This window comes from Phoca vitulina, unplaced genomic scaffold (assembly GCF_004348235.1).
Source record: "Phoca vitulina isolate PV1807 unplaced genomic scaffold, GSC_HSeal_1.0 scaffold22, whole genome shotgun sequence".
NCBI lineage: Eukaryota > Metazoa > Chordata > Mammalia > Carnivora > Phocidae > Phoca > Phoca vitulina.
Window position 1 is genome coordinate 8,776,492 of NW_022589725.1, and position 69,500 is coordinate 8,845,991.

A 69,500-nucleotide genomic window follows, 5' to 3' on the forward strand; every position below is an offset into this window, starting at 1 on the left:
CACACCACACCCTTCACACACACTACACACACACACACCACACATATTACCCCTCACACACCACCCCTCACACACACCACACACACACACACCACACACACCCCACCCCTCACACATGGCACACATGTAGCACACACACTAGACTACATACATGCCACACAAATGTCACACACGCCCCACACGCTGCACACTTGCGGCATACACACCATCCACATACCACACGTGCGTGCACACAGACAAATGTAGGAAACTCAGAGAAAAGACAAGACTCAGATAAGCCCCAGAGAGAAAAGGGAAGGAGAGAAATGGGAAATGAACACAGAAAAGCAGGAGACTTCCATGCACCTCCCCTGCCCTCTCCCATGTCCGTCTGGATGTCTGTCTGTCTCCCTGTCGGCCTTTCTCACACACCGTCACAGCCCCAGGAGAGAGACGTCATGACCCGATGGCCATCCCACCCTGGCTCTGCCAGCTCGCACCCCCCGGCCTTTGTCCCCTGCCTCACCCGTTGCTCCTCGTCCTCAGGCCTCGCTCGGCTCTGCCTCCTTGGGGAGCCCCCGGCCCTCTGTTCACGCTCCGGACCCCATCCCTACACTCCCGGGACCATCCGTTCTGCTCGTCTGTCCCAGACAGGAAGTGCCGTGTCCAGCATGCTTCCCGGCGAGGAGGGCAGAAGGCCGGAGGGACAGACAGCAGGGCCACATGTTTGTTGGGGGAATAAATGAATTAACAGGGGGACCCCGGAGAAAGGGACAAAGCTGCTAGGGCAAGAGAGAGCTGGACAGAGAGAGACAGAGACAGTTGGGGAGAGGGGGACGCACTCACCCTGAGGTCAAGGGCAAACCACAGAGGGCAGAATGAAGAAGGAAGAGCCGAGAGGGCAGAAGGCAAAGAGGACACACGGCCTGCCAGGAGCAGCATTTACCCAGGCCAGTCACAGAGGAGATGCTCAGTAAATCCACAGCCCACAGTACTTTTAGGGCCCCACAAAACAATTTTAATTTCTCTGAAAATCAGAAGACAAATAGACTTTTAGCTTAATTTTTTTTTTCAGTAAACCCTACACCCAACGTGGGACTCAAACTCATGACCCAGAGATCGAGAGGCGCACGGTCCACCAACTGAGCCAAACAGGTGCCCCTCAAACAATGTTTTAATATATAATAATATATTTGACTTTACACCAATATTGTAATGGAATTTTAAATATTTCTTATGGAGGAAGGGGCCCACGAAGGCAAAGCTAACTAGGGCCCACAAAGGTCATCATGGGGCACTCTGCAGGGGGGGCAGGAGTGGACAGGAGGTGAGTTGAGTTTGGGGCATTTAAGGATGAGGTGTCCAGGGAAGGGTCGCCAAGGAAACCATCCAGGAGGGAGGCCTTGAAGCCGAGGCTGGAGGGAGCATGGGACCAAGTCTGGGGCCAGGATGGGGTGTGAGCAAAGAATCACCCCAGAGGCCAAGTCCCAGGAGTCCTGGGGAAGGGCAAGAGGGTGGGCGAGAGGCCCATGAACAGATTCGCATGCACACAGACACACACACCAGAAAGAAGGAGGAGCAGGAAAGGAGGATCTTTAGGAAAACTGCAGAGATGTGGAGGCGGAAGGTAGAGAAAGACAGACAGACCCACTGGCGCAGAGATCCAGCCACACACATGAGGACACAGAGACACACCCCAGCCTGGGGGTGGGACAAAGAAAAAGATGAACATTTAATGAGACCACTGCAAGGGGGAGGCATGGGGGGAGCAGAAGCAGACAGACGACAGACAGATGGACACACAGGCAGAGCTAGGCGGAGAGACACAGACCCAGGATCCCACGGGTCGCCCTTCGAGGGCGGCACAGGTCTGGGCACCAGGTGGGAAGAGCCCTCGGGTGGGGACGTGGGGACAGCGAGGGCGGGATGAACGACAGACAGATGGACAGAGCTCCATCTCCCCCCCGACACCCCCCACCCCCAGGCCTCCTTCCCTGGCTGTTCCCATCTCCGTCTCTATGTTTCTGTCTGTCTCTGTCAGTCTCCCTTTGTCTCTCTGCAAACCACAGCTTTTGGGAGCCCGTGAGAGAAAAATGGGAAGAGATGAGATGAGATGAAAGAAAATGCAGACAATGGACCTCGTGTGTGTGTGTGTGCACACGTGTGTGAGAGTGTGTGCACATGCCTTCACCACAGGGTCTGGTCAGAATTTCATGAGGGGAGAGGAGATGAAAGGAGCAGAGCCACAGCCTGGGAGGCGGCAGGGAGCAGGGGGGCGCACGAGCCCCACACCCCCACACCCTGCACACTCCGCACACCCCGCACACCCCACACATGCACACACACACCACACACACACGCACACACCGCACACACACGCACACCCCACGCACGCACACACACCCTGCACACCCTGCACACTCCGCACACCCCGCACACCCCACACATGCACACACACACCGCACACACATGCACACACCGCACACACACGCACACCCCACGCACGCACACACACCCTGCACAACCTGCACACTCYGCACACCCCGCACACCCCACACATGCACACACACACCGCACACCCCGCACACGCACGCACACACATGCACACACACGCACATCCCCCACACACCGCACACACATGCACACCCCACACATGCACGCACACCCCGCACACACACGCACACCCTGCACACCCCGCACACGCATGCACACCCTGCACAACCTGCACACTCCGCACACCCCGCACACGCACGCACATCCCACACACGCACGCACACACCACGCACGCACACACATGCACACGCACACCCCGCACACCCCGCACACGTACGTATACCCCGCACGCGCTGGAGGGGCAGCAGTGGAAAGGAGGCTGGTGAAACCACAGAGAGCGGAGGCAGGGGGTTGCTGAGAAAGACACCCGGCACGGAGGGCCTGCCACAGAGCCGCAGCCGGGCGCGGGGCTCACACCTCCACACGGGCCACGGCCGCCCCGGGCCCAGGGCAGATCGTCACCAAGTCTTCCACATGAATGTCGGACTGAACGGGCCAGCAGCCTGCAGCCAGAGCCGGTGACTGTGAGCCAGAGCACGGAGAGACAGACAGACACACTCCGAGAGAGAAGGGGACACAGAGGCCAATGGGCAGAGCCCAGACGACAGCCCCAGGCGGACACGCACGCAGACACACGCCCCACCCTCTCTAGGTGTGCACGCGATCCACACAAATCCCTGCGCACACAGCTGGAGAAAACAGACACACTGGCTTCGCACCCCATTGATACCCAGGTACATGCTCACCCCAGGAGCCTGCAGGCTAGCACACACCCCGGACACGTGTGTATACGGACACACACAGCCCTGGGCAAACAGATGCCCAGCCTCCCAATCACACACTCATGTGAACAAAAGGCTCACACAGCTAGACACACAGTCCTGGGAGCCCACACTCACAGACGACCCGCACACAAGTCCACACACACCTACCCAGACGCCCCTGAGCCAACAGGCCCACGCACATACCCACGTGCACACGAAGGCACACACTCCCAGGAGCAAACAGAAGACACAAGCCACAAACATCCATGCTCCTATGCTCCCGAGAGCTGCACACACCCATGGAGTCTCTGGGTGTCCATTCTGACCCGGATACTAGGGGATTTGGCTTGCGAAAATACTACTGCAGAGAGAAATGTCCTAATTTTGAAATTTGTTTCTAATTAGACCATTATTACAGCCACAGGTGACACACAGATACATGTGTGATCTGATGTAACAGAAATTTCTTCGTATAGACTGTTGCACAGAACTACCCAGTTGTGTCCCTTCGTGGTGGCGGGAAAAGGGAGGAGAGGAAAGATCTTTGGATTTTTCTCTAGGGTGCCCGGGACTTTTGCTGCTCCAGCCTCAGCCCAGCCCAGCACTCCTGGGAAACACACAGCGCACACAGACACATCTCCCCTTAAACACGTCCGCAACCCCACACAGGCCCAACGGTCCCACCCGGCCCCCAGAATGTCGACTGCCCCCATCCACCCAGGGCATCTGCGTCCCGAACTACTCACGCTTTGGGAGTCCTGGCTTCCCCGGGAGCGTGCCAGACACGAGCCAGCCTTCTGCCAGATGCACTCCCTCCCTACGTAGGTGCAGGCGCGCGCTCGGCCACATTCCGAAGTGGCTATCTCCAATCTGATCATGTCTCCCCCTGGCCTAGAGCCCTCTAGCCACCAGTGTGGCCCGAACAAAGGCCCCTCTGACCGCAGTCTGTCCTCACATCCCACCCCTCTCACTCTCCAGCACACAGTAGGTGCTCAATAAACCACTGGCCAAACTTTTGAGGTCTGTTTGTGTTTAATCAGACAATATGCAAAGTATTTACAACCAATTCTGGATCCCCCCTCCCCCCCCAAGCCTGGGCCGTGAAATGTGAGACCCCCAGGCCCCGCCCAGAGCTGGGGGCCTCCTAGGCCTCTGCATAGTCATCTGAAATCTACAAAACACTGTTTATTTAAAAAAAAAAAAAAAAAAAGAACAGTATTAGGACACCTTATACAAAGGGCCCCCGGCACCTGGAAGAGGGCTTGAGAGCGCACCGGGGTAAGCGAGCCCAGGTTTGACTGGGATGGACAGCAGACTTGCGTCATAAACATGGATGAAAGGAAAAGTTGAAATTTCATGGGCAGGCCCCATGTGGCCTCCCTTCCCGCTGGCGGAGCCCGGCTGGCTCGAGAACCCCCGGCAGCAGGAGTGTTATTGCTCTGATGGGGGGCTGTGGGGGAAATGTACATGTCCGGGGAACAGAGCAGGGGAGCGTTCTTACATGTTAAATATGGACACACATCGAGGAACACACACGTGCACACACAACACACATACATACACATAGGGGCCCTTGGCAAAAGGCCCACAAACCATCAGCCACCCCTTTTAAGGTGGGCACACTGAGGCCCGGGGAGGAGCCACCACATACCCTAAGGCTAAACACCAGAGCGAAGGCCAGCACGTCTCCGGACGCCCTCGGCTGGGCTCACCAAGTGATGCCAGGCCACAGGGTCTGGAGCAGAGCAGTTAGAGACCACGGCCACCCAGGAAGGCAGACAGTGCAGCCCAGAGAGGACGCAGGGGCCACCCGAGGTCCCACGGCCAGGCCCGGCGCCTGGCAGTGGACGCTCATCCTCTCCCACCCCAGCGTTAGGTACTCCTTTCCCTACTCATGAGTTGAGGGGTGCCACCTTGGGGAGGAGAGCAGGCGCCAGGCATTGAAATGACATAGGACACACTGGGGGAAGGAAGACCAGGGGTTCCCGCTTGAGGCCAGGGCCTCCCAACCACTTGGATCTTCTATTTCTGTTTGGTTGCCTCCAGAGCCCAGCAGCTCACTCTCTTTCATGGCTGGCTAGCTCCGAGGATGAAAAACCACTCACATTGACATCTGCTTCCCAACATCTGCCTCGTCACCCCTCATTCCTAGCTCCGCCCTCCGTCCACCTCCACTCTCTCCCTGCACAACAGCCCCACCAGGCAGGCAGCGACAGCAGGACTCTGTCTGTTATCTCTAACTCAGCCTCGGGCCCCTGGTCCCCTGGGCTGCCCCAGTCTGTCCATGATGCCTCCAAGGACAATCCTGTTGGTTCCTGAGGAAGACAAGGGGAGCACCGGGTTCCGAACTCACCTCAACCCTGAACTGCTCTGTGGCCTTGGGCAAGTCCCATCCCCTCTCTGGACTGTTTCCCCATGGGTACTATGAGGACAAGGAATTGGTGATCTCTAAGGGTCCCTTGGGTCTAAGAACAGGACTTGAGGGGGGTGCCCACCCTACCCACCGCCATGAAGTCAAGCCACACCTCAGCTGCCCAGCCTGGGAGCCCACGGCAGAGGGGTCTGGACCCAGCAGCTTCCACCAACAGGTGTTTCAGAAATGGACGGCGAGGAAGCAGGGCGGCAGGCAGGCTGAGGGCCAGGGGCCCAGCACTCCTCTTTGGAAAGGCTCTTCGGCCAGCTCTGGAGGCAGACCTGGGGGACCCGGAAGTGGGAAGGGGCCAATGCAAGGAGCAGGTTGAGGCTGGGAAAGGGTGTCCTCAGTCCGTCCTTCTTCCCGCTTCCTCCTGCTGAGCCGCACAGAGCTCCAGGAGGGAAGGTTGGGAGGACGCAGTCACCATGCCAGCCTTGGACCCTGTCCTCAGGGCCGCCCCGGGCCCCGGGCCCCAAGCCCTTCCGTGCCACAAAAGAGGGAGGGGCCTCCTCACTGGCGATTCAGCCCCACAGAGGGGATCAATGCGGGCAGGCGGAGGGAGTCAAGACCCTCCATCAGGGGCCACCCAGCCCAGGATCCAAGCCGAGAAGCCAGTCTGGCCCTGTAGCCTGCTCCCTATAGGTTCTCTCCGGGCTGGTACTGGGGCTCGGTGGATGTGAAGTAGTCCTCCAGGAAGGCCTGCAGGTACTCGAAGGTGGGCCGTTCCTCCGGTTCCTTCCTCCAGCACTGGCACATGAGGTCGTGCAAGGACTCGGGACACTCGGGCGGGCAGGGCATCCGGTAGCCACGCTCCACCTGGTCCAGAACCTCACGGTTGACCATCCCTGTGGGAGGAGGGAAGCATGAGGAGACTGGCTCCGGTGAGGAAAGTCGGGTCGGGGGAGGATGATGAGGACAACAGAGAGGGCCTCCCGCCCAGGATGGGGGGGTGTAACCATGGGTAAGTCCCCTCCCCAAGGCTGAGAGCCCTGACCAGAGAGCTCCTAAGATCAGCTGCTCACCCTCTTTCTTATACAGATGGGGAAACTGAGGCCTGGGAAGGGGTGTGACTTGCCCAACGTCACCAGGGCAGAGGGGTTCAGGGATCAAAGATGGGGCACGGGGAGCCCTCTTACCAGGGTAGGGCACCCGTCCCTTTGTTGTGAGCTCCGTCAGCAGGATCCCAAAGGACCATACATCTGACTTGATGGTGAACCGGCCGTAGAGGGCCGCTTCTGGAGCCGTCCACTTGATGGGGAATTTGGCACCTGCAGGGGGGAGAAAGGTCAGGGGAGGCTCAGTAGAACGTCAGGACGGCACTGCCGGGAGGTACCACTCTCATCCCCCGCTGGACAGATGCAGAAACAGGCTCGGAGAAGGCCAGACGGCCCCGACCCAGACCTGCCCACCTTGCCGGGCCGTGTACTCGTTGTCTTCGATGAGCCGAGCCAGCCCAAAGTCAGCCACTTTGCACACGAGGTTCTCTCCAACCAGGATGTTGGCAGCACGGAGGTCCCGGTGGACGTAGTTCATCCGTTCCACGTAGGCCATGCCTGAGGCGATCTGCAGGCAGAACCCCAGGAACCCGGCTCAGGGACCACCCCGGCCCCCGCGCCCCCCCACCGGGTCACCCTACCCTTCCCAGTCTTCTGGCTAGGGAAGTCAGCTTACAATAAACACCATTGGCACAAAAAGCAGGACCAGTGCTCAGCAGAAAGAGGAAACGAAGGACAAAGGGCAAGGGCAAAGGGGAAACACAGACAAGATCCAGCCCGGGAAGCAGGGCGACCGTGAAAAAGAGGCCCCAGAGGCCCCACAGATACAGACGAGTGCCAGGCCCTCCCTGCTGTCCCAAGTCCCCTCTCTGAACCTGTTTTCTCATGTCAAATGGCAGGACAGCCATCCCGACCTCCCCTGATTGGGATAAGGATTAATGAAGAAATGATTGTTGAGCACCACCTACAGCAAGCAAGTACTAATGCATGTTTGTTGAGTGACTAAATAACCTTTACAAAGAAAATTGAGGCCTGAGGTCCCACAGCATGTCACTGACTTCTGATACCCAGCGAAGGGCTCTTTTCTCCGCCCAGTAATAAATGTGGTGGGATCAGAAAGCATGGGGGTGGGGGGGGGCGGTCAAGGCAGGCCGCCTGAAGGGGGCCCTCGAGAGGCCAGAAGTGGCTAAACTGGGTGGGACTGAGTGCTCCAGGGGCCAAGGCTGTGGGAGGTGGGAGGGGCTGACTCACCTGAGCAGCCATGTCCACCAGCTGAGGCAGCCGCAGGTACTTGCCTGTCTCCCCCTTGAGAAAGTCCAGCAGACTCCCTGGACAGAGAGAAAGCAGCACTAGCCCCTGCCCTGTCCCCCCGGAGCCAGGAAGCAGTGTCTCCCCGATCCCGTCCACCGGGGCAGGCCAGCCTCGCTTTAAGCGGCACAGCAGATTTCACGCAAACCCACCTCTGAATAAAGTCTCACTCAGCGTCTGTCACTCAGAAGGCAAAGCAGGATGGGAAACAACCAAATGTCTCCCTCCGGGAGAACAGAAACAGTGGTCCGTCCCTACAACGGACTACTACTACCCAGCAATAAAAAAGGGACAGACTACGGATACGTGTGACAAGGACGAACCTCGGATGTAACAGCACATGTGCGGTTCTAGAATAAACACAGCTATGATGACAGAAAGCGTGAGATATTGCCTGGCTTTGGGCTGGAGGATACGGCCTGCACCAGGCAGCAAGGGGGCCTTCTGGGGTGATGAAGAATCTCCCGGAGCTCGACTGTCGTAAGGGATACCCGGAGCGTCCGTTTGTTAAAGTTCCCGCAACTGGACACTTAAAATGCTGTATTTTATCATGTGTAAATTATGCCTCCAAAAAGCAGATTTTGAACAATTTAATTAATTTTAGAATTAAGGACAGGTCAAGCCAGGGCCTTGACCTAGAAGTGGCTCAGCTTGGAGGGGTGCGGGACTTCTCTTTCAGCCGCAGCACGGCAGGTGGCGTTGGAAGACCAGCCAACTGGGGGAGACAAGGTGCACTGTGGGAAATCATTAAAAAAAAAATGACATGAGAAAGACATACCCTCGGTATGACTTTCCACTGACGTGACAAGTTGGTTCTATTCCATTCCATTCCTTTTTAAAAAACATGCAGTCTAGATCTGGGGGGACGTGAAGCGCGTGCCCTCCTGCCCGGCAATGGCTGCCCCGGGCATCGGTGCGCCGGGCACTCGGGCCTCACCCTTGCTCATGTACTCCGTGACGATGTAGATGGGCTCCTCAGACACCACTGCGTACAGCTGCACCAGCTTCTCGTGCCTCAGTTTCTTCATGACCTGGGCCTCCTGCAGGAAGGCCTCCGGAGACATTGTGCCTGGCTTCAGGGTTTTGATGGCCACCCTGGTGGTTCCGTTCCAGGTCCCTGTGGGGGCAAGGGGTGCAGGCTGCCTCAGTGAAGGCCCTTCCCATCCCACAGGGATGCAGATCCACCTGCCTGGGAACCAGTTTCGTTTCTGGCCAGCCTAGCCAGAATGTGACAGGTCCAACCAAGGCCCACAGGACCCTCCACAGGAAGCTACGACAAGGGTTAAACGAGTCTCTGGTACACGCTCAAGAAACTGCAGCTGCTGAGCCGTTGTTCACGCTGTCATTAGCAGGAAGGTCCCCAAAAGCGGCACATTCACCTAAGAGATGGAGGATCATGGCTCCAACTCAACCACTCTCTCCTAAGGGACCACATTCCTCCTGGGCAGCACACGGAGGGTGAGTCAGGAGTTAGCGAATGAACGGGGCTGGGGAGGGGAAGCAGAGCGGGCCTCAGAACAAAGCCACCGCAACGAGAGGCTGTCCCGAGCCATGCTCTCTAAAAAGTAAGGCCCGGACCAGGCACACAAGGGCGTGGAGGTCAGACTGGCCAGGGTCAGACTCCCAGCTCTGCCTCCTGACAGCAGTGAGACCGTGGGGCGGTCAGTTCCCTCCTCCGGGCCTGTTTTCTCACCTGGAAAATGCAGATGCTGTCGTGTCTCCCTGTGGGGCTGTTTGAGAATTAAGTGAGATTTTAAGCACTGGGCCCAGCCCACTGTGAGGGCTCCGTAAATAATAGCTACACTTGTCATTTGATTATTATCTGGGCTTTCAAACTGTGAGGCCTTGGGGGAAGCCGTAGGCTAGGCCAGCGTGTTGAATCCGAGTTCTTGTGCCAGCTGGACCCGAGGTCCTTTGATGAGTGGCCTGGGACCCATTCCTCCCAGTCTCTGGGCCTCCACCTGAGGGCCGGGGCCCAGGCCTATGTCTAGGGCCCTCGCAGCACAGGCCGTCTGGGGATGTGTATCTGGCACTTCCGGAGAGCAGGAATGAGCCCCTGGAACATCCCTCTCCCCTCTCCCCAGCTCAAAGCCGGCACCGCCCCTTTCCTGACTTGGTCTGACCTCCAGCCTGCAGGCCTTTGTCCCTGCACGGCCTTCCACCCAGCAGCCCTCTCTGCTCTCCCCCGAAGGGAGGAACATGGGGACAGTGATGCCGAGTGCACGCCATGTCCTACGTGACGGCACACGGTGACTCCCGGCGGAAGCCACGGGCTTCCACCCGTCATGCCTACCTCACACCAGCCTCCCCGATCCCTCCGCATCAGCAGGAACCAGGCAGCAGAAGGGGGCCTGGGTTTTGTCAGGGCCGCATGGTGTTTGTTTTCAAAGACAGTTTGCCGTTTCTCCAGGGTTAGACAGGAGATCGTTAACAGGCCCAGAACTTGCCAGACCCTGTGCTTCCAAGCACTCCCTCTGTGAGCTAAGGCTTCTCTTCCCAGGGCTGAGCGCTAACGTGTGGATGCACGCTGGGCCAGCATTCTCTCACACCCCACGGGGGGGGGGGGTTCTCTTATCCCCACCCCCATTTTACACTGAGGAAGACAGACTCAGAGTGGAGCCACCTGGCCCAGACCACACAGCATCTTCAGGGAATCGTGATGCCCAGCCCCGAGCAGCTCTTGGCAAACAAGTGCCGTGGTCTGCAGAGGTGTGGGGGAGCTCCACATTTAAAATAGAGCCCACTGTTCAGCAGAGGCGACTGAGACTCATGGTGGTGAAGCGGCGGGGGCGGGGGGGGCAGGCCACGAGGGCCCCGAGCTGTCCCATGGGATGGACATCTGTCTGGTTTTCAGATAGGGACACCAAAATCCCCCCAAGGGGACCATGGTTTCCTCTGGGGGGCGGGGGCAGGGGCAAGGCCTTACCCATCCACACCTCTCCGAAACAGCCCTGGCCCAGCTTGACCTCCAGCCGCAGGGACTCCCGAGGGATCTCCCAGGCATCCTTGGCCAGGCCCTGAGTCTGGGGCTTGGACGTGGGGCACACGGTGGTGAGACGGTGGCACAAGCCGTCAGCATGTTCTGAAGACAGAGGCAGGGAGGCAGAGTTCAGGCAGGGCATCTGCCCTGGGGCCTCCCTGTGCCACGGTGTGACATACGCATGGTATGCACGCAGGCTCCGGGGACACAGGGGATGCCCTCGAGGCCAGGTATCCACACCTGAGTGTCACACACCCTCATCCCACACAGGCCACACTGCCTCACGCATCTGCTCACGGAGTTATTCACTCATTCATTCATCAGACTTTAAAGGGCGGTCACCTCGGTGAGTTCAGTGGAATCCTGCCCTCGGGGAGCTCCCAGGGCAGGGGGAGCCCAGCCTCCCTTCATCACCTCCCAGGGCCACGAGTGTGACGGAGGAGAGCAGTGTGTGCACCAGCAGATGGGCTGGATGGAGTCTTGGAAGGCTTCCCGGAGGAAGTGGTACTGAGCTTGGCGCTACAGGAGAGGAAGTGGTTGGCTAGGGACCGCCACTCCAAGCAGAGGGCACACTGCCTCGTGCACGTGCAAAGGCAGAGAGAACAAGCCTCTGGGTTGCACGACGGAAAGGAGGCCAGAGGGGCTGCAGGAGAGTGAATGGGGGGCAAGGGGCCCCTGGGAAGGCAGGGAGGCCAGCCAGGCTTAGACCAGCCAAGGCCTCAGAGGCCACGTGGGGGTCTTTATCCTGAGATTCCCAGGTAATCTCTGGAGGGTTTTGCTGTCGGGGAACAGTGTTCAGAATGAACCGTGCCATGACAGCCAAGGGGGCAGAGGGGTGGCAGGGGGTAGAGGGGTGGGGAGGCCCAGCTGACAGAGAAGGAGGTGGCACAGGATGGGGAGTAACTGGCGCTCTCAAGTGAGGCCACACTTGCACACAGAGGCCACGGCCACAGCCACGCGGGCACCCACAGAGACCCACGCACATGAAGACACACAGACCCCTGACCCTTGGGTGCCCCCAGGGAAGCCCTGAAGGGTCCATATACTGCACGCATGCCCGCCCCCAGGACCTGCGCCCCTGTGTGTCCCGGGAGCCCTCGCCCTGGCTCCCGCCCCCCCCCCCCCCCCTCCCTCCCTCTGCTGCAGCCGGGTCTAGCCGCCCCCTCCTCTCCCAGTAACCGGTTCAGACCGGTCCTAGGGCTGCAGAGACAAACCGGCCTAAGCCCCCTCCCTTCCCTGCTCCCCAGCCAGCTGCAGAGGAGCAAAGAGGAGGGTGGGCATGGTGGGGGGAGGGGACAGGAGGAGGGAAAAGAAGGGGAGGGAGGAGCGGAGGGGGGAGGGAGAAAGAAAAAGGAGGGGCGGTGGGGGGAGAAGGAGCCCCACACTCTCAGGATCACAGAAGCCCCAGCCCGTGTTGGCCCCAAAGCTCCCCCCGACCAAGGACCCTGGGAGGAGGGCAGAGCCCCCCCGCGCCGCGCGTGCCCGGCCCTCACTGGAGTAGTAGGCCACCAGCTGCTGCAGGCTGTTGAACTGGGTGCGGGAGGTGATGTAGAAGCCGCCGCTGTCCAGCTTGCGGATCTTGTAGTGCTTCACGTTGAGGCCCTTGGCATTGTCGAAATCGGACACGGAGAGGCAGTAGGCGCCTGCAAGGCGGGCCCAGAGAGGAGCAGTGACCCCCATGCCCGTCACCCCCTGCCCACCCCTCCAGGCCACAGCGCTAAGTGCCCTTCTGGGCCTGCCCAATGAAGGAGGACAGGGAGGCCAGAGCGGCAGCCCCAGCCCAGGGCAGAGCCAGGCCCGGTCAGCCCGGTCTCTGAGCACCCAGCCCTGGGGTGGCCATCAAGGCGGGGCCCAGTGAGCCAAGGGGTCCCTCATCGGAGACCCTCCCCATGCACTCTCGGCCCTGGCAAGACCTCCGAGGCTGAGTGTATATCCCAACTGGGTGACCCGGACAAGTCGCCTGCCCACTCTGGGCCTCAGTTTCCTCTTCTGCACAACGGGGCGACTCCCAGGGATGCCAGGAAGATCTGAGACCACATGTAAGAGGGCCTGGCACATAGTAGGTGCTCAACAAATGTTTGCCAGGAGCCGGGAATGGCCCTAGTGGGTTGTGTGTCCCTGGCTTACCTGCTTCCACTCTCATGGGAGCACTCTCTGTGCCCCACACCTTCCTGCACACCCCGGGCTCATGCAGGAGCGGGTGGTTGGCTGAGGCTGCGGCATGGGCAGAAGGCCACGTGCTGGGCGTGGCCTACAGGCCGCCAAGGGTAAGAGGAGCCAGCCCTGGTGGCCTCCTCCCTCCCTCTCTTGAGCCTGGAAAAGCTTTTGGCTGGAAAAGTTTCCTCCTGCCTAGCAGGCCTGGCTAGGAGCCCCTGTTAACCTGAGCCCAAGAGATCTGAGCCTGGGATCGAGGCTTCAACAGCCAGAGAAAGCCCATTTCAGAAGGTAGGGTACAGCCCCCCCAGCCCATGGCCCTCCGGGCAGGGCTCAGGTACGGGTTACCACCTCCAGTGTAAAGAAGGGCAAAATGAGACCCAGAGAGGGAAAGCGGCTAGCCTCAGGTCACCCAGCAAGTCGGGCACACAGGAGTGTGACCAGGTCTCTAGAGCCTGCATCGAGCAACCACAACTAACAGATGGCCCAGGCCACGGACACGTAGACGTCTGCGGCCTGAGCCGAAAGCCAGGCCCCAGCCCACCTGTGTCCGTGCACATGTGTCCCATGCTCACACAGGGACACACTCCCCAGGCCCCCAGGCACGATCCACTCGCACACAGCAACACCCAGACAACTCCTACTCCACGTGCACACACACGCCTGGACTCACACGTGGCCTGCACGGCCACACACCTGCTCACCAATGCACACACCCACGACATGGACGCTCTGCTTCCCATCTCCCGCTGAACCCCAGGCCCACAGGACATGGCCCAGCTTCATTTCCACTTGCAGAGGGGCTAGAGAGAACGGGGGTGACCCGTGTTCTCCAGCTGGGGGAGGAACAGGAGAACAGGGACCAGGACTGCTGGGGAAGGGCAAAGCCAGCCCCGCTCTAGAAGCCCCTGGAGAGGGAGACGGACAGGGGCCTACTTCATCAGCACCCTCCCTGGGAACAAGTCGTTTGCCGTGTGACCCTCAGGCCTCCCGACAGCCTGTGCCCACACGTCATCTGAGGAAACTGAGGCCAGAGAGGCTAAGTGTCATCGCTTGCTGCGTCTCTGGCCACCCCAGCTAGCTCAGTGTTCCTCAGATGTAGCTCCCTGCCTCTGATCCTGCCACTGTCTCTACCTGGAGGGCTCTTCCTGTCCCACTCCAGGTACCAAACTCCTATTCATTCCACAATACCCAACTCAAACAACCCACAAAAGACTCTGTTCCCACTGGCCAGCAGGAGTGCTCCTACCTTTCGTGGTCTCGCTTTCTCGCACTAGAAAGGTCCCTCTCGGGTTCTCTGCATTGAGCAGTAACCGCTCTGACTCCCGTCTGGTGATCTTGCCAAAGTACCACCTGGGGCAGGAGGAAGGAGAGTGGTGTTGGTGATCTAGGCTTCCATCCACCCGCTGTGCCTCTCTCTCTAGGATGTGGCTGGGGCCCTAGGCAGCCAGACCACCCACTCCAGCCCAGGAGACAAGCTCCCAACCAGCAGGGTGGGGGGCAGGCAGGAGACCAGGTTGCGTACTCACTCCTCAGCCTGGATAGAATCGGAGGGCGCCACATAGTTGCTCGGGATGTAACCCGTCTGTCCCGTGCTGAGCGAGTGGGCCAGCCACCAGTCACCCTCTCTAAGGAGGGGGAGAGGGAAGGAGCAAAGGAGAAGGAGCCATCAGTGGTGGGCCCCGATGCTGCAATCTTCACAGGTGCTGTGCTGGGGGTCCCCAAGGCCAAGTGAGGTGCTGGGAGCTGTGGGGCCAGCTTGAGTCTCGTGCTGCCAGGCCACGCTGGCCTGGGATTCTTTCTCACCCCAGCCCAGATGCCTCTTGGCCCAAGCTGACTCAGACGGACTTTGTCCAGGACTGTGGCAGGACTGAACTTGGTCAGCCTTGAGGCCTAAATTCACAGGGGCAGAGTCCTGGGATGGGAAGTAATCTGCTTCCCTTCAGATAGACCAAGCCGTCTCCAGATGCCAAGAGCTGTCTCGGGAATGAGGGAGGGAGCTCCCTGTCTCTGGGAAGCAAGCAAGTTGTAACAGGAGAGATGATTCCTGCCTAGGATAGATGTCAAGTCAGATCTTCAAAGCTTCCCCAAGCCCTGAGATTTGGAAGCGGGTGAGACCTGGGTGGAGGCAGGGGGTGGTCCTTTGGGGGCTCGGTGACAATCCAGGACTAGCCCTGCCAACCAGAGCAATGCTTCCCTTGGTCACAAACCACTGGCCAGCCCTGAGGGAGTCCTCGGCTGAAAACTACAGGCCTCCTCCTGCAGCCTACCCATCTACAGGGGAAACTGAGGCCAAAGGGGGCTGGGACTTGCCCAGAGTCACACAGAGTCATGTCAGAGGGGCTGAGGTGGCAGAGCCCCAATGCCCAGGGCACTTCTACACTAACTGCCCCATGAGGAGGAGATGGGGACAGGGGCAGAGGAGCTCCCCGCACGGTCGGGTCCCCTGGGCCTGGGTGGGAACGGGGAGGGGGCGAAGTACCTTTGCAGCCATCTGAATGTGAACCAGGTCTGGCTGGAGCGGGGGTCCAGAGACACAGAGGAGAGAGGAGAAAGCGAGAGCCCAACAGGAAAGAAGAGGCAGAGATGGGGGTGGTGAGAGAGAGAGGCAGAAAGAGCAAGGAAGAGAGCAGGAGAGCAGGCGGTGCCGGGGACTGGGGACAAGCCACAGAGGCCTCACATCCAAAGCAACCAAAGGGGACAGGGATGGGTCCAGGGGGAGTGAGGGGAGGCCAATGGGAAAGGCTGCCTGGGAAATAGGGCTCAGCCCCCTTCCATTCCCACCGTGCAGATGGGAAGATGGGCCAGAGAAGAAAAGGCCCCTGCTCAAGGTCACACAGCCAGGCCCAGGATCCTGACTCCCAGATCAGAAGGAATCTTCCCCTACAGGGTACGGTGGGGCCTGAGAGCTCGCGGAGCTTCTCGCTCCAAGGCTGCCTTTGGACCTCACCACGACCACGACCCTGAGAAGACACATAGCAAGCAGGATGTGCTCCCCCTTCCTCACTGCCAGGGCCCGGAGAAAGAGGCCCTTGCCCACAGTTGCACAGTCTGGACCTGAACCTGGATTCCTGGCTCCTGGTTCTTCTGAGCTGCGTCTGACATATTCTTCAGCCCATTTGGAAGACAGAGAAGTTGAGGCAAGGGGAAAGCAGGCTGGGAGAACTCTCCAAAGACTGGTGAGAGTACAGGTGAGCACCCAGACCTGGGGGCTCAGCGGGGTGGCTCGAGGCTGAAGCAGAGGGTAGAGAGTGCCTTCCGGAGAGCAAAGGGAGCGTGCGTGGGGCTGTGAGGAATACCTGGCCGTGCAATTGCTGCACGCCCACTCAGGCAGGGCCACGAGCTCACGTGGCGGTCTCTGCTGGAGAGGGAAGGCTCTGGAGTAAGGCGGCAAGGCCAACCTCAGGGAAGGCCCTTGGAAGCCCAGGACCACCATCCATCTCCCTGTCGTGCAAACACCCGGGGGTGTCCACATCTGTCTGTCCCATGTGATCCTCAAGGCCACCCTGTGAGGAAGGCAGGCCTCAGCCCCCAGATGAGGAAACTGTGGGCTCAGAGATGTTGAGGGACCAGCCCAAAGCCACACAGCACCCAGGCTGGAATAGCCTAGTACTTTCTTTGTAGGGAAACTGGGGCATAGAGTTGGGCAAAGACTTGCCCAAAGCTACAAAGCAAGAACTCAAGTCACAGGGAACAGCTGAGATCTTCCAGTCAAAGCCTTCATTTCACCAGTAGGAAAATAAGGCACAGAGAGGGGCAGTGATTTGCCAAAAGCCACACAGCAAATCAATGGCAGGGTAAGGGTGAGAACCAGGGCCCCAGTGCCCACAGCCAGACACAGCAGGTCCCCCGGGACCCCTGCAGCTTCCCCAGGCCACTCAGAGGCTCAGAGACCTCAGGAGAGCCAGGGGAACCTAGAGGAGGCAGCAGGGCTGGGGGCAGGAGATGGGGCCAAGATCTAGGTCAGAGGCTACAAAACTAGACAGACTGACAAAGCCACAGTCTGCAAACTGGCCGGCCTCTGGGGAGCCTCCATCCATGCACTCAGGGGGGAAGGCCAGCAAGGAGCAATGTGCGCAGAGGCCAGCCAAGCAGGGCCCCAGAATCAAGGTGGGGGGGTGCGGTTCAGCCCTGCTGACATTACCCAGACTTTAGCCAGCAGATCCTCCAGCTCCCTGACATGTGAGTTTGGGGTTTCAAGTCCAGGTTTGGGGTTTTATTTAGTTCACAAGGCAGGGATGAGGTGTACCACAATCTCACAATGGACCCAAGGTCCAACTCTGACCTGGCCCCAGCGTGAGAGGTGTCTAAGAGCTTGAGCTCCAAGAGTCAGACGACCTGGACACCATCCCGCTCACCACCTGCAGGCTACGTGACCTTGGCCCTGCCTCCGTTTCCCCACCTGTAGGATGGGGATATTCACGCCTCCCTCCAAGGATATAAAATACCGGCACAGGGCCTGGCACAGAGTAGGGGCTCAATGTGCATGAGCTGTTAGTACCTTGATTTGGCTTAAAAAAGAAAAACAATTAAATCTGTGTCTCTATGGTGCCCCTCCCCACTCTCCAAAATGTTTTTAAAAACCAAAGCAACAAAATTAAATAAATAATTAATTAATTAAATAAAAACCAAAGCAGCTCAGTCCCAGTCTCCAATAAGGATTTGCTGTGTGACTTTGGGCAAGTACCCTACCTTCTCTGGGGCTTAATTTCCTCGTCTATAAAAAGGAAATAATATTTGCAGACTCTCCCTTGCAGGCAAAGTGTATAAATCAGTCAGCAGCAAGGCTTAGGGTCAATGAAGATAATCAGTGTGGCCATCATCTAGGCCCACCTGTGAAATGGGGCTGTCAAGCCACATCATCCTATGTCATTGGCCTGGGAGGCTCAAACCCACCTTGGGTAGCTGCCAAGGGTGGGGGCTGGTCCCCCATGAGGGGCCCCATAGCTTCCATGATGGGTCCAGTCCAGCAGGGACACCAATCTAAGCCCAGACTTGGAAGTAATCTATCCGGCTGAGCCGATTTACTACATCTAGCACGTGCCGGGGCGGGGCGGGGGGGGGGGGGGGGTGCAGCTGGTCCTTATCAGATGGACAGGAAGAAGGGAAGGATGGAAGGGAATGACACACATTCCCTGCCCCATCCCTTGCCCTCCCACGTGTGGCCAGCGGAAAAGCACTGGACGGGGGGTCCTCCAGCTACAATTTTATATCCCAACTGCTGTTCACTAACTATGTGACCTCATCCTCTTTTGGGACCCTAATCCTCGAGCTGGCCAGGCTGGCCTGTGGATCAGGGTATGGCAGCTTCAGAACCTGGGAAGTTATTCTGGTTTGGTCACTTGGGTTGTTGGGACTGGTCACATAAGCACTTTGGGGACTGCAGGCAAGCCCTGAGGCCTGGGCACATGGTCAGTGGGGAGGCGGCAGACTGAGGCCTGCCAGGGGAGGTTGTGTGAGGAAGGTAAAAAGGTATCCCTTGCCCCGTGGTGGGAAGTGGAACTGGAGTACCCAGAACAAGGGGGGAGACATCAGTGCCTGCTGGATGGCTCCCCCAAAGAAGTTGCTGGAATCCAGGTAGGAGGAAAGGGCAGTTTGGGGAACAACCCAGAGTCAGACCCAGAAGGGCCCTGACTCCTAGAGACTCAGACACCAGGGCTGGGGGCTCAGGACAGTCAGACGTCAGACCCCGGTGGGCTTCCTCAGACCCAGGCCACATAGCACCTGGGATGCTGGGACCTAGGGCCAGTTGGCATGAAGATCCAGGGAGCAGGGTCTCCAGGCCGGCTCCTGTGAGTACCCAGGCCCAGTAAGCCCTGGCCAAACCCTAACGACAGACAGGCTAGTCCTTAAGCTCTCCCCCTCCCCGATGCCCAGCCCCGCCACCGGCTAGCCTCAGGACGTCCCTCACTCCGGCCGGGCCGGGGCTGGTGGCAGGGGTGGGAGTAAATCATTGGCCCTAAGCAATAGTGGGGGTAGGACATGCACGGTAGTCCCTGGGTGGCTATGAGGAACACCTCAAATTTGGGTGACTCATCTGTTACTAAGTGCCCCCAGCTCCTCTATCCCTCCCCTTGCTCTGGTGACCCACCTCCACCACCACCGGACTTCTCAGGCAAAGGGGTGGCTGAGCATTGTGATGGGGACAGGGCTCCCGGTGCCCCTCTCAGTCATGGCGCCTCACTGCTACCCAAGGGCTTCCCATGGACAGGACTCGACCACTTGCGGCCCCAGGCCTGGCCCAACACCCTCAGCCCTACTTGGAAAGCAGGAAGAAGGGAGGGGAGGGGCCAGACAAAGGACAGGGGAGGACAGCCCTCCGGCTCTAGGTGAAAGAGGCAGAACCAAAGCTTCCAGAGCCTTCCGTCCCACCACACCCTGTTTGCTCAAGCTGTGGCCCCAGCCTGAGGTGCCCTTCCCATCACCTCCGGTAGAGATTCCCCTGAAACTGGGGCCCTTCCCTCCCCCTGGCTCCTCTGGCCGTGGGTAGGAGGGCCTGCCCGCCCCTCCCAGCTCTGCCACCACCAACTGTGTGACCTCGAACAAGTCACCTCACCTCCAGGGGCCTCAGTTTCCTCCTGTGCAAAGTAAAGCAAATCAGAGTTTCCACCTGCCAGGGCTGTGATGCCACATAAATAAGGCGCCCGCATGACACCAGGCGTGCTCGGCAACACCAGGGACGCAGCCCACGCTGTGATATGGGGATCCAGGAAGGTGGCAGACCCAAGAGCAGCCCCCCGGGAGCTCCCGGTCTGGGGGAGGCAGATGCAAACCGCTGGGACCGCCCGGGCGCTGAGCGGCACCGCCATTCTGACACACAAGGGGCGGAAAGATGGGGAGAGATCTGCTGCCCGAGTTCCATCCCGGCTTTGCCACCTGCTAGCTGTGTGACCTTGGTCAAGGGCCTTCACATCTCTGAGCCTCAGTTTCCTCACCTGCAAAAGGGAGACAGCCCCTCCCCCGTCACCAGAGCCCTGGCAGGATTGCATCGAGGAGTAAATACAAGGACATGGGTAGAAACGCCTGGCACAGCACCTGGCACCTCTTTTCCCTTTTGCCTCACAGAGAAGGCCGTCCTGAGCTGGATCTTGAGGGATGAATAGGAGTTTGCCAGGCAGAGACGGGAGAAAGGTGTTTCAGGCAGAGGGAACAGCATGCACAAGGGTAGGGAGGCATGAACGAGCAAGACACACTTGGAGTTGCTGATGTCCAACCTCCTTAGCCAGGCCTTTGAGGACGCTCAAGGACCAATTCTACTCTATCCTCAGCACCTTCTGGCCTTTCCACAGCCCTGAGGCCATCCCGCCCCCTCTAGCCCTGCACCCTCCCGCAAGCTGCCCCTCTCAGGGGACTGCCTTCCGCCACTTCCACCGGCCACAGACCATCACTGTCCTTCCTTCGAGGACTTGCTTGAAACTTCCGGTCCCTGCAGTCCCCACCAGCGGGGGGTACACAGCAGGGACCACACGCCCGAGCCGACCCTGGCCCTGCCCTCTGCCTGTCACTGGGTCTGGACTGGAGCCGGGCCCCCGGCCACACTGGCTCCGGGAAGGCCCCTCCTCCACCCGGGCCTCACCGGGCCGGCACTGGACCCTGCATACAGCTGGCACTCAGCGGAGGCCGACCGGTCAGGACGGAGAGCGGCCGGGTTAGCAGGAAGGTGCGTGGGGAGGAGGCATGATATGGCGAGCGAGAGGGGGATGACGGGACCCTCCCCAACCGCAGCCCAGGGTTCAAGTCAGGACCTGGTCACACTGGTTGGGGGCAGGGCCTCAGCTGGGGAAGCTGGAGGGGGGCAGCCAGGGGAGCCAGGATCCACAGGCAGGGACATGCAGTGGAGGCACATGCAGACGGCAGCCCCACCCCCCTTTAACCAGCGAAGCCCCCCGACCCCGGCCCGCCACCTACGGAGTGTGTACACACCTGACATCCACCTTCCTCCTAAGGGCCAGCGAGAGAGAAGCAGAGAGAGGGAGAAGCTGAGAGGGGGCTGGAGGGAGCAAGCAGGAGCCAGGAATTGGGGGGGGTCCGACTGAGGATGAGGGGGTACAGCAGGCCCTGCCAGGGGCAGCAACGCAGCAGGTGCTGAGCTCTGCCCGCCCTCTGTCGGCAGTGCCCCCAGGAACAACCCCCTGCCCCACTGTGACGCTCCCCACCCCTCACCCCTGGGCGTACGGCCCACAGCCTGCCCCCACCCCCCCATGACAGGCAGTGCACCCCGCCCCGGGACACTCCTGGCAGGGAAAGGAGAGGAGGAAAGAGGAGAGGAAGGACCCCCACCCCATGGCCAGAGCCCTCCCCACCCCTCACTAGTTCACTCCCCCCCCGTCCCTGCTCCCCTGCCCACAGGGGCCCCAGAGCCAGCTTGGCCCTAGGATGCCCCACCCCAAGGCTGGAGTCTCTGGAGGTGAACCAGACGTCCACACCCCATCCCACTTATAACCCCCTCACACTGAGCGCCCAGTATGGGTCCTCTGTCCCCTCCCAATTTGGGCCCCACCCCCTGCAGCTAGAGACTCTGGCTCAACCAGCTGCCCCAGGCCCTCCAACCCCAGGTCCCTAAAGAGGGCACCTCCGCGGGCAGAGCCTTCAGCTTTAGGCCCTGTTTTCTGCAGTCCTGGGTCCCAGGCCCAGTCCTACCCTGACCATATGCCCCTCTGTGAGGTCTGGGATGCTGTGTTCTATTGAGTTACTGAGCCAGGATCCCTGCCCTGGGGGCCCTGACCACCACCACCAGTCTCATCTCCCACAGGCCCAGGACGGTTCCCTGGACCCCGGCCAGCCTTCACACTAGCCATGTCGGCTACCCATCGCGCTGTCCCTGGCCCTGGGACGCTCAGAAGTGGCTCTGGCCCAAGACCAGGTCCAGGGGATAGGGTCCCAAGGGAAGATGGGGAAGGGAGTCACTCACGTGTTGTTGACAATCTGGAGCCGCTCCCCTTTCTTGAAGGACAGGTCGGTCTCTGTCCGAGACTCATAGTCATAGAGGGCCACAAAGGTGGTCACTCCACCTGCAGAGAGGGGTGGCATGTGTCAGAATGGCCAGGGCCACAGCCCCAAAGAGGGGTGGACAGGAGGGTTTCCCACAACCGTCACAGCCCAGCCCAGAGGCGAGGTCACCTTTCCGGGGCTGGGCCTGCAGTGTGTCCACCTGTGTGCGTGTGTCTGGGCAGCCCTGTGAGGGTGTACGGGAGGCGTGCGCATCTCTTCACATGTCAATGTGCCCACTGGGCTCTAGGCGATCCTGCCTGTCGGCTTCGGTTGAGTGCCCATCTTCCCCGCGGACCCAGAAGCCCCAGTGCGTGGGGAGGAGGCATGATATGGCGAGTGAGAGGGGGATGACGGGACCCTCCCCAACCGCAGCCCAGGCATCTTTGTGTCGTTCCCAGAGTCTGGCATACAGTAGGTGCTCAAGAAGCAACCGTGGGTGAATGAACCAGTGAATGAAGGACTCTGCGCCTGACTCAGTTGTCCTGTTTCTCTCTGGGTAACTAGGTGCCTCGATGTATCTGGGGAGATCTTGGCTCCAGGTACTGTCCCCTCAAAGAGGCCCTCTCTGTCCCCCATTTTAACCACAACCTTCACCCCACACACACCCCAAGACCCCTCCCTGCCCTTTTGTTCCTTCCCGGCAGCCCCACCTTCGAACACCCTACACATTTTATAAGCCTTGCTCTGTTTTTCTCCCCCATGCTCTGCATACTGCCGTGTCCCCAGCACACAGAAGGGGCACCATGAATGAATGGGTGTGGGTCTGTTCCTCTCACCCGGGGATGTGTCTGTGTCTGAGGCATCCACGAGTGTCCCCATGTCTCTGTGCGTCTGTGTGTTCTCACTGCACGAGTGTGCATCGTGGGCCTCTGGGTACCGGTGATGGTGTTGCGAGCTGAGCCTGTGTCTGTACCCCGTGTGTGTCTTTGAGGGGCTTCTGACTGCCCGCCTGTCTTAATCTGGGAGTATGACGTTATTTGTGCATGTATGTTTGTATTTGCGTCCATCTGCATAGCTGTGTGTCTGTGCCCATCCATGTGTCCCTAAGTGGGTCTCTATGTACATGGTGTGTCTGTGAGTATCTCTGATGGTGTCTCCAGCTCAGCTTGTTTAAGTGTCTGCATAGATATCTCAGGAGCTGCGGACTGTGTGTGGCTCTTTGTGTGGCTCTGGGACCACGCCGGCATCTTTCTCTAAGCATCCCTTGCCTGGGGCCGCCATACCCCCGGCCGCCAGCAGAGGGCGCAAGGGCGCATCGCGGCGCTGGGCCGGCCCGAGGACCAGAGAACTCCCTCCTCACCTCCCTTGCTCCCTCTGCCTCCCAAGGCCTCCTGACCTGACCCATCTCTGGGCTGACCAGAGCAAAAAGCAAAGCCTCAGACCCAGTCCCCACGCTGCCCTGAGCAAATAGCCCCCTGACCCTCTGGGCCTCAGCTCCCCACTACAGTCCCATATCTCTAGACCCCTTTACACTCCAGATTCCCCCTGAAAGATGATGGATGTGCACCACACTTTCCAGTTTATAAAGCCCTTCCCCACCCACCGCCTCCAGGAAACTCCCACAGTCCCCAAACCCAAGAAACCCACAGACCCTTCCCCTTCAGCGAGAGAAGCAGCGGCAGGGAGAGGCCCGGCCCACAGGCACCCACACTCCCAAGGCCCACTGACCAGCCAGCGGCCCCGCCCTCTGCGGGGAGGTGACTGTGTCTGAGGAGTTGAAGCCCCCGAACAGCTTGGGCTCAGCAGCTGCGGAGGGGAAGGCCGTACTGGGGCCTCGGTGGCCATCAGCGGAGGCTGGCTTGCTGGGCGTCTGTGAGGTGGGGAAGGCACCCCCGCCGCCTCCGTGGGTGTTCTCGGCGGGCTCCAGGCTGCGGCGCCGTTGGCTGGCATCCTTGGGCTTGCTCTTGTTGCTGCCCATGGTCCTGGCTGGAGAGGACAAAGCACCCTGGGGTGAAGGACTGCTGGGCCTGGGCCCTTTAGACAGTCTCCACTCCCCCACCCATTCTACAGATGAGGACACTGAGGCCCAAAGAAGGGTACTAGCCTCTTTGGGTAAGTTCGACTTTCAGAGCCTCAGTTTCTTAATCTGTAAAGTGGGGATAATGATGGAATCCATAAATGGTTTCCTTGGTACGGGGCCAAGCACAGAAAAAAATGACTCATAATCAGTAGGCCTAACCTCCCCCACCTTCCCCTGAGTCACTTTCTGTCTCTCATGGGCAGGGACAGTATCTGAGTCATGTCTATATCCCAGGCACACAACACATAGGAGAGGGCTCACTGAGGATTTGCTGAGCAAATACATGACTGACTGAAATGGTCTCACACCAGGGTGAAAGGTGCTAAAAACTGCAACCAAGGCAGGGATACAGCAGGAGGCTGGAAGAAGGAGAGATGTCTGGGAGCTCACCCCAGCCACAGGGCCTTCGCACATGCTGTTCCCTCTGCCTGAATGCTGTTCCCCGACCACTTCACCAGAATAACTCATGCCTCTGGTTCTCAGCTCAAAAGTCACCTCCTTGGGAAGTGTTCCCCAAATCCTTTCTGGTCTAAGCCCCCCTGACTTTTGTACCTCTCCTTGATAACACGTGGCTCAGAAAAAAAAGCAAATTGAAAGCTCTCCAGTGATGCCCACCACCTTGCCACCCCCTTTTGCCTCCTACCTCCCAATCCACAGATCCTGGTTGGCCCCAACTCCCAGTGAGCCTAGCTAGGGTCGTCCCACCCATCATGGCCACCCCTCCCCACTCCGTCATCTTGGCAGCCCTGATGGGTCGTCACCTCACCTGGTGGAAGGCAGGGGCTGTCCCAGAGGATCTGGGAAGCAGCCTGAGGTCTCAGCACGAACACCAGGTGTGGAGTCAGGGGTCTTGGACCAGAGGCCCTATTCCACTTCTCCCGGCTATGTGACCCTAAGCAACTCACTTCCCCTCTTTGGGCCTCAATGTCTTCATCTGCAAAACAAGGATAAAGCAGACTTCTCAGGGCTGTTGTATGGATATGATTAGAAAGAGACATCGCCATGGCTCTGACTCTTGGGTCACAATTTATCAGGCTCTGCCTCTGAAAGTTCCAATGCTAAGAGCTTCTCAGACCGTCCCTTCCTTCAACCCTCCCAAAGCATGCTATGAGCATGAGCAAGGCAGGGTACGACACGGTGGTTAAGGGTGGGCTCTGGAGCCAGACTCCCCAAACTCAGATCCCACCTTTACCCCAATCGGCTGTGTGACCTCAGGCAAATGACTTAACCTCTCTGTGCCTTATTTCTTAATCTGGAAATGATGGGGTCATCGGGGTCCCTGGTAAGTGAACAAGGCAAGTACCCTACCACATCAGCTATGATTACTACTGTGTGGTTCTGGACATATCGGCAAGATGGGTTTGGAATATTCTCCAGGAATGCTGGAGGCCCTGGAATCAGTCCAGAATTTCCTCTGGGAACCCATGGATGGGGAAAAGTGCTCTTGACTGGTTGAGGCCTTAGGCAAGACTACCGGCCTTGAGCAACGAGCCCAGCTCTGCAAGCTCTCCTCCCTACGGGAACCTCATCCAGTTCCTGTACCCCCTGGGCCTCAAGCTGACAGGCTGCCCAATGTGGGCACGGCCTGCATGCTCCCTGGGGACCATCCAGCTCAGAGAATGTGGGGCTGGGGAGGCCCTGAGGAGACCTGCTCAACAGCCCAAGGGATCACCAGGGCCTCCTGAGGGACAGGCCAGGAGGCCTGGGGACAAAGAAGACCAATTTCTATGCAATCCAATCTACTGGGGTCATATCAGCACTCATATAGTCAGTGTCCCGTGGGTCCCACTGACCCAGTTACCCGCAGCCCCAGGCTTGATGGAGGCTGGGCCCCAACCACTGTATTCCCTACCCAGTGGCTCCCTGGTACAGCATTCACAGCACTGACTGTGCAGCAGGGGATATGCTAGTCCACAGAGGGACACAGAGATGAACTGGCCGGGCCTTGTGTCCGAGGACACATGCGCTAGCAGGATACCTGTTTGTGGGACTTTCAGAGGAAATAAAATATATAATATTTTTTAAGTATAATTTTTTAAAATTTTTAAATGGAGAACTCCCTAGGAGCCTGAACTTTCTTTAGAATAAACTAAATGATGGAGGGTGAGCCCCCTGTCACTGGAGGTAATCAAGGAGAGGAGAAAGAGTCACTGGTTGGTGTGCTGTGGAGAAAGAGGGAGAGCCAGGCCTGGACCTTGAGCACCGCCCCACCCCCCCACCTCCCCCCCAGCATCTAGAAAATGCTCGTACCCTCTTGGGAGGGGGCAAGGGAAAAAAGACAGCTCCTGGCCCCAAACTCTTACACTGACCAAGACCACTCCTAGTAGGGCACTCAGAAAAAATACAAGAGAGCCTTCAAGGCCCAAGTAAGATGGCCTGGTCTCCGGTTGCAAAGCTTGTCGGTTTGTGGGGTTTCTGTTCTGTTTGTTTTGTTGGTCTTTGTGGTTAAATCTGATTATACAAGTAACACGTGTTTGTGGTGAGGCAGGTGTGTGGAGGTTAAGAGCTAAAGTACTAGAGCGTTTGAATCCCAGCCCTGCCACCCCAGCATGGGACCCTGTGCCTCAGTTTCCTCCTCTGTCAGTTGGGGAGAACAGAAGTGCGCATGTCATGGGGCTGTTGGGAGAATCAACGAGGAAGGCACACGGAACATGCTCGGGACAGAGCGGCACATTGCTGGCCCTGCCCCCGGAAGACAAGCAGCTGGGCATCATGGGAAGGTATGACTATAAACAAAACGGGGATCCATCTAGTGCCCTTGACCAAGTTCCCTGCAGGCAGGCCTGGGTCATATCCACCTCCACCTCCCCAGTGGCCAGGACAGGCCTGGCATCTACTAATTGCTCTGGAAATATCTGCAGAATAGACAAAAGACTAAATGAACACAGACATGATTTGCATCCTTTGTTCCTACAACGCCATGCTGTGGAGACCAAGCGTCATTCCTGGATATTCGAAAATTCCCAGGGCCTGGACCTTGTCGAGGCCCTGCTCCAAACAGTGTGCAAATACTCATTTGTCAAATTCTCACGATAATCTAGAAGGTAGATACTAGTAGTGTTCCGGTTTTACCCATGAGGAAACTAAGGCACAGGGAGGTTGAGGAACTTGTGTGAGGTCACACAGCGAGGGTGAGCGGGGACAGGGAACCACACTGGGCAGGCAGGAATCAGGGGCTGCTCATGGGGTCTGCTGGGGGAATTGTGGCCCTACCCCCTGCCCTCAGGACAGCTCCCACGTGGAACAGCCAGATGCCCTTGGCGGATGGGGCATGGGCAGATAAGGCAGCCCAGGCCCCTCTCCTAGAGAAAGCCAGAGGTTTCCAGCTTCGACAAAGCAGAGTGTGCTCAAGGCACATTTAGGGTGGGGTCTGGTGTGCTGTGTGACCTCGGGAGCGACCACCCTCCCAGACCCCAGGCTCCTTTCCTGAGGCAGGAACCTGTCTCCGGGCCTTTTGGTTCTGGGGCCCAAACGCCAAGTCACCATGAGTTGCCCACTTGAGAGGAACCAATCCCACATCTCTTCCGCCACTTGCACACTCTGAGGTACAGATAGACCCTTGGGGGGCCCAGGGGAAGTGGTGAGGCCTCCGCACTGGGGGTGCCTGAGGTTCCCAGAGGAAGGAGGCCCCTTTCCTCTGGGGAGCCGCTCCTAACCTCAGGCTCCCGACTGAGGGCTTGTGCACGAGAGGCACCAGGAAGGATGCTCACCGCCCCAGCCCTTCATGCTCGGGGGGTCCCCGACTGACTTGGCATCTCGCCCCAAGGCTGTAGCCCCGGCCCCGCGTCACGTGTCACCGTCTCGGCGCTGGTTCTCCCACGTCCCCAAATCCTCCTCAACCGGAGCCCTCTCCCACCCCCCAGGGCTGTTCCCTCGGGGGGCGCCTGCCTTCCGGGGCCTGGACACCGGGGTCCGGGGTGCACCCTCCTCCCTGCAGCCAGAGGCGTCTCTGTAAGCCACGCGGGCAACGGGGGCCTCCGCTGCTTCGCGCTCCCCACGGAAGACCAGAAATGACCTCCGTGTTCGTGGAGGGGGGGGCGGATGAATAAATGACGGTCGGTGCCCCGCGGGACGGCCGCGCAGCTAAGCAGCCCGAGCAGACGCACCGGTAGGCCCAGGGAGGGCACGGCCGGGGCAGACTGGCCTCTGGGCCCCTCGGGACCTCAGTTTCCTCAACTGGAGAAGGGGGGCAATGACGCTCCCTAAGTCCCGGGGTTGGTGAGCGGGGTAAACGAGCCAGCGCTCGCCAGGGGCCTGGTGCGGCGCCGGCGGGAGTGCGCGTGAGCTACGGTGGTTCCCTAAAGGGAGCTGGCCTGTGCGTGTGCATGTGCGTCTACGAGAGCACGTGCATGGGCTGTCGAGGGGCAGAGAGAGTTCTGGAAGGATTCCAAGTTCTTCACGATGTTTCATCCAAAAGGTGTGGGACAGGGAGAGGAAAATCCCTTTTTTACTTTATGTGCTATATCACTTGACATTTAGAAATTACTTTGTCAAGAATTGTTTTTTAATGAGACTTAAACACACACACACACACACACTGAAGAGCTTCCCATGACTCCCCTCTGGATGAGGCCTAAACCCCTCTCCCGGGTCCACCGGGCCCTGCACAGTTGGTGCTGTTGCCCTCTCCCATGGCCCCTCTGCTGGAGGGCACCAGGCTCTCCCGCACCTCCTGACCTGGCCATGCCCCCTCCCCAGGCACACAATCGCTCACAACACCCAGAAGAGTCTGGGGAATAAACTGCTCTTCAGTCACAGCACACCGCCCCTTCCTTCCCGACTCTGAAGAGTGTCCCCTCCACTCCTTCTAAGGGCAGAGGGAGGCCAGGGGATTAGGATCTGAGAGTGAGGAATCCAGTCAGGCCTGTGTTCAAATCCTGCCTCCACTACTTACGAGCTAAATCTTCTTGGGCAAGTCACTTTGTGTCTCAGCTTCCTTATCTCTAAAATGGGGATAATAATAAACCTAACATCTGAGGATCAAACGGGAGAGGCCATGTGTCAGGCACAGAACAAGTACTCGAGAAACAGCACACAATGGTGTTTGCTGGCATTATTAACTGCAGGGGACAAGAGGAACAATGCAAGAGGAGGCGGGCGTTAGGTGTCAAGGCCTTGAATGCCGAGCACAGAGCTGAGAATTTTACGTGCAGTGGATACTCAACTGTCCGGACAGCACAAGGAAGTAGGGACTATAACTGCCCATTAACAAATGGGACGACGGTTCAGAGAAGCCAAACCTTGCCTGAGGCCACACAGCAAGTGAGTGCACCAGGGCTGGGATGCTCGAGGTCTAGGAGAGTGGCATGAGAAAGCACCTCTGGTGTACCGCCCACTTGTGCAGACAGCCCCCACTGCTCCAGGTGCATCCACACTCCACCACCTCCGCCTGCCTGACACAGAGGCAACACCGGGGTCAGAGGCCAACCTCTGACATCACCGACCATAACTCTGGACCTTCCAGGGAAACAGAAGCATCATAAAAATACAGGCCCGGAGCTAGAACGCCAGGTTCAGAGGCCAGCTTGCCACTTCCTAGTCATGCAGCCCCAAGGGGGCCTGACTCAGTCTACCCCTTATCAAAAATGGGAATCAGCATAATCGTTCCCACATAACTAGTCTTGTTGTAAGAAAACATGAGGTAATACTTAGAGAGAGCCTAGCAGATAGGAAGTGCTCAATAAGTATTAGCTATCATCATCATTACTGTGAAAGACCTTTTTTAGATCCTTGTTCTTTTTTTTTAAGGTTTTATTTATGTATGTATTTGAGAGAGAGTGTGTGTGTGTGAGCAAGGGGAGGAGAGAGGGAGAGGGACAAGCAGACTCCACGTTGAGCACGAAGTCCCAGACGGGGCTCAATCTCACAACCTTGAGATCATGCCCTGAGCCAAAATTAAGAGTCGGATGCTTAACCAACTCAGCTCCCAGGCGCCCCAGATCCTTGCTCTTTTGTAATCACTCTTACAATGAGGGAAAGGCTTCCCAGATTACTACTATGTGCCAACCTCTGTGCATGGCCGTGGAGGGACTGTCTGGTGGAGTTCATTAGGAGCCCAGGCCTAGAAAAGCTAATTCACAGGGAAAGAGTGCAGAAAAGACAAGCATGTCCACTAGTTAACCTTGCTCTGAGATCCTTGCCAATCCAGTGAGCTAAGAATAAGAAATGGAAGTAATAAAATGAAATTAGAAAAGAGAAGACAAGTGTCATCTGCAGATGCATTCAGCACATATCTGGGAAATCCAAGAGAGAATCTGCCACAAAACCTTTAAACAAAAAGAAAATTATATAAAGTGGAAGGAAATTAAAAGTTACTACCCCAAAATCAATGATGTATCTATATACCAACAGCAATCAGAAAATAAAATCAGGAGCTCCTGGGGGGCTCAGTCGGTTAAGCAACTGATTCTTGATTTCAGCTCAGGTCATGATCTCAGGGTTGTGCGATCAAGCCTCGCATCAGGCTCTGTGCAGAATCTGCTTGAGGATTCTCTCTCTCCCTCTCCCACTGCCCTTCCCCCTGCTCATGCTCGTGCTGTCTCTCTCAAATAAATAAATAAATAAAATCTCTTTAAAACAGAAAAGAAAATCAAAGCAAGCATTATGAAAATATCAGTTCTTCCTAAATTAATCTGAAGATTGAATGTGACCCCAATAAAACCCCAACAGGATTTTTTTTTAAATCTAGGTATATCAATTTTAAAGTTACAAGTAAACGTAAATGTATGTGAGTAGCCAGAAAAACCCTAAAAAGAGTAATGAGGGGGAAATAGCCCGACCAGATAGTGAAAATTACTATAATTAAAACTGTGTCATATCAGCACAAAAACAGGCAAATCAGTGCAACAGAACTGAGGGTCCAAAAATTGCACCAGACATACAAGGATTTAACACATAATGAAAGTGGTGTTTCATGCCAGTGCAAAAAGGTAGATTATTTTTTTTTAAAGATTTTATTTATTTATTTGACAGAGAGAGACACAGCGAGAGAGGGACCACAAGCAGAGGGAGAGGGAGAGGGAGAGGCAGAGGGAGAAGCAGGCTTCCCACCGAGCAGGGAGCCCAGTGCAGGGCTCGAAACCAGGACCCTGGGATCATGACCTGAGCCGAAGTCAGATGCTTAATGACTGAGCCACCCAGGCGCCCCAATGGTAGATTATTTTTAAGATAGAGCTGAGATCAATGACCTGCCATCAGGAAACAAAGTTGGGTTTCAAACCTACTCCATATGCCTATAAATTCCAGATCCATCAGATTTAAAACACATAAAAATAAAACCAAAAAGCTTAAAAAGGGGAGCAGAGAATAAATTCTCTAATCTCGAAATGGGAAAAACATTTCTTAACACAGGACAAAACCTAAAAGTCATTCTTAAAATGATAAATCTGTCAACATAAAAATCTAAAATGTCTGCATGACTCAATAAATATCATAAACAAATTCAAAAGGCAAACAACAAACTAAGAAAAATATTTGTAACTCATATGAGAGACAAGGGTTTTCCCCTTCATATATAATGAACTCCCACAAAATAAGAAAAATAATCACAGATAGTTTACAGCAAACCAAATGGCTCTTCAACATATGACAAGATGCTCACCTCACTTATAAGATTATGCAAATTAAACGTACACAATTTCTCCAACCACAGCAGAATACACATTCTTCTCAAGGGCACATGGCACATGGAACATTCTCTGGGATAGACCATATTCTAAACCATAAAACAAGCCTCAATAAATTTAAAAGGAGTGAAATCATAAAAAGTATATTTCCAACCACAATATAATGAATTAAGAAATCAATAACAGAAATTACAAATATGTAAAAATTAATACACTCCTCAATAACCAATGAGTCAAAGAAATCATCAAAACAATAGAAAATACTTTGAGGTGAATGAAGATGAAGACACAACATATCAAAATGTATGGGATGCAGTAAAAGTAGAACTTAAAGGTTAATTTATAGCTGTAAATGCCTATATTAAAAAAGAAGAAAGAAAAAAGAAATAAAAAAAGAGGAAAGATCGCTAACCAATAACCTAACCTTCCACCTTAACACAATAGCAAAAGAGAAGCAAATTAACCCTAAAGCAAGTAAAGGGAGGGAAATAAAGATTAGGGCAGAAATTAATGGCATAGAAAATAAAAAAACAACAGAGAAAATCAATAAAACCAAAAGTTGCTTCTTTAAAAAAGATCAACAAAATTGACAAAACTTTAGCTTCACTGAACAAATCAGAGAAGACTCAAATTACTAAAATCAGGAATGAAAGAACAATACTACAAACCTTACAGAAATAAAGAAGGTTATAAGGGAATGCTATAAACAATCCTACTCCAACAAATAAGATAACTCGGATGAAATGGACAAACTCCTAAAAAAATACAAACTACCAAAAGTGAGAAGAAATAGGAAATCTGAATAAAGCTAAAACAAGTAAAGATATTGAATGAGTAATTTTAAAACATCTTACAAATAAAGACCCAGGCCCCGATGGCTTCACTAGTGAACTCTACCAAACATTTAAAGAATTAATACCAAGTCTTCACTAGGAACACCATCCAACTTGTTCAAAAAGCCAGCATTACCCTAATACCAAAACCAGAGAAAGACATCATTTAAAAAAATAATAAATAAGGAGAAAACTACAGACTGCTATCTTTTATGAATATAAGATATAAAAATCTTCAACAAAATACTAGCAAACTGGATTCAACAACATAGAAAAAAAATTATACATCATGACCAGGTGAATACGAGGTTGGCTTAACTTCCTGAAAACTGATTAATGTAATATACCATACCAAATAGAATAAAGGACAAAAAACACACAGTAATCTCAATAGATGCAGAAAAGGTATTTAACAAAATCCAACACTCTTTCATGGTAAAAACATTCAACAAATTCCCTGGAAGTGAATTTTCTCAATCTGATAAAGGGCACCTGTGAAAAACTCTATCTAACATCATACTTAAAGGTGACTAGCTGAATGCCTTCCCCCTAAGATCAGGAATAACACAAGGATGTCCACTCTTACAACTTCTATTTAACATTGTACTGAAGGTTCCAAGCAGGGCAATAGAGAAGAAGATGAAATAAAAGGCAATCAGATTAGAAAGGAAGAAGTAAAGCTATCTCTGTTTGCAGATGACATGATCTTGTATACAGAAATTCCTAAGGATTCCACTAAAAAATTATCAGAACTAATAAACAAGTTCAGCAAGACTGCAAGGTATAAGATCAATATATAAAAATTAAATTATATTTCTAAACACTAGCAATGAATAATCCAAAAATAAAGAAATAATTTACAATATCAAAGGAATACTTAGGAATAAGAGTAACCAAAAAAGTGCAAAATTTACACTCTAAAAAACTTCAAAAATTGTTAAAAGAAATTAAAGAAAATCTAAATAAATGGAAAGACACCCCACGTTCATGGATTGGAAGACTAAACATCGCTAAGATGGCAATATTCCCCAAATTCATCTACAGACTCAATATAATCCCTATCAAAATCCCAGCTATCTTCTTGGCAAAAATTGACAAACTGATCCTAAAATTCACATGGAAGGTCAAGGGACCCAGAATAGCCAAAACAATCTTGAAAAAGAGAAACAAAGCTTGAGGGCTCACTCCTCTCAATTTCAAAACTTGGGGAAAAGCTCCAGTAATCAAGTCACCATGGGGGCACCTGGCTGGCTCAGATTTGGTAGAGCACACAACTCTTGATATTGGGATGGTGAGTTAGAGCCCCAGTTGGGAGTAGAGATTACTTTAAATGAATGAATGAATAAATGAATGAATGAATGACACCATGGTACTAGCATGAAGACAGAGGTATAAATCAATGGGACAGAATTGAGGGACAGAAATAAACCCTCACATTTACAGTCAATTGAGTTTTGACAAGAGTGCCAACACCACACAATGGAGAAAATACAGTCTTTTCAACAAATGGTGCATACACTGGATATACACATGCAAAAGAAGGAAGCTGGATACCTTCCTCAAACCCTACACCAAAAATTAACTCAAAATGGATCATGAACCTAAGTATGCAAAGTAAAGCTGAAAAAATTCTTATAAGAAAATATAGGTATAAATTTCACAACCTTGGTTTCTTAGACATGACACTCAGGGCATTAGCAACAAAAGAAAAAAAAATGGATAAATTGGATGCCATCAAAATTAAAAACCTTTCTGTCCAAAGGACACCATCAAGGAGTAAAAAGAATTCATGAATGGGAGAAAATATTTGCAAATCACATAGATGATAAGGGCTCTATACCTAGGATATATAAAGAACTCTTACAACTCAACAACAAAAAGACAAACAGCCCAATTGAAAAATGGGCAAAGTATTTGAATAGACATTTCTCCAGAGAAGAACTACAAATGGCCAATAACTTCATAAAAAGATGCTCAACCTCATTAGTCATTAAGGAGATGCAAATCAAAACCACAATGAGCCACCCCTTCACGCCCACTAGGAAGGCTATAATTAAAAAGACAGATAACAGCAAGTTGTTGGAAACCTCATACATTGCTGGTGGGAATGTACAGTGGTATTGCTGCTTTGGAAAACAGCCTGGCATTTCTTCAAAAGATTAAACATAGAGTTACCATATCATCCAGAAGGTCTGCTCTAGGTATGTACCCAAGAAAAAAGAAAACATTCACATAAAAACTTGTACGTGAATAGTCATAACAGCGTCATTCATAATAGCCAAAAAATGGAAACCACCATATGTCCAGCAGTTGATGAATGGACAACTAGAATATAGTTACTATATCCAGACAATGGAATATTATTTGGCAAGAAAAAGGAATGATGTACTGATGACATGCTATAACATGGATGAGCCCTGAAAACATGAGGCTGAGTGAAAGAAGCCAGACACAAAAGACCGCATTCTGTACGATTCCTTTATATAAAAGGTCCAGAATAGGCAAATCTATAGAAACAAAGATTGGTTGTTGCCTAGAGCTAGAGGAAGAACATCTGAGGGGGAGTGGAGTGACTAATGGGTACACAGCTTCTTTCTGGGGGTGATAAAAATGTTCTAAAATTGATTGTGGTGACAGTTACACAGCTCTGTGAATATACTAAAAACCATTAAATAGTACATTTTAAATGGCTGAATTGTTTGGTATGTGAACTATATCTCAGTAAAGCTGTGATATTTTAAAAAAACAAAACACTACAGCAGAGGGCCACTGTTCAACTATTAGATTGGCAAAGACCCCGAAATTCTATAGCAACCCGCACTGGTGAGAGTGAGGGGAGCCAGGGGGTATGGCGCGAGGTCGCATCCACACAACCTGCAGGGAGGACAATCTGACAGTCGCCATCGAAATTACGACCGCATACACCCTCTGACCCCGGAGTTTGGGATTAATCCTAGAGGAATCCTCCCACGTGAATACTAAGTGTATGACTGAGGATCTCCATCACAGAACTGTCTGCAAGAAGCAAAAGACTGGAAACAACCAAAGTATTCTTCACTAATGAAATAAGGCATGGTCTCCATCCACACCATGAATACTATGCAACCATGAAAAAGAAAGCAGTGACAGCAACTGATCCCCAACGTATCCTGTCAAGAAAACACAGTCAGGTGTAGAACAGGGTACACCACATGCTATCGTGTGTGTGTGTGTGTGTGTGTGTGTGTTACATGTCCTTCCATCTCCCTGGAAGGACACACCAGAACCCGCCCCCCCAAGGGTTGCCTCTGGCAAGGAGACCTGGGTCCAAGAAAGGCTCTTCCCTGTCTTCCTTTGTACTTTGATTTTTTTTTTTTTTTACTGTGGTGTGTGTTAATGCTTTTTCTTTTCCTTTTAAGAAAAAATATAGGCTTACCTGGTCTCAAATCCTGGTGCTCTCTCTCTCATACCTGGGAAAGTCACTTCACTTCTCTGAGCTTCTGGGTTCTGCAAAGAGAGGGATAATAATCATATCTACCTTCAAGGTTGTTGTGGAGGGGTAAATAAGACAGCCTGTGCACAGGGCTCCCCGCTGTGCCTGGTGCCCATTCAGGGCACGGTCCTTGTTGTTTATCAATAGGTCACCCTGTACACCAAGTTGGATCGTAACAGGTGGCAGCAGAGAGCCTCAGACCAAGTGTGCAGAGAACCAGCAATCCTGTCTGACCGGGAGAAGCTGGGAAAGGCTTGCTGAGAGAGGCGGCATTTGAGAAGGACTTCAAGGATGAGAAGGAGTTCCACAAGCAGAGATGACTGGGGACGGTGCTCCTGGCAAAGGGAGCCATGCACGCAAAGACCTGGAAATAGGAAAGCCCTGGGTATTCTCTCAATTGCTGGGCATTCGTTGGCTCCTTCCACTAAGCTTAGCTGAGCACCTGCTCTACGCCACGCACTGTGTGGGAAAGAGGCAGAAGCCAGGTGGCTACACCAGCCAAGGGAGGACTTATAGACAGTACAGTGCTGGGGGCAAGGAGGGACTGGGCAGAACCTCACATCCAACTGCTCAGAGAGCAGACCAGGAAAAGGAGGCTCAGAGAAGGACAGGGGTGGCCTAAGGTCACACAGCAGGTTCTCAACTTCTGAAAAGAGCTCCACCCTCTCCCTCACCCCACAGGCCCGGAGAAGAAAAAGCCCACGGGGGCCCTCCTGATGTGTACCCCTCAGAAGGTGGACACACACCATCTAAACTGGGGGCCCCACAGAAAGGAGGGACAATTGGTTCTCAGATGATAACAATGGCTGGTTGATGGGTTGATGCACTCCATGCATGAATCCCAATGAACCCACTGCAGCCCTATGTGGGCAGCCTGTTTTGCAGATGAGAAAACTGAGGCATACGGAGGTCATAGTGCTTGCCTAAGGTCACAGAGCTCATAAGAGGCAGCAATCGCAAGGGGACTTGAACTGTCTGGGCTCTGTGGCCTCGTGTCCCAGGGCCCCACCCCCAAGGGAGCCACCAACAGGACCTACATCAGCAGTCACAACCCCCCTCAGAAGGACCCAAGGTGGGAGCTCTTCAGCCAGTCCAGGATTGTCTCCTGATAACAGAGACCCAACCAGGGTTGGGGAAGAATGGGCGGCAGGTGAAGGTTGTATCAGGAATGTGTTGGGGTGGAGGAGGGAGGAGGTGGTGGGGAGGGAAACAGCCCATCGGCAGCCATCAGTCCCGCCTCTGGAGAGAGGGACTGGAAAGGTCCCATCAGGCACCTGCCTGAGCCAGGTGGGCTACAGCATCGTGGTTAGGGGGTCCCCTGCCGCGGCCCATGGGAGGACCCTGGGTAAATGGACCAAAGCCTCCTCCAGTACCATGGAGATGCCCATGGTCACCCCCAGGCAGCAAAAGGCAAATGAGCTAACCGATGCAGAGCCCTGAATGCAAGGGCCACGCTTCATAAACGGGGCCCTTACTGCTGTGAACGTGATTGTTCCCATTATTGCTTAGCTCTCTGGTTCTCACCAGGACCCAGCTATGCGGGGACGATCAGCCCCGTCTTGCAGAGGAGGGGATGGAGGGAGGCTCAGAGAAGCCAAGTCAGCTGCCCCGGCCACCATCCAAGACAGAAGCAGGCCCACTGGGGCTCCGGGGGCTCCGGGCCTAGGCCGCCGTCAGCCCTTCTTTCCAAGGCCACTGGTCCCAGCTGGTCTCTGTCAGGTAGTCCGCACATCAGGGACTAAGCAGGGCTCCGTGGCCAGTCCACTGGCCATATGGGGAAATAGAGGCCAGGACAGGCAGCGTGGCTGACCTAAGGCCACATAGGGAGTGAACATGGGACCCTTCCAAACCTCCAAGGCTGGGGCCCCAACTGCCGCCCCCTCCCTCCTCACAACAGCCCTGTGGGGCAGGACCACCAGCGCCGCCCTGTCCACGGAGGAGGCCAGAGGAGCATGGCGAGGGTGTCAGTCCAACGCTCCCATTTCACAGACGGGGGCTGCATCCCTTTCCTGCCTCCCCTACGGCCTCCCACACTCGAATGGAAGCAGGGGTCTTCACCTGAGTCCTTCTTTCCTTTCACACTCTCAGAAGAATTACCTGTCAAAGTGGGGTGTTTTCCTACAAGTGGTTCGGAATATGGAAAAGACTCTGGCTCCAGAGTAGGGGAATATGAACAGTGACAGTAGGATTAGCTAGTATGTATTTAGGATCTACTACGTGCCGTTCTCAGTACCCCATTTACAGATGAGGAAACTGACACACACTGATTAAATGATGGGACTAAAATCTCACCTCTTAGCAGCTAACTGGCAAGTCCCTCCCTCTCGGAGCTTCCCCCTACAGGGAAGGGCCCAAGGAAGGAGCCTCGGCTGGGCTCTTCTTGGTAGGGTCTAGGGCCACCTCAGCTCCCTCTGTAGGACTCAGTTCTATCGGCAGCTCCAAAGCAGGCTGGTGGCGTGGACTGGGGCATGCTGACGGCCACACTTTCCCCCCTCACTTCCTCCCACCTAGGGTTCACACTACCCCTTCAAATGCTCCCAACAGCCCTGAAGTGAGCCATGGCCACAGTCGGGTCACACATGAGGACAGAAAGTCTCCAGGAAGCTGCCCAGCCAGGAAGTGAAGACCCAGATGCCAACACAGATCCGAGTGATACCAAAGCCCATCCTGTCTCCCCTGGACCTATTAGGAGGCATGGGAAGGGCAGTCTAGGAGGTTGGCACAGTATGTGCAAAGGTCCTGAGGCAGGAAGGTCAGATGGGCAGGGGGGTATCGAGTGAGAGGTCTGGACTGTGTGGGTCCCAGCTTAACTAGGTCACTGCTGGTCTTTGGCCCAGGCCTGAAGAGGTCTGAAGGAGGCCCTAGAGGGATGTCTGGCAATTTAGATCAGAAAGGCTTGAAAAACTGAGAGGGGAGGCCATGAAGGTTTTCTCAGGCCCCTGAGGGTGTGGGGTGGGGCAGGGTAAAGTTACTGAGCCTTCACCCACAGCGATCCTGTCAGCGCACAGTAACCTCCAGCTCTCATGGGCTGGAGGGGCAAGAAGGGTCCTAAGCCATGGTGGACTTCCCAGAGGAGGGGGCATCGCAGCTGAGGTCCAAAGACTGGGCAGTGTGTGAAACGAGGGAGGGGAAGTATGATCCAGGCAGAAGCAACGGCTTGGGCAAAGGCCTAAAGGTAGGATCATTAAGAGAAAGGAAGGGAGCCGGTCAGTGTTAAGTCCTGCAGCCTCAGTCTCCCCAGCAGAAAAATGGGGAAAATGACAGGCACACAGTGGGTGGCTCCAGCTTTCCCACACCCACTTCCCACCATCCCCCCACCCCAAGGCCCAAGAGGTCAGTCACTGGAAGGGAGCTGCCAGGTCCTCCCGCCCATGGGAGCATCTTGGGGCCAGTGAGGTCGGCGGGCCTGGGAGGTTTCACCCACCCTCCTCTGGCCTCTACCCCAGAGCCTAGGCCAGGCAGCCCGGCCAGTGGGTGAGCAGGACGGCTCACAGGCCAGGAGGTCACAGGCCAGGAGGTCACAGGCCAGGAGGTCACAGCCCCGGTGTCAGGGAGCCTTCGTGAGACATCATCCCCCTTCACAGACCAAGAGCTGAGGCTCAGAGGTGGGGGCGCCCAGGCCCGGGGTCACACAGCGAGGCGAGTCTGGCCCCTGAATGAGGGTGTGGGCATCGAGACTGAAGAGAAGATTCTCAAAAGGCACTAGGCCCAGGACAGGCAGGTTTCAGGGACCCAGCCAGGTCCCACCTGGCTGAATGGAAGGCCTCCATCAGAATCGCTGTGTGATCTCGGGCAAGTCACGCCGCATCTCGGGGCTCAGAGGCCCTGGCTTGCCAAGGGTTCCTCAGCAGATACCACTCCCGACCCCACCCCCCACCCCTGGGGCCACTGAGGTGACAGTTTTGCTTTCTCCAGGCCTCTCCAAGGTTGTGGCCTCTCCAAGGTCGTCTCTCGGGGCTCCCCGCTGCCCCACCCCCACTGGCCGATGGCTGATGGGCCTTGGGGGGACAACTGCCAGCCAGAGGCCTCTGCCCACCGCACTCAGGGGCTCACAGTGTTCGCTGCTCCCTGCCAGCAGGTCTGCCCCTCCGCTCTGGGAACACAGAGTGCCCCCTCCTCCCCACCCACACCCAGGCAGGGACTCCCTCTAGAGACACTGGTGGGCAGGTGCACCTGGTGGCCCAGGGCCCTCCACACAGTCAGCCCTGAGCTCCACCCCCTCCCCCAACCGCGAAGCCCACGCACAGGTGGCCCACCCTGGATATGTGGCCTCGGACGTGCAGCCCTCCCTTCACTTAACCCATGAAAGGATGCCTCTGCCAGACCCGAGGGAGGGGGCATCTGAGCCTGAGGTTGGGGACAGCGGGTCGGTTGGCAAGATGGCCTGAAATCTCCTACCTGCTGCTCACAGGATGGAGGCCCGCTGCTTTCTCCTTCCTCCCTCCCCCTCGGCCCTCCCTTCAACTTGTAATCACCCTCTAGCCTTCAGACGTGGCACATGCTGTCCCCGCCCCCAAAGCTTCCCCACCTGCCCCCCTTGACCCTTCACAAACTCCAGTGCAAGGAGGGAGGGATGGAGGGAAGGAGGGAGGAAGAGATAGGGGGAGGGAGCGAAGGAGGGACGAAGAGATGGGGGAGGGAGCGAAGGAGGGCAGAAGAGATGGGGGAGTGGAGAGAAGGAGGGAGGAAGAGATGGGGGAGGGAGGGAAGGAGGGAAGAAGAGATGGGGGGATGGAGGGAAGGAGGGAGGAAGAGATGGGGAAGGGAGGGAAGGAGGGAGGAAGAGATGGGGGGAGGGGGGAAGGATGACTGGGTCCCACCAGGGCCCCGGACAATGAAGAGGTACAGGCCTGGCGCTGGGTCTGTCCACCCCCACAGGCTACACCCCGACCACCCCTGTCCCCGGCCACTGCCTGACGCATCCCCGGGGCAGAGCTTCTGACCTCCCCGACCTACACAGGCCAGTGTGCAAGTCGGACACAGCTCCAGGCCCCAAGCCCCACCCGGCACGGGCCCAGGCACAGAACGTGGACCAGGGGATGTTTGCTGAGTGAGCAAGGAGGGAAGAGCGAGCCAGGGGCCATCCACGGGCCAGGGCCGCCGCAACATGTCTGGTCCCGAGTTCCTGGAGCAAACACACTCAGGGCGGGCAGGCCCCAAACCGGCTCTGCCAGTGCGGCGGGGGCGGGGCAGGGCGCTGCGGGCTCGGGGCTCGGGCTGCGGGGGTGCCGCGGGGGACAGGACCCGCAGCCCGGGGAAGGCAGAGGCCAAGTGGACCCCGGAGCTCCCACTAATCCCCGCCCCATAGAGACAGAACCATTCCAGCCCCTCTCGGGTTTCTTCCTGGGCAGGAAAGGGACCCCCCTTCCAGACTCCAGGTCCTGCCCTGCCCTGCCCTGTAGAGTGCAGGCTCCCTTCCCGCTAGGACCTGTCTCCACCTGTCCCCAGCCTAGAAGCCCTAGAGGGAAGAAGGGCCTGGCCCGGAAGTGAGTGGCGCAGGAGCCGGCCGAGGCTGCAGGCCCCCGGTGTAAAACCCCCGCTCTGTCCCTATGGCTGCTTCGTGGCCAGCTTCCCCACGTGGAAAGTAGACTGGGCATGGATTCCAGGGACCTTCAGGCCCCTGGTGTGGAATTATCTAGAAGAGACCACTTGGCACCTGCAGCCCTGCCCCAAAGCCCAGCGCTGTGAGTGGACATAGCCAGAGGCCAGACTTACACACAGGTCCTTACTCCCCACAGAAACGGCAATCATAAAACTACCTGCTGATCACTTAATGTTTACTGTATGCCTGGCATCAGGCATGACACTTTACATGCATCACTTTACCTGTCCTCCCAACGTGCTGTGAGCTAGGGATCCCCCGCAGAGGAAACTGAGGTCCAGGTCACATGGCAAGTGAGAGTCCAGGCTCCTGACCCCACCCCTGAGGTCACACTGAGCAGCCTCCATCTCCCCAGGATAGCTCAGGGCAGGAAAGAAATCTCAGGTACACCCAGAAATCTTTAGCTGGAACTGGGGAGGCAGGGTCCATATTCCCCAAATCCATAGATCCTCTGAGTCCTGAGAGGCCAAGCCCCAACCCTGTCCCACTGTGTAACCCAGGCCGTGGGTGTACCACTCTTAGCCTTGGTTTTCTCATCTGTAAAATGGGCAGGGTCCTGCCACTTTCACCTCATGTGTGCAGCTGGAAGGCTCAGTCCAGCCCTCAGGACAAGGTGAAGAAGGCACTGGGAATTTGTGCCTCCAGATGGACTGGGGGGAGGGAACGAACATAAACCAGAAGCCACAGTGGTCTGTGGTGGGGACTCAGCCCGTCATCACCAGCAGCCCAAGAAGGAAAGATGATTCCTCCTGCTGCCAGTTCCAAGTCCTGTCAGTCCCACCTCCAAACACATCCTGAAGCCACTTCCCCTCACCACGGCCACCCCCTAATCCAGGCCCAGCCTCCTCCTCCAAGCTGGCCAACTAGGGGCAGAGAGCCTTTCTGGAATGTCAGTCTTAACCATCGCTCCTACAACACAAAGGACAAAGTCCTCACGGGGGCCTCCCAAGCCCTACAGAGGACTCTCCCAGCCCCACCCCCTCCACTTCTGATCTGCTCGCACTGTCCACTGTTTCCCCTTTCCCTGAGAACCCAGTGCACACACTCGCCCAGGCCTTTGTCCCTGCTGCTCCCTCTGCCCAGAGCACACTGTCCCCAGACTGTCACTCCTTCACTTCCTTCGTCACGGGCTCAGAGGGCCTTTCCTGGCCACCTGTTCAAATGGCAACACACCCAGCCAGCTCTGTCCTCTCTCTGAGTCTCATTTCAAAAGCTACCTCCTCACAGAAGGCCTCTCTTGACCTCCCCCAGCCCAAGCAGGTACCTCCAACTTCTCCTTCCTAGCACGGCCCACAGCTCTGATGACACATACGTCTGAGGCGGACAGGGACCATTCCTGTCTCACTCATAGCTGAATGCCCTGCGGCAGTGTGATATTCAAAACAGTTAACAGCTGGGATGCTCGGCTACCATCCGGTCAGAGTGGACACTGGCCGAAAGCACAAGACCTAGCATGGAGCGGATACCTGGTAATTACTGAACGGATGGACGGACAAACGGATGGGAGGATGGCTGGACGGAGGGATAGACGGATGGATAAGTGAACAGTGGGCTTGGGACTTGGGACTTGCCAGGGATGCCCAGGGCCCTGAGAAGGTGGCCCAGAGAAGGGACAGGTCCACCCAAGCTCACAGCCAGGCTCTGGCCTCCGCGGCTGCAGCCAGCCCAGCTCTCCCCCTGCACAACCCGACTTTCATTTCCCATCTTCTCTGTCTGAGGAAGCTCCTTCCCCCACCCACCCCCGGGGAAGTGGGTGAGGAGGAGGGGCAGGTGGCCCTCTGCTCCCCGAAGAGGGGGGCTCCCAGGCTCCATCTGTCCCGCCACAAAGGGGCTTTGTCCTCGGTGCCCGTGCTGAGCCTGGGGCAGACCGGAAGCCACCCCTCAGCTGCCCAGCAGGTCCCACCACCCCGGTCAGCCGGGCCAACAGCTCCAAAGCCAGAGCCCAGGGGCTGGCATGGTGTTGGGCACAGCCCTCTGAAATCTCATTAAGCCCTAGAAGACTCTAGGGTGACCCTCATTTTGCAGATGGGGAAACTGAGGCTCAGAATGACAAAGATACTTGGCTGAAGTCTCCCAGCCCACAGAGAACAAAGCTGAGTTTCAAACCCATGTCCATCTGGCACCAGAGTCTTTAGCCATGGTTCTCAACCCACCTTGCCTGGAGTACAGACCCTCTGGGTTCAAGAGGGTCGAGGGGCCTTTCTGGAGACACAAATGGACAACCATGTCTAGCCCTGCACCCAAGCAGGGAGACCTTTGCCCTGGCAAGGTTTACCCAACAAGGCAGGGAGGCCAGGCCCTGAACCCAGAGCACTTGCCCCATGCCCAGCCCATGTCCCAGGCGCCTTCGGAATCGGCCAGCCAGGCCCCAACACGTCTCCACCACTTCCTTCCAGGCGGGCTTCCACAGGGTAAGGATGTCCAGGCAGGCAGAGCGGGGCTGAGGCCCCCACCCCTCACCTTGCCGCTCCCACATCAATCCCAGACCTGCCATTTGTCTGCCATTTGCCGGCGCCCACCTTCTCTCCAGGGCCACCTCACCAAAGCCACAATGCTGAATGAGTCAGTCCTGCCCAGCAGTCTCTCCTCAGCCCCGGGGACAGCATGTAGACTCCCGGAGCAGGTGCTCGGGGCTCTCCACGGATGGGCACCAGCACCTCTCAAGTCAAAACTCTACCACTCCTTGGGGCTCCAACAAGAGGAGCTGCTCATACCACACCTTCAGGCTCTGGTTCAAGCTCCACCTCCCTCCAGAGAACTATGCCATCCTTTCAGGAATGTCATGTACCGCTTCCTCCAGGAAGTCCTCCCTGGTCTGCTCCCTCCAAGGCCCCAGACCAGGCCCTACCTTCTGCCCCAGAGAGGGGTTCTTGATCCCCATCTGGAATCCCAGCCTCCCTGGGCTACCTTCACTTGACAATAGTAATTGAGCACTGGAGAGCCAGGTCTGACCCTTCTCTATGTGTTCCCTTCACACCTTTAGCAGAAGGCCTCAGCAAAGCCTGGCAAGGTACTGAGGCCTTGCCTGGTCAACCTAGTCACCTTCTAACTACCTTGTACCTGAGCTGACCCTCCCCACCTCCCCAGGCTATGCCTGCCCCACCAGGTGAGTTCCCCCCTCCAGATCTTCGCCCAGGCTCTCCCTTCTTCCTGGCATGCCCTCACCATTCTTTTTTCCTTGTGAGCTCCTGCTCATCCTTTAAGACTCAAGCCAGGTGTCACCTCGTCTAGGAAGCCCTCCTGGCCTTGTAATGGGCTGCCACAGCTCCTACAGTGCCTACCCTGTGCTAGGGCAACGATCAGGCTCTGTGTCCGCCTCCACCGGAGTGCAGGCTGGTCCCAGGGTGCATCCCTTGGGGTCCAGCAGCAGGTAATCAAGAGTCCAGCTGCCAACTCCCTACCCAGAGGATCCAGGGACAGAGGCCAGGAACAACTCCCAGAGGCAATAATGAGTCCTATTTTGCCCATGCTGCCCACAGATCTAAGGTATGGGCGGAGTGGTGGTTGGGGGGGTGCTTTCTGCAAATGGCCAACTGGTAACCAAACCCACGTCGTTTCTAAAACTAGGGCACAGGAGAGAAACGGGAACAGCAGAATTGTCCCCAAATAGAACTGTGGCTCATCTGGTTCCAGGGCCTTCGGGAACACCTGGCAGGGAGGGGGGTGGGGAGCACAGGTGGCTGCTCGCAAGGCTCTGAAAGGAAATCTGAAGTTCGGAGGGCAGGAAGGTCAACATCACCGCAGCCACGCTGACCCCTGCCCCCTCCCCTCAGGGTCAGTCTAAATCCTGGAAGGTGGCAGTCCACACCCACTTACCCCCACCTAACTACAGGGTGCTCCCTAAACTGTCCTACCTCCGAGCCTTTGCTCACGTGGGTCCTCTGCCTGGAATGCTGTTCCCCCTTCTTGCCAGGCAGAATCCTGCCCATCCTCATCACCGTAACCACCAGCTGGGGCCTTTCTCTAAGCCTGGCGTGGGCAGGCATCTGGGGGAAAAATGAGCTTATCCAGTCCTCCCAACAGCCCAGTGAAGAAAGACGCCCGCCCCCATCTCATAGATGAGAAACTGAGGCTCAATAAGAGAAGCCGACTGTCCAGGGCACACAGCAGAGGCGGCGGGTGAACCAGGTGATGTGGTGGGACCTGGGCGCCGGTAGCTGCAGGGCACCCAGAAGGCCTGACCAGGCCTCGTTCAGCCTCCTAGACAGGCCCAGCCTTGAGAACTTGGCATAATTCAGGGACAAAGTGCACAGGGCACAGCCCCTGCCAGCCTAGACAGGAGCCCCTACCTCCCCCACCCCCCACCCTAAGGTGGCTGCTGACTGAGGAACCACATTGGTTTGATGTGATAGAACTATTTCCCCACAATATGCACAAACCCACTGCACAGATGAGAAAACTGAGTCCTGGGAGGGGACAGTTTCCCCATCTGGAAAGTGGGATGTGCCCCCAGGAACCTGTGACATCCCTCTGTGGCCTGGTGGATGCTATTTCCTTTCTCTGAGTCTCAGTTTTCCTATCTGGAGCATGGGATTGTCAATCCTTTCCTCTTCAAGTTGATACAAATTATAACAAAATGGCGGCTAACATTTACTGAGTGCACGCTACATGCTGGCTTTGCTGAAAGCATGGTGCACCTCACTTGATCCTTAGAACAAGCCCATGATGTGGATACTGTCATTAGGCCCATTTTTCAGGTAGAAAAGCGGACGTACAGAGAGGTGAACTGACTCACCAAAGTCACACAGCTTTGTGGGTGACGGCAGTCGGAGGTGGAGGGGAAGCCCTGGGGCTGGGGCTGGGGGCTGGGGGGCTTCCCAGAGCGGTCTCCTGGCCTCACCGCCCTGAGAGGAATGCCGCGGAGGGGCTGGAGGAGGGCCAGGGGTCAGACAGGAGGCAAAGAAGGGCTCGGCCTGGGCGAGGCAGGACAGGCCTGTAGAGTTCACGGGGCCCTGGGTCCAAATTTATGCACTGGGTGACCTTGGGCAAGTCTCTTTGCTTGTCTGAGGTGAAATGGGGACAGAACCGCTGCCCTGCAGGATGCTGGGAGGACCCGACCCAGGGCCCAACGATGTGCTGAGGGAGCCAGGGGACTTCTGAAGGAACCCCAGGGGCTGGTCACCACCGTTCCCTCAGGATCACGGTTGCATCTGGGTCTCCACTCAGAAGGGGTGGGAACGTGGGCACAACCTGCCCCTTCTCTGAGTCCTAGAAGGAACCCTCCCAGCTCTGCCCGCTTTGCAGGCCTCGTGGCCTCAGACAAGTCACTTCACCTCTCTGAACCTCCAAATCCTTTCATGGGGCTCTGAGAGAGGGGTTCCTGTCTCGGGAGACTGGGGGTTCGTGGGGGTGGGGTTCGGTCCCATCCACGCAAGCAGAGAGAGCAGCTGGGGTGACCCTGACTTGGGGCCTCAGTTTCCTCATCTGCCAAATGAAGATGATTATGATGGTTCTGCCTCCCTCCTGGCCCTGCCGGGGATGCCCAGAGGGGGCTGTGGAAAGCGCTTTGTAAACTGTCAAGTGCGGTACCCGTGGAGTGACGGTCACCGCCGTACTGCCTACGAGGCGAAAAGAATCCTATGACTTGCCATCTGGGGCAGAACGTGCCAGCGCCATGAGGGAAGGCAGAGAAGGGGCAGCGGGGTGCAGAGGAGGGAAGAATGGACTCAGGCTGGGGCACAGAGGGTGGTCCCTATGAGCCTTCTGGAGGCAGAGGCTTCTTAGCCACTGAGACAAGTACTGAGAGCGAGGGCCCACGGAGGCTGGACAACCCAGGCTCACAGGGAGACAGGTGGCTAAAGCGCCGCCTGGGTACAAGAGAAACGGGGGTGCGGCCGGGGTGCGGCAGAGGAAGAGCTCACCTCCAGGAGCCCTTGCTGCGGAGCCCCGGGCCCACCTGGCCCCTCTCTGAGCCTCAGCGACCTCCCCAAAAGCGCCAGGCAGGCCAAGATGCAAAGCCCCCACGGCTCCATCGGTGGTCACCTTCGGACAGATGGACCCATTCGGTGAGGAGGCCGCGAGTGCCGGGGTTAGGGCACCGGGAGGCCTTGACAAGCCGCAGGTGGGCGAGTCACAGGTGGGCGGAGGCGGGAGCTGGGCTCAGGGAGGCCGGACAGCATTGGTGGTTTCCAATCCACCCAGTCACGAGCACTGTCTCTGGTTAACCTTCCCCTCGGCCACGTCCCGTAGGACAAGCCTGCCCCAGGCACAGGGATCCAGTCTCAGCCCCAGGGAGTCCCCGGTCAATTGGCCCGCAATTCCGGTCCCGAATCCCCGCCTTGTCAGGGAACTGCCTTCATAATCACAGGCCCCCAGAACCAGGGAGCATCTGCTGTGTGCGGACTCTGCCAAAGCAGCCCTACAGTAGCCCCTCTGACCCTCACACCACCTTGGCGACGCTGGTCCTGGCACTGTCACCCCCGTATCACGGACAGGGATACTAGGGCCCCAGGCGACTGTTCTCCCACAATCCTACACAGCAAATGGCAGAGTCAAGATTTGAACCCAGAACCAATGGGCTCCAAAAGCCTTGCTACGTCCACTCCCTTAATGCCATGAGTATCTCCTGAGCACCCGTGAGATGCCAATCCGTGGAGCTGGGGGCTCCCTGCAAGGTCCAATACTCCAGATCTGAATGGAGATCCAGCCAGAAGCAGAAGCCCAGAAAGTCAGGACAACTTGCCCCCAGCAACACACCAACCCTATTCCTTGGGAAAGATTTCAGGCAAGCTGGGTGCACGCTCAGTGGGAATCGGATGCTACAAATCACCCAGAAGCCAGAAGTCTGGGCTCACACTTTACTGTGCTGGGAGACGGTGGCCCCAGCCCTTGTCCCCTCTGAGCCTCAGTTTCCTTTCCTGTATAATGGGAACAAAAGTTCTGCCCACCCCATGCCGGGGCAAAGGATGGAATGGGCCACCTTGCAGTGACCTGGCTGGAGAGGGCATGACGTGAGGACATCCACATCAGACAGAGTCAAAGGCAGGGCAGCAAATCTGGGTGGGCCGAGAGAAGGTAATCAGGCCTGGACAGGGGAGCTGAGTTTCCTGACACCATCCCAACCCCAACTTCCGCCCCCCGCACCAGGAGTCGGCCTGTGCTGGCCTCGCAGCCCAGCAGGTCTGGGGACTCAGAGGACTCGTTCCCACAGTCTCTAACAGCCCCACATGGGCTCTAAGAGGACTCGGTCAGGCCTGCCCTGGAGGACCCCCCGGCTAGGATCCCCACCGCAGAGCTTCAGTGAGGGAAAAGTCCTCACTGCACAGAGGACGAAACTGAGGACCAGGGCAGGAGACGCTTCTCATTTTATTCCAGAACTCCTCTGGGTAGCTCTGCTGGGAAGAGAGGGACTGAGGCCCAGGTTAGAAGAGAGTCACTTGCTCAAGGTCCTACAGCAGGGAGCCGGGCAACAGGGGTTTTGCTTCTGGCTGTGGGCTCTGGGATCCTCCCCGTTCATCTACCCCTTGACTCGGCTGTCCTGTGGGAAGGGGCAGGCTGGCTGAGTCGGGAGAGCCCTGGATCAAAAGACAAGAGATGTGCCTTTTTCTCCCAGCTTGGCTAATATGTCCTGGGTCTTTCTGGCCTCAATTCCCCCATCTGTGAAAAGAGAAGGTCAGAACAGACCAGGAATGACAAACCCATGGCGCATGTACAACAAGCTCTAATCCTCCGCCAACGGCAGACGTCACTACTCCGTCACAGCTCATTCCCAGGAAGCCAAGACTGGGCCTCAGAAGGCTTCTCAACACATGGTGCAGGCCGGGGCCATCCTAAGACTGGATACTCTCCAAGCCCCCACGAGGGAGGGGGAGGGAGAAGAATGTCACAGTTACTGAGCATCCATCCAGTAGATTCAAGGCACCGGGAGAAATGAGCGGATTCCATCTTCACAAGGGAGGTGTGCAGAGGCCGAGGCTCCTTTGGACCTACAGTGGGAACAGGGCCTTGAACACAGGGAAAGCAGGCAGCCGGCCTACCTTTCCCAGAACTGTGATGCAGAGCCAGGTAAAGGCAGGTACAACCTCCTCCCACTCTCCCTTTGGCCCTACTAAGGGTAAGCCCCAGGCCCATTTTACAGCTTCAGAAACTGATTCCGCTGCCAGAGGAGGAAGGACTTGAGTCGGGTCTGGGTCTTCCCCACCCCGATTTATCTGGTTAATGTGTGCTAAATGCTTTATTTCAGTCCTCTTGGGCATCCTAGGAGCATGGCTCCTATTATCCCACTTCACAGATGAGAAAACTGAGGTGCCCCCAGAGGAAGTACCCGCCCCCGCCGCCCCGGCCAGTGGCTTGAGTGGAAACCAGAGTGGTTTACCGTGGAGATAAGGGGGTAAGAGCAGTTGGCGGGGGGAGTAAAGGGCTGTAGGGACCCAAGGGGAGAGAGGGTGTAGGAGCCACACGACCCAGGCAGGAAGTGGCTTCTCCTCTCTGGGTCTTAGTATTTACATCTGGAAAATGGATCAATCTCACATAAGGCAGGCTTTCGAGAAGCTGGGCTGAGCTAGACCAGTAGTGCTCTCCCCAGTTGAGCCTCCTCGTACAGCAAGGGCAGAGCAGGACTCAAATCACCCAGCACACGGGAGGCCTTTCCCAGGCCATTCCTGGCCAGACCAGCACCTTCGGGCTCCGTGAGTTCATCCACTTAAAGCCTTCGCGACAAGCCGACGAGGTCACCCAGTGGAACACGGCTCAAGGCAGGTCCCCTTCCCTAAGCAGCTGCCTGATAGGGAGATATTTATTGTCTCCATTTTCTTTTTTTTTTTTTTTAAAGATTTTATTTATTTATTTGACAGAGAGAGACACGGCTAGAGAGGGAACACAAGCAAGGGGAGTGGGAGAGGGAGAAGCAGGCTCCTGGCTGAGCAGGGAGCCTGATGCGGGGCTCGATCCCAGGACCCTGGGATCACGACCTGAGCCGAAAGCAGACGCCTAACGACTGAGCCACCCAGGCGCCCCTATTGTCTCCATTTTCAAGACAAAGAAAGAAAGTCTCAGAAAGATACAGTGAATGACCCAAAGCTACATAACAAGTGCAGACGGTCAGAACTCAAACACAGACCTCTCTGACTCCTGAGCCCTTATCATACCTCTGGTCTCCAGCTAACCCCTGCCTGCTCCCCACCCCACTTCCAGCCTCCAGCCGCCCTGCATGCACTTCCCCAACTGCTGGCTTCCCCCTTTTCCTGCCTTCCTGCCAGTGAACTCCTACTCCACTTTCAAAGCCCAGACTCAAATGCCTCCTCCTCTTGACTCCTGATCTAGGCCCTCACAGAATACTTGGAGTCCAGCCCACAGATCTATTTCTACCAGGTGCCTTGAACAGCTCTGTACCCCTGGCCTCCAGCATGAGGCTGTTCACACGGGGGACACCGATTAGCCCTTTGTGTGAAGATGAAGGTCGAACTCCTCCCCAAGGCCCACATACGGTCCAGCCCTGCTGATAACACCCCCCAAAACACCACCCATTTCACCTCTCACCCACTTTCCTTAATTCTCCACACTCTAGACTCAGAGGCTTTCCCATTGTTTCTCCATAACAACACACACTCCCCCACCTCAGGGCCTTTGCACATGCAGTTCCCTCTGGCTGGCAAGCCCTTCCCCTAGCTCCATGCCTGGCCAACTCCTACATACTTCCTTCAAGATTCCTCTGCAACCCACGCCTCTCCCTCTGAGCTCTTATCGCATCTGTGATTATATATTAATTTATTTGGCAACTTGTTTGCTACTTGGCTCACCGTCTAGATTCAAATATCTGGGAGGCCAGGGACCTGTTCACAATTCCGCAGCAAGGACCTATCCAGGCTGACCACGCTCCACAACCCCAGGGGCCCTGGGAAGTGTCTGAATAGAAGGGAAGAAAGAGCACCCTCCCTCCTTCTTTGTTGAGCAAACTTCTTGCTCTCCCTCAGCACCACCTCCTGGAAGCCTCCTGATTGATGCCCCCTATAACTCCCACCACTAACCCCATCACCACACTGCTCAGCCTGAGTCTGAAGCTCCTAGTATAGAGCAGATGCTCATACAGGGTCATGGATGTTTGCATCTAGGCAGGTTTGGGAAAATGGGGTCAACTGAGGACCAGGGGGTTGGCGGGAGGTAGTTGTCACCAGGTCACTGAACCATCTCCTCCCTGGCTCCTGGGGCTTAGGGGAGCCAGACATCCCACCCACCCACCAGGTCACAATCAGGGAAGAAGCCAAAGCAGGCACGGTGCTGTGAGCTGGAGAGAGTTCATGCTTCAGGAAGAGGCTGGGGAGGGGAGGCAGAGCCGGGCAGCCTTCCTGGAAGAGGTGGGCTGAAGCTAAGCCTTCAAGAACAAGAACAGATAAGCAGCTCACAGAGGACAGGGCAATGCTGGCAGGCACCTTCAGGATAAAAGCCCGGGGGCCGCCCAGGAGGGCCTAGGCAGGCAGTCAGCTGAGAGAGGTGACACATTGTAAATCACTTCCCTGGGTGGAAAGACCACATCACCAAGGCACACCACATCAGCACACCACCAAAAGGGCCTCGTGGCTTCCATGCAATCACTCATCAATCAGTATAGTCTTTTCCGACACTGTTGTGTGCCTGGTCCCAGACTGGGAAACCCCTGCTCCCCCAACACTGGAGGGGGGTGCAAGGCAGCCGGACTGGGGTCTCTGAAGTGTAGGTTCTAATTCCAGCTTCAAACTGCGTGGGCTTAGTCAACTCACTCCCCTCCCTGAGCCTCAGTTTCTCCATGCGGCCTATTTTATACTTAAGACTGAGGCCCAAGGAAGCAGTGAGTGGCTTAAGGCCACAGAGCTGCTGGATGGCAGGACTGTGCTCGAGCTGTCTCCTTCTCAAGGGGTGATGAGGTGGCTTTTCGGACACCAATCCATCCTCCTCTGGACACGGGCCCACTAGGACCAGCACCCTCAGCCCCCACCCATTTTAGGCAATTCATCCAGTGAAGCGCCCATTTATTGAGCACCTACTACACACCAAGCTCCTTCATGGAGATTCCCCCATTCCACACGTGGGGGCTCAGAGGGGCCGTCCCTTGGCCCAGGTCACCCAGTGAGACAAGAAATCTCGGTGTCTTGTCTGCCCAGCCAGGAGGTTGAGAAGGGGGTCAGTAACGGGACCAGCCTGGCCTCTTGAAACAAGTCTGATATCAGCGGCACTGTGGCTGGGCCTGGACTTCCCCGGGGTAACCCAGGGACCACTGCCCCCATTGTGGAGGTCCTGAAGCTCTGGGACCCCACCTGGACAAGGCTCACTTGTTCTGCCCACTGTCCAGTCAGAAGGCCCCAGAGGCGGACCTGATACCCCATAGGTGAGCCTCTTCTGTTCACCCCCATCCTTCCACCAGCCCAGGAGTCCCAGCCAGACCCACTTGCCACGGATCAGAACCCCCAGATCAGAGAGGGTAGGCAGTCATCTGACCACACAGGGCAAGGCAAGTAGCTGGCCCTGCTGGCACTCAAACTCACCCCCAGCTGAAGCCCAGGCAGGGAGATGGACCCGGTCTGGTGGAGAAAACCCAAAACTTTTGCCAACTTCTGAGCAGGCAGGCGGCTGGGCCTGCGAGGGGCGAGGCTGGGGGCTGGGGGCAGTGGGGACCAACAGTGTGGCCCAGTCCCTTCCAGACCGGCGGCACCAGGCCCTACCCGAAGCCCCAGGAGGATAGGGAGGTCCTGGTGCCCGGGCCCGGCGCCCCTGGCTCGGCGCCCCCAGGCCCACCCTGCCCGCCCCCTCTCCACCTCCCATCCCCGGCCGGGGGGCGCCAGGCCCGGCAGCCGCGGCCAGAGGCGGCGCCGACAGGCTCAGATTTCAGATTTGGCCTAGACCTGGCCCGGGGGCTCGGCCCGGCTCCTGCTCCCAGGGGGCTCGTAGGGGAAGGGTGAGCCGGAGGTGGTCCCCGCGCCGACAGGACCCCCCGGAGCCCCCCGCCCAGCCCCCTCCCCCCGCGGCATCACAACAAAAGGCCGCGCCGGGCAGGTCCCCGTGCGCCCGCCCGGCGCTCGGGGATCGCGGCCCCGACCCGGGGGTGGAGGTTGGAGGGGTGGACAGGAGCCCCCCGCGGCCCGGCGATCCGACGCCACGGTGGTCCCGGGCGGGGGCTCCCCCATGCCGACCGGGACCGGGGGCCCGCGGAGGGGCGGGGGGCGCTCACCTGGGCCGGTCGGCAGGCGGGCGCACCGGCAGACAGACGCACGGGAGGACAGACCGCCGCACGGCCAGGGGGTCGGGCAGACGGCGGCCTGGCCGCTCCGGCTCCCAGGCCGGAATGGATTCCGGGCCGGGAGAGACAGATCGAGAGAGAAAGGGAGGAGGAGGAGGAGGAGGAGGAGGCGGCCCGGGGAGGGGAAGAGGAGGGAGGGAGGGAGCGCGCGAGCAGGGAGGAGGGGCCCGGCAGGCCGCCGGGAGGAGGAGGAACGAGGAAGCGTGCGGGGACGGATTCCCCGCCGGTGACCTAGGAGAGACCCACACGCGGGCCCCCCACCCCACTGGAGCCGAGGGTCCGGGCGGGGCAGGGCAGGGGGCGGAGGCACAGAAACCCTGCCCCCACCCCGCCCCGTGAGAGCGCCCCACCCTGTGGGACCCCAAAATACCCTCAAGCCAAAATGCCCTCCCTAACCGCCCGCAGCCCACCCACCCTATTTACCCCCAATTCACCTCTTTCTCAATTACCGATGATGATGATAATAGTAATAATAATAATAATGTCAGCACTCATGAAGCCCTTACTCTTTGCCAGGCACCATACTAATGGCTCAGGTAGACTTTAGGATCTACAACACCTAGGCTGGGCAGACTGATGATTATCCCCATTTTACAGATGAAGAAACTGAGGCACAGAGAAGGAAGGTCCAAGGCCCTGGACCCTGGCCTTGACCTGAGTTTCCCAAAGTAAGGACTGGGGCAGGAGGAACAGTGTGGAGAGGAGCAAATTTATTTTAATAGATATGTGTTCATTTTATTTTATTTTTTATTTTATTATTTTTTTAGATTGTATTTATTTGAAAGAGAGAGAGCATGAGCAGGGAGAGGGGGAGGAGCAGAGGGAGAGGGACAAGCAGACTCACCGCTGAGCGGGGAGCCAGATTCGGGGCTCAATCCCAGGACCCTGAGATCATGACTGGAGCTGAAGTCAGATGCTTAGCCAACTGAGCCACCCAGGCACCCCGATATGTGTTCATTTTAATGTGCATTTAAAAAACAAAACAGTAACTAAGGCAGCTCATCAGAAGTCATTGAGTTCTAGATATTCCTGCTTATGAGGGGGCTGAAGTCAGTATTTAGTGGCAATCACACTTCCAAGTAAATAAAGAGGCAAATTACATCTGGATGCAGGGGGCAAGGAGTTTAGCAGAGAAAGGGGACAATAAGGAAACGCTGCTTTATGCCACAAAGGCTCCCTCAAACACTAGGTCAACAATGTTACCGCCACCACCTCCCAGCCCATGCTCCAGAACTGCACCCCAACTTTGGCTCTTGTCCTCCGGGAATCATGGCATAGGGAAGGGTGGGTCTGAAACCAGCTTTAAACACCACCACCTGCTTCCTCTCTCCTTCTCTGAAAGTTCTGCCATTTCACAGATGGGAAACTAAGGCCCAGCCAGGTCCAACAGCACCAGGCCTAGGCTTCTCCTCCTGAGAGGAGCTGGGAGGCGAACCCTAGAGTATAGGAAGCAAAGGCTTCAGAGCACAAGAGAGCCTCCAAGAGACTAGGAATGAGCAAGGCCTAGAGGCAGCCCGATCTGGGTTCAAATCTAGACTAGTTGCCCTCCCAGCGAATGTTGTACAAGCCCACCAACTTCCCCAGCCCCCTCCCCTCGCCTGTAAAACAGAAGTGAACGTGGCCACAGAGGACTCCTGAGAAGGTCAGAACGGACAAGGGTGAGGGTGGCTGTGCTCAGCTAATGGTATCAGTTAATGGTAGCCCTTATGGTCGGTAAACTGAGGCCTGAGGAGGCAGAAGCTGCTTGAAGTCCCATAGCAAGTCAGCTGCAGATTCGGCACCAGAAGCCAGCCTGGGCTGTTTGAAGAGCTGTGCTTGTTTGGGAGGCTGACTTAAAGATTAACTGCAGCTTCCTGGGATTCTGGGTGGGCCCCTGGCTGGAGGAGCAAGTTTCTCAGTTTCTCTTACTCGCTCCTGAAGGCCTTCACTGGCCACACTCAGCCGGAATAGGATAGTCACCCAGTGAGTGCTGGAACTGACTCTTACCATTTATAGGAGCTAATTGTGCTCATCTCTTTCCAACTCCAAGGTCAATGATGTCACATTGGTAGCTTGATATTAGCCATAGTTGGTGGGAATAGTTACACCTTGGTAATAAGGGGGGGAAAAAGGTTTTTTTTTCCTTCCAGTGTGCTAAATATTTACAAGCTCAGCACATTCATCCCTAGGACTTCAACGGAAAATTCTGGGCTTCTTCTGGACCTGGGAGGACAGAGGGATTTAAAAGCACAGACTTTGGATCCATGGACCTGGGTTCAAGTCCCAACTCTGCCACTTCTTGTATATGTGACGGTTAGCATGCTGTTTCTCTAAGCCTCAGTGTGCCAATCTGCAATATGGGCTAAAGATCGTGCTTCTCTCAGAAGGCTCTCCTGAAGATGAAACAGGTGATCTACACTTAGTCTGTGTGAGCCCCCAGGATTCACACCCCTACACGCTCTCTTGAAGGAGGTGGGGGCGACTGGGACAAGTCTTGGCTCTGTAAGCACAGATGAGGCCCTCCACCTGGAGCCACCACGGGTTTTGAGGGTTGGCTCCGAGGCTGAGGTTCTCAGGAGGCCCGCCCTTCAGGAGGATGTGGCCAATACGATGGTTTCATTATTGAGCGGTGGAAGTGTTTGTTATTTTCAAACCAACCCCCCTGGGCCTTTGCTCAGGCTGTAAGCCAGCCAGGAATGCTTGCCCCATATTTCTAGCTTCCCAACCCCCCCCGCTCATCAAGGTCCTGAATAAATGCCACCCCTTCCAGGACATGCTTCCTGACAGACCCCTGATGGAGGCACACTGCAAGTCTGTCCCCACCCTGAGGGCAGGGACTATGGTCTGACCCATACCCAACACAGAGCAGAAACCGCCCAGTTGGCTGGAGACATCACACAGACTAGGGACGTCCACATACAAAAGTTCAAATTCCAACTCTTCCAGTCATTGACTATATGACCCTGCCCTCTCTGAGCCTCCGTTTACTCATCAATAAAGTGGGGTCAACAACTGTACCAGCTTCCGTGATTATACAGATACAAGAGTCCCTGGTCTGGTGGATAAGCAACCGTTTGTGCTTTATTCTGTTTAAAGCCTTGTTAGTAAAACAGCCACTCATTGCTTAATACCCGCAAATTATTCATCATCGTTAATGGACAGCAAACATTTATGGACCACCAATGGGATACAAAGCCCTGGGCCAGGCCTGGAATACTACAAGGACAATCTCCCAACTCAAAGCACCCAGCAAATGACAGGACTGATGTCAACACGTTATATCTCTGGAAACTTCCTCTTCCCTCTGACACCCAACCTGGGTCAAAGCTACACGGAGGAGAGGGTGTCAGGGAGGCCTGGACCCACACAACGGGCAGCAGTCCCCTGGGTGAGAGCTTTCCCGTGACATGGGATCTGAGGCCCCATCTGTACTTCACCCAAGGCGCTGGTGGCTCTGGTTCAATGGTGGCCTAGTGGCCACGCCCATCCGGAGCCCAGCTCACCCTTGAAGCAGGGACTAGGAAGCTGACCCATCACAGACTCTCAGCGGGAAATTCCAGACCAGCCCTGTCATTCCCCAGAAGGTGGACTGCAAGTTGTCTGTTCGAAGCCACGGGGCTCAGGGTGAAAGAACAGGGTGGAAGAGAGGGCAGGCTCTGGCTTGAGGCTGTGGAAGGGGCGTGGCCCGTTCCGTGGGACTGCTCTTTACAGTGACACAGAGATCCCAGTTCTTCAGTGCATCAGCCTGATCTGGCCCTTGCCAACCACTCAGGCCTCCCACACGGGCCCTGATCGCCCTCCCTCCTTGTCAAGCCGGCCTCTCTACAGTCATTCCATCATAGCAGATCATTCCACCTGGAGGCCTTACACCTGCTGGGCCCTCTGCCTGCAAGGCTAAGCCTTACTCTTCCCTCCTCTGGCCAGTCAGTATTTACTGAGCATCTACTAGGTACTAGGGTCTGTGCCAGGGGCTAGGGATGCAGCAGTGAAGAAAGCAAGTCTGGTCTCTGCCTTGGAGTTGCTCATAGCCTCGAGGAGAGGGAAGTTTCAACCAGTGCACCAGGCACAGTGGTGGGGGCAAGCACGGGGGGCCGGAGGGGCCCAGAGGGGCCCCCAACTCCCACCCAGTGTGTGTGATGGAGTAGGAGGCTGGTGAAAAAAGAAGGTCCTCTATGGAGAGGGTAGAAGCCTGAGGAGAGCGCTGCAGGTGAAAATAGGACAGAGATGATGTTCCAGGCAAAGGGAACAGCGTGAGCAAAGACACAGAGGCCCAAACCACCGCTGTGTTTGCAACTATGACCGGGGTAGCGCCGATGGAGCACATGATGGGCAGGCTGGAGTGGGGGAGGTGAAGTGGGAGGGTGGCTGGGGTGAGCCCTGAGGATCCCTGAATGCCAGGCTTGGCTTCTGTCCCGGAGGCCTTGGGGAGCCATGAAGGGTCATAAGCAGAGGAGGGCCTGGGGAGATATGCTATTACTGAGTGGGAGACAGACTGAGGGGCAGGGAGGAGCAGTCTGGAGGCCTCTGTGCTAATGGCAGCCAAGCTGAGGACCAGCTGAAGCCAAGCCCCCGGCCTACATGGTGTGTATGCACACGGGAGTTTCAGGGAGTGAGGCCAAACTAGCCCAGGGACACTAGAGACGCATCCTGAGCCTCATGAGAGTCAGAAGGAGCCCGGAGCAGATGCGCATGCTCTCCCTCAGAGGCCAGCTCCCAGGAGGGTGGCCAGCCTCCAGCAGGTTCTTCCAGTATCCACCCACCTTCCAGGGAAGGGATGGTGACAGTGGGCACCTTAAGCAGGCAGAGCTCAAGCAAATCACGACATTAACCATCAAAACCCTCACAGTCCCTCCTTCTGGGTATGCATGGCCAATTCACAGATGGGAAGACTGAGGTTCAAATGCTTCTCTGTCCAGCTCAGGGTCTGGTGACAAAACAGGGGATGTCACAGGCAGAAAAGACCTGCCCATGTGAAGAGAAGGGAGACACCTTCCACCACCCCACCCCCCGCCCGTGGTTCGTGTGAAGGCCGAGAGCCAAGAAACTCAGCCATTCATCATCCCACCACTCCCCTCAGGCCACAGTAGAGCCCAGAGAAGGACAGACACTCTCCCAAGGTCACGGGGGAGAGGGGTCCTCTGGCAGGCAGAGCCAGCCCCCCTCCAGCCCAGGCCTCCTTCCACCATGTCTCTGAATGTGCGGAAAGATGAAAGGAGCCAGGGCCCTTGATCCGCCTGGCCTGGCGGGAGGGCAGAGGGCAGGGCGGAAATCTGCAGCCAGAGCGGTGACCCCCCAGATCAGAGGGGGTTAGAAACCTGCTGAGTAGACAGGAGACAGCCAGCAACAGGAGGGCTTCAAAGAATACTTGTAAAAATAATCATCACAGCCCCAGCTCACGGTCACTGTGCCCGCCGCTTCCTGGGCAGTGCCCCGTTGTAGGGCTCTGTGCGTAGTAGCTCGTGTTCTTCACAGCACTGTGAGGTAGGAGCTATTTCATCCCCATGGTACGGATGAGGAAACTGAGGCTCAGGGAGACGACACGCCACAGTGAGGGAGTGCAGGACCTCGCATTCAAACCCAGGCCGAATTCAAGTCCCTCTGAGAGTGATACTCTGGCGGTTCTATCCTGCCCAGGCCTTCCATGAGCCTCGGCCTTCACGGCCTTCACCTCTTTCACGTCCAAGAGGGAGAGGCAGGACCCACAGAGCCTGACCCAACCGCTGACCCCCACCCCACGCCCCTCCCTGAGCCTCCGCTTCCCCCTCATGAAATGTCTCCATCTCCACCGGTTCCCAGGCTTGTTGGAAAGACAGACTGTAGCAATGTTTTGTGGGAGGGCTTTGAAAAGTAGATACTCAAGAAGAAAAAATGCTAGTACTCTACTCTGCCCTGGAGGAGGGGAACATAACTCCTTAGTGACTTCTTTCCTTCCAGGGAGAACAGCGTGGAAGCAGGGGCAGGGAGGTAACTTTGCAGTGGAGAAACCTGACAAACACCACCTCGGCCAGGTGGTCAAGGTCGACATCAACAGGGGTAAGTCACGGTAATAATATGTGCCCTTGATATGATGTGATGAGAGCAGCACTTCACCTCTGTGGTCTTCCTCCCCAGAATCCGTAATCCCAATGTAATCATGAGAAAAACATCAGACAAATTCCAGTAGAGCGATATTCTACAAATATTAGCTGACCAGTTCTCCTTAACACTGTCAAGGTTGGGGCAGCTGGGTGGCTCAGTCAGTTAAGCATCTGCCTTCAGCTCGGGTCATGATCCCAGGGTCCTGGGATCGAGCCCCACAGCGGGCTCCCTGCCCAGTAGGGAGTCTGCTTCTCCCTCTCCCTCTGCCCCTCCCCACCTCTCGTGCTCACTTTCTCTGCCAAATAAATAAATAAAATCTAAAAAAAAAAACCTGTCAAGGTCATCAAAAACAAGGAAAGTCTGAGAAATTGTCACAGCCAAGAGGAGCCTAAGGAGACACGATGATGAAACGTAATGTGGCATCCTGGATGGCATCCTGGAACAGAAAAGGGACATTGGAGGGGAAAACTAAGGAACTCTGAGTAAAGCGTGGACGTTAGTTAATAATCATACACCAATACTGTTTCATTAGTTGTCATGAATGTACCATACTAATGCAAGATGTTACTAATAGGGGAAACTGGTTGTGGGGTATAGGCCACGTTAGGTTCTAGAGCAAAGGAAAGGTATTAGGACAGGCAGGAAGCCAAGAGAGCTGTCTCTAAACATTTCCTTCTAACGCTGGGGAAACTGAGGACAGAAGAACGGAAGTGACTTGCCCAAGGTCATACCACAAGTTGAGGACAGCCTGGACTAGGATCAAAGCTTCTTGAAATCACGAGAACATATTAAATGCCTATCGTATACAAGGCACCAGCCTATGTCCTCGTCATGGTGAAGGCAGGTTAAGAAGTTCAAAGATTTGTCCACGGCTCAGCACCTCCTTTGGGCCAGGTGTCCAAGGACACAGACCCTGCCCCTTGGGGGCTCTCAGGCCAGAAGGGGAAAACAGATGCTGACGCACCCCAAGCTGGAGGGCCAGGAGCCATGAACTTCCCCGTCAGAAGACGCAGCCCCACCAGGTGCAGCCCGTGTGACCTCGCCCAGCCTCACTCTGCTGCCAGTGACATCAAGCACCTGGTGACCGTGCCAACTACCAGCGAGGTGTCAAGGCCAAGCGCCAGCTAGCATGGTGCCTTGTGCGCCGCACGTACTCCATGAACAGGGATTCTTTCCATCGACTTTTAAGGGCGGTCTGAGGGCTGGAGAGTCGGAGGAGGGGGCACTTCTCAGCATGCCTAGGTTTCTCCAGCAGCCGCCCAGATGAGGGTCATTCAGGTTGGGTCTTGAAGGACAGGAGAGGGTTTGCCAGGCAGGGAGGAAGTGGAAACGGCAGCCCAGGCCTCCAGAGTTCACTGTCTGCTCTGGCAGAGAAAGAGGCATCAGGCCTCTCTCTTGGGGCATTTCCACGTGACAGGACTTCCCCATTTCCTGGCCTTGATGCCTCCTTCCTGGCCTCCCTGGGCTATGGGGTTCACCACGGCCTGAGCCAGGGGCAGAGGCAGCAGGGGATGGGCCAGGGTGGGGGTGGGCTCTAGAGCCACACGAGTCCAGGCCTCAGTCTGGAAATGAAACCAAGTCGCGCCTCCCAGTCACCAGCTGAGTGTCGCTTATACAACTTCCTCCTTCGGTTCCCGGCCAGGAATTACCCGGGCGGGCTCTGCGGTGGTTAGGGGATTGCCCCAAAGGCTGGGCCAGGGGCCTCTGGGTCTTCCCTGGCCCCTGAAAGACCCCCAGACCCTTCGTCTGGTCATTCTCCTTGTCCCGTTCCTGCCTCCACACATCTGGCCGCATCTGGCCGCGTGGTGTGGTCCACCGTCTCCTCTCTCTCGGCTTGTCCAAACCCTACCGAGCCCCCCACCCGGGCCCCTCCTGGAAGCCTTCCACAGACACCCCTCGCGGTCCTGGCCTCGGTAACCGTTCACAGGTCGCCTATGGCGGCTCTTGTGTCAGGGTTGGGGGCTGACGCCACAGGGATGGTCCTTTGGAGCTTGGGCCTCTAACCTCGATGTCCCCGTGCATCCCACATGCTTTGTCCACCCTCAGGGGAGAGAATCGGAAACCAGGACCCCAGTCCAGTGTAGTCTCTGCACAGTGTGGCCGTAGGCAAGTCCCTTCCCCTCTCGGGTCAGCGTTGTTTCCATAGCTGCTGAGGGAAGAGGTTCAGTGACACGTCCAGGGAACCTTAAGAGAACGGGCAGGAGGGACAGTGAGGACTACCCTGACCCCACCCTGCCAACCCCAATATAAGGCTTCCCTCCAAGGGGAACTGGTGAAATGCATACAACAGGGCTCCAATTCATCCAAATTTCTGGGTGGAAACAAATATAGGGGCCCAAGGAGGGGGACCCACCAGGCGGCCGAACATCATTGTCAAGAGCAGCTATGGAGGGGCGCCTGGGTGGCTCAGCCAGTTGAGCCTCCGACTCTTGGTTTTGGTTCAGGCCATGATCTCATGGGCTATGGGATGGAGCCCCGCGTGTGGCTCCTCGCTCAGTGGGGAGTCTGCTTGAAGGTTCTCTCCCTCTTCCCCTCCCCTCCACACTCTCTCTCTAAAATAAATCTTAAAAAAAAAAAAAAAAAGCAGCTACAGAGACCTGGCTTTGAATCCTGCCTCAATACCCCGGTGGCCTTAAACCAGTCACTTGACTCCTCGCACCCTCACTTCTCTCATCTATAAACTGGAGATAACAGGACATACCTCACATGGCTATTCAGTGACTAGCATGACACACGCAGGCTAGGTGCTCCGACAATGGATATATTGTTGTTGTTACTATTATTTCTAGTGCAGCCAGCTTAAGATTCCACGAATAAAGTGGACATCAATGGCAGCCTTAAAATTAACAATGTAGATCTATATATTTTGCCATGGAGAGAGTTCATGCTATATTAGTAAATTAAAATGTTGTAACATTTTATTTATATTATATTATATTAATATATTATATTAATAATATAATCCCGGGGTGCCTGGGTGGCTCAGTCAGTGAAGAATCCAACTCTTGATTTCAGCTCAGGTCATGATCTCAGGGTCATGAGATCAAGCCCCATGTCAAGCTCCATGCCCAGTGGGGAGTCTGCTTGAGATCCTCTCTCTCCCTCTTCCTCTGCCCCTCCCCCTGCTCACGCTCTCTCTAAATAAGTAAATAAATAAAACCTTTAAAAAAATAAGAAGAAATAATATAATCCCATCTCTGTTTAAAAAAAAGTGGGCATAGGAAAGAGAGATAAACACTAGCATGTTTTTAGCGGTTTTCCTAAGAGTGGGGGAGCATAAATGAGCTGAATTATTTTTTTCCTTTGTGCTTGTCTTTTCTTTTGCAGTTTTCTACCATAAGCTCATGTTACTGGGGCAATAAGAAGTAATATAGGTTATTTGTGACTCTGATCACCATCTTTGCTCCCTGACTGATCTGAACACCCAATACAAGGCCTGGTCCCAGAGCTCCACAGCTCAGGGCTCCTGGGAGCCAAAGTCCTCAAGAGTGAGCTGGTCATGCACTTGACCTCTCTCTACCTGATCTGGGCTGGCCCCTGGATGTACATCTGCCTGGGATCCTGGTGCTCATTTCGCTCCTGGCCCCATCTGATGAGGAAGACCGAAACTCCCAGGGGAAGTGCCCAGTTCTCTCCCTGATGTCCCAGGACCCTGCTCTTCTCCTTCCCCTCAGCCTTGGCTCACCCTGTTTACTTCCACAAACCCTCTACAGAGGCGGAAATGGCGGGGCGGGGGGGTGCTCTTGGGCCCTGGGCCTGGGTTTAAGGCCAAGGACACAGCCCATGCTAGCCCAAGAGGAGCCCATAGTCCCATGGCTTCAACCAGACTTTATCTTAGGCCCTCCCGAAGCCAATCCTGAGACAAGTGTTCACTTGGGAAGGGATCCGAGAAGCTGCAGAGCCAGGGAAGGAGGAAAGCCAATAGAAGAAGCGTTATCCAGGTCACTGCTATAGGCAACGGGAGCCCCAGCCCTCTGAGACCTCCAATAGGTTTCCACATGCCTTCCAGAAACGTTTCCCCCCACACGTCCTAACCAAGCCTGCTCCCTGCCTCCAAGGAGCCGGAGGGAGATCTGAGAAGGAAGGGACTACCACCCAGCTTTAACAACACCCCCACCCCGCCGCCAGCCCTAGCGTCTCCACTTGCCTGCCTCCCCACAGAGCTCTGCATGCATCCATCCATCATCCCGCAGACCCTTCCCCAGGACAGTCCCCCAGTGCCCACCCTGGGCTCCAGGATATCCCTCTTTTCCTAAGCAGAACACATCCTCCGTTCCCTGAAACTGGCCCCCTCCTGGTCTCCCACTTAGGGGCAGCTGCTCCATCCTCTCAGGCCCTTCGGCCAGAAACCAGGCATTCCAGCCTCCCACCCCCACCCCCACCCCCAAGACCTACTGCCTCTACCACCCTAACCACCCCTCCTCTGGTCCCTTGCACCCAGGTGGGGCCTGGCTCATCCAGATACCATCCTGCCGTCTGATCTCCCGTCCCCGATTCATTCTGTGACAGCCCTCGTGTTCCTCTTTCCAAACCACAGCTCTGGTCCTTCACTGACTCCCTGTGGCCCCCAGCCAGAGTCCGTACTTAGGAGGCCACACGGGGCCCTGAAAGCCCCTCTAGTCCCATCTTCATCTTGGTCACCCCTTTACCCAAGCCACTGTCTCACCTCCGGGCTTTTGCTCTTGCTTTCCCTCCACTTGGGATGTCCTTCTCCCTGCCTCTCTTCCCTGGTTAATCCTGTGCATTCTTGGTGCCTCCAGCCTAGGCCAAAGCTTCACAGACCCCATCGGCACTTCTCACAAGGAAGGCTCATTTTAACCCTTGCACTCCCCACCCCCACCCCCACCCATAGACCAAGAGCTCCAGGGATTAGAGGTTGGGTCTGGGTCATGCCCAGACCAGGGCTTGACCCTGAATAGGCCCCATGCTTGTTGGGACAGGAACCTCAGGCCTGGGTCGCCCAGGTCCCCTGGAGCAGTGCCAGGCCTATTCCAGCCCCTGCCTGAGGCTAGCACATTAGCTCAGGCTTCCAGCCCAGGAACTGAGCCAGCCACCCTGCCCCAAGTCACGCCCTGAGTCTGGCCTCACCTTCTCCCCATACCCATGCCAGCTCAGTGGGGTTGGGATCTCCTGAGGAGCCAGGAAGGATCCCAGCCCCCGTCTTGGCCCAGGCCTCAGCTCCCTGGGGCCACAGTCCCTGGCTGAGACCTCTCCCACCCAGATGGTTGGATGGGGGAGGCCCAGAGTTGGCAGGGAGGCTTCTCCCCACAACACGAATTTGAACCAGGCCTCTTGCCCTTGTGGTCTATGTTCAACTTCCCACCACAGTTACCTCCCAATAATTAAACATATTTAATCATCCAATAGTTAAATCAGCTCCCTGGGCCTTGAACTAGCTCCCCCTTCCCATTCCTAGAGATGCTGGTATAGGTGTTTCCAGGGCCTTGGGGCAGGGCTATTTGATTTGATTCAGCTCCACAAACACAGAGTTCTCTCTGCGTCAACAGGAGGCAATGTGCCCCGGGAAATATCCAGCAGGTGAAAGGGCCAAGCTCGGAGGCATCCCCTCCCTGCTGCACCTTGCGCCATCAGCAGCCGGACCCCTCTACCTGCCAGGCATTAGAAACTCAAGGCCCAGAGAGGGTGAGTAACTTCTCCAAGGTCCCAGAGCCCAGGTCTGGAGATCTGGCTGAGGCCTTAAGAGTTGATGAAATATTTCCTGTCTGGTGGTCACCCTGGTTCATAAAATCCACACAGCACCTGCCTTCAAATCACAGGGTGAGACCTTGAGAGAAATGAGAAGTGGTCAATAAGCCAGAGAACAAACCTATTGTTGCAGAAATCCAGGCTGTGCTACATGCTAGAGTGGGAGTCAGTGGGGGACAGGGTGGAGAGGAGGTGGGGAGCAAGAGGACGGGAGGACGGGAGGACAGGGAGGGCTTCCCAAAGGAGATGGATTTCAGCTAAAGCTTGAAGGATGAAAAGAATGGCCATATAAAGATTTGGGGGGTGAGCGTTCAGGCAAAGGGCCTGGGGTGGGTCTGGGTGGAGCAGTGTGGGGGAGGAGGGCAATGGGAGATGAAGCTGGAGCCCAGAGCCTCGTGGGCTGTGGGGAGGGACAAGGAGGGGATCAGCACATCAGCATATGTTTTTGGAAGATCCCACTAGCAGCTGCATGGAGGGGGATTGAGGGGGGCAGAGAGAGCCGGGCAGCCCTTTGGGAGGGGGTGAGGTGGCTCAGCCCTGGCAGGGAGGTAGCCAGAAGCGCCTGACTCGAGTGCATGGGGGAAGCAGCCACAGTCCTCGCTTGGATCGGGAGTGTGGGCACACAGAGAGACCGAATCGAGACCGATCCCCAGGCTTCTAGTTTGGGTGGATGGAGTTGCCATTTACTGAGATGGGGAAGCCTGGGTAGGAGCCCGCTGAGGGGAAAAAGTCAGGAGTTCAGTTTTGGCCAAATTATGTTGGAGAAGCCCTTTAGGTATCCATGGAGATTTTGAAAAATCAGTAATACTTCAGCCAACACTTACTGAACACACTGCATCAGGCACTAGCTGCCTTATTCGTGTTAACTCATTTAATCCCTTCACCAGCCCCTTGGAAAAGGTGCTTTGCTTATGCCCATTTCTCTGACAAGGAAACTGAGGCTCGGGGTAGGACGTTGTGTATAGGATAAGAAAGCAGGCAGCGTCCCAAGGAGCCCTTGTGTCTAAAAGCCTGCTGCAGGAGGCCTCCGAAGGGGCTCTGGGCTTCCCGGAAGGGGCTTCTCCTGGGTCAGACGTTGCCCGGAGGCCACATGAGTGAAGACAGGAACACAGGGTGCCCAGGGGACAGAGCCACAGGGCAACTGTAGCTGCCCCCAGGCCTGCAGGGGCAGGGGAGTGGGGGGACCAGAGGGAAAGGGAGGAAGGGTGGAGAGCAAGTGGGCCTCACACTTTCCAGGGGCTCAGCCTGGCAGGGGTGAGACAGGGCAGCTGACAGGACTGAGGACCCCGGGACACTGCCCTGCCCACCTGGGGTCAGGGACTCCAGCGATGTGCCAGACGGATGGACACTTCTGAATAATAATTTCCCTTTTGATATCATCCAGCCGCTGTGCGCCTAAGCCCTTTGTCAGCCCAGAGAGCGCTCCCCCGCCTGCCCTGCGGCAGTTCTCCAGGGGCCTGAGGACGGGGCGCGGGGTCAGGGGAGGGAAGGATGACTCACTCTCACCTCTCTCAGCCCGGGCTATTCCCACACCAACTGGGACTTACTTGGTCAGAGCTGAGAGGGTGGTAGGCGCCTCTGTGCTCTCTCAGGACTATGGGCCTAGGAGCCAAGGAGGGCCAGGCCTTGAATGCCAGGATAAGCAAGCGTCTCCTGGCTGCTGGACCAGGCGCCCTCCAAGCTTAACAAAAATCATCGACACTTGCCCCGCCTGAGCAGTCCAGAGTGGGGAGAGCACGGCCATCCGCTGAGTCGGCTGTCTTCCATGAGTGTATTCTAGGGAGGCTTAGGCCCCGAGTGGGGAAGGGGCTTGCCCAAGGTCTCATTCCATCCCCTCCTTTCATCAGTGCCACCCAATGCTAATCCTCTGTCACCTCCCCCTGGAAACTTTCCCGAACTCTCCTCCCAACTGAGTCAGGGCCTTCCTCTGCATCCCCCAAACTCCTCAGGAATGATATCAGCAGGCTTGCCACAGTCTATTGTAATCGTCTGTGTGTCCACCTGGCCCCACAAATTTTAGGCAGGAGCCACGGCTAATCCACTTTGGTGTCCCCGGGGCCCAGCTCAGGGTCTGGAGAGAGCTGGGCCTTGGGTGTGTTTGTTGAACCATCCTCCACTGAACTAAACCACTTGGTGCCTTGTGAGGGGCCACAGGCCTTGATCCTTCTCTGGCTTTGGAGGCAGGTGCCGTATTTCAGGTTCAGTGCTTCCGCCAAGCAGCCATGGAATTGTGGAGGGCCCCTGGATGATAGAAAACTAAAAGGGCTATCAGCTTTCTGCCCTCATTTTCCAGAGGAGGAAGCTGAACCTCAAAGCAATGAAGTCCATGGGCCCACCAGCAGTGGGGATGAATCATATACTCAGACGGCCGGGGCCCTGCTCTGCCGCTCCCCTTCCGTAAATGTGAAAACCCAGGGTTCCTCAACTCCAAAAGCTCAGCTTCCTTCAGTCCTGTGAGCTCACAGGCCTCAGGCCCTGCAGTGAGGGGAGGAGAGATCATTCAAGAGGCTGTTTATCATCTTGTTGTACGCGCCCCACCCCCCCCAGCTCTTGGAGCAAAACATTCCCAAGAAACAGGGTGATTCATTCACAGCACCATTTGCCAGTTCCAGAGAAAAGGCAGACCATAAATACATTCTGCAACTTTTGAAGAGGAGACAAAGAAATCTCCAGACGAAGTTTCTCTTTAGTGGACACAGGCTGCGGGAACATATATATTTTACATATTTATGTATTATAAACATTTATATATTTCTATTATATGTTTTTCCTCTCCGAGAGCCAAGCTCTGGGGAAAAGAAGCTGCCATGGTTTAAGCCAAATTCCCCCAAAATACAAGGTAGTGCCTTCTAAAAACACCAAAGACTGCATTGCTTTTAGAACAACTTGATGGGGGACACCTGGGTGGCTCAGTTGGTTAAGCGTGTGCCTTCGCTTCAGGTCATGATCCCAGAGTGCTGGGATCAAGCCCCACATTGGGCTCCTTGCTCAGTGGGGAGCCTGCCTCTCCCTCTGCCTGACCCTCCCCCTGCTTGTGCGCTCTCTCTCTCTCTCCCTCTGACAAATAAATTTTTTTTTTAACGTGAAGTTTTTTTTTATTATGTTATGTTAATCACCATACATTACATCATTAGTTTTTGATGTAGTGTTCCATGATTCATTGTCTGCGTATAACACCCAGTGCTCCATGCAGAACGTGCCCTCTTTAATACCCATCACCAGGCTAACCCATCCTCCCACCCCCCTCCCCTCTAGAACCCTCAGTTTGTTTTTCAGAGTCAATAGTCTGTCATGGTTCGTCTCCCCCTCCGATTCCGCCCCCTTCATTCTTCCCCTCCTGCTATCTTCTTCTTCTTTTTTTTTTTTTTAACATATAATGTATTATTTGCTTCAGAGGTACAGGTCTGTGATTCAACAGTCTTGCACAATTCACAGCGCTCACCATAGCACATACCCTCCCCAATGTCTATCACCCAGTCACCCCATCCCTCCCACCCCAACCACTCCAGCAACCCTCAGTTTGTTTCCTGAGATTAAGAATTCCTCATATCTCCAATGGAAAAAAGACAGTCTCTTCAACAAATGGTGTTGGGAAAATTGGACAGCCACATGCAGAAGAATGAAACTGGACCATTTCCTTACACCACACACAAAAATAGACTCTAAATGGTTGAAAGACCTCAATGTGAGACAGGAGTCCATCAAAATCCTAAAGGAGAACACAGGCAGCAACCTCTTCGACCTCAGCCGCAGCAACTTCTTCCTAGAAACATCGCCAAAGGCAAGGGAAGCAAGGGCAAAAATGAACTATTGGGACTTCATCAAGATAAAAAGCTTTTG

The 69,500-nt window shown here is 55.9% G+C and overlaps 1 protein-coding gene across 3 annotated transcripts; it reads right to left on the reverse strand.

Moving 5' to 3' along the window:
- Window positions 1–4,312: 4,312 nt before the first annotated feature.
- On the reverse strand, window positions 4,313–36,073 carry SRC (SRC proto-oncogene, non-receptor tyrosine kinase). Of its 3 annotated transcripts, XM_032419534.1 has the most exons (15): window positions 36,031–36,073; window positions 24,924–25,091; window positions 23,806–24,063; window positions 22,058–22,157; window positions 21,070–21,087; window positions 15,629–15,661; window positions 14,676–14,774; window positions 14,396–14,499; window positions 12,486–12,635; window positions 10,939–11,094; window positions 8,950–9,129; window positions 7,956–8,032; window positions 7,119–7,272; window positions 6,846–6,977; window positions 4,313–6,554 (listed from the first exon to the last, which is right to left on the reverse strand). In XM_032419534.1, the coding sequence occupies exons 3-15, from the start codon at window positions 24,053–24,055 to the stop codon at window positions 6,346–6,348; spliced, it is 1,662 nt and encodes a 553-aa protein (XP_032275425.1). In that variant the 5' UTR covers window positions 24,056–24,063; window positions 24,924–25,091; window positions 36,031–36,073; the 3' UTR covers window positions 4,313–6,345. The 3 variants fall into 3 exon arrangements, with proteins under 3 accessions (XP_032275425.1, XP_032275426.1, XP_032275427.1); XM_032419535.1 differs by lacking the exon at window positions 15,629–15,661; XM_032419536.1 differs by lacking the exons at window positions 15,629–15,661; window positions 21,070–21,087.
- Between the last annotated feature and the right edge of the window lie 33,427 nt (window positions 36,074–69,500).

What these genes read in the sequence shown, in the direction of transcription:
- SRC (XM_032419534.1), bottom strand. Translation starts at nt 24,055, where the DNA reads ATGGGCAGCAACAAGAGCAAGCCCAAGGATGCCAGCCAACGGCGCCGC. An exon ending in GAGGGCGGGGCCGCTGGCTG is followed by an intron (nt 22,158 to 23,805) that starts GTCAGTGGGCCT and finishes CCCTCTCTGCAG; the next exon opens with GTGGAGTGACCACCTTTGTG. An exon ending in CGAGTACACGGCCCGGCAAG is followed by an intron (nt 6,978 to 7,118) that starts GTGGGCAGGTCT and finishes TCCCCCCTGCAG; the next exon opens with GTGCCAAATTCCCCATCAAG.